Genomic DNA, 72,089 nt, shown 5'->3' with positions numbered 1-72,089 from the left:
ATGCATTTAGTTACTACTTGGTTAAAGTAATAAATTTCTTTTAAGACCCTATTTTTTAGAGAGAAATTTCACTAATTTAATTTAAAATTTTTTTGTTAAAACTTGTTTGAAGTTGTATTTGGAACATGGTTTTTGAGCCAAAGAACATACAACCTGTGAGATTTGAGCTTATTTATATGGTTACATTATTTAACCATAAATATTTTATTCCTGTGTGTTTCCTTCTCTATGATTGTAATCTATTTTTTGTTTCATTCTATATGTCCAATATTTAGTGTATTTACATGCTTGCTTTAGCTCACTTATCCCAAAATTAGCCTACCTTTTACATCACCCTTGTTAGCCCCTTTGAGCTTTTAAATCCCTTCTGATTTATAACCACATTACTAGCCTTAAGTAGAAAAATAAAATAAGAATCCCAAGTTGAATCCTTGGTTAGCTTAAGATAGATATTGTGTAAAATTTAAGTGTGGGAAATTTTATAGGAACATGGGATGATATGAAAAACTAGGGAATTAAATTGAATAAGTTATTTGAAAATTTGGGAAGCATGCTCATGTGAAATCAAAATAATTAAATTACCATGTGCATTGAAGAAAAATATATTAAGTAATTAAATAAGGGGATACAAAAAAAAAGAAGAAGAAAAGAAAAAAATGAAAAAAATATATTACCCCAAATACAAAATAAAAAGAATCAATGCACATGGGACAAAATTCGAAAATAAGTTTGATACATGAGCATGTAATACAAAAGTGGGAAAAATTTGGGTAGTTAGGTAAAATATTTTAAAATTGTATAAAGTATGTATATGGTAGGTGAGATCTTAGACTAATCAAGGATTCACTTTATAAAGCACACTTAACCATATATATATATATATATATATATATACCCTTACCCTTACCTTAGCCCCATTACAACCCTGAAAAGACCTCATGATGTTTACATTGGTACATTAAATATTTTGTTGAATGGTTAGATGAAGAACAAAGTTTGGAAAGCATGACTAGAGAAGAGTAGAGTGAATTACCCTATACACTTGAGAGACTAGAGTGATATACACTATCAGTGAGGGTTCAGTGCTTAATTCTATGTTCCCTGCTTTCATGAAGCTATCTTCTTACAAGTTTACTTGCTTTTTATTGTATGATTTGAATTAGTGAAATCTGATTTATATTTGTCTTGGAGGACTTATTTACTTTTAACCAAGTAGGTAGAAACATTCTGCATTTAGTTGCATTCATAGGTTGCATTTCATACATTCCACCATTCCTCTTCATCTTTATAGTTTCTCTTGAGCTTAGCATGAGGACATGCTAATATTTAAGTGTGGGGAGGTTGATAAACCACTATTTTATGGTTTATCTTGTGCTCAATTGAGTGGTTTTTATCAACTCTTTACCCACTTATTCATACTATTTGCATGGTTTTACATTTGCCTTCCTAATTATGTGCTTTGATTGAAAACATGCTCCTTTGATCTTATATTTGCTCATTATTAATCCTCCCTTATTACCATTAGATGCCTTGATATGTGTGTTAAGTGATTTTAGAGATTACAGGGCAGGAATGGCTCAGAGGATGGAAAGGAAGCATGTAAAAATGGAAGGAATACAAGAAGTTGGAGAAACTGCTAAGCTGTCCAGCCTGACCTCTTCGCACTCAAATGGCTATAACTTTAGCTACAGAGGTCCAAACGACGCGGTTCTAGTTGCGTTGGAAAGCTAACGTCCGGGACTTCGATTTGATATATAAGATGCTATAGTTTTCCTGACGCTCAACAATGTGACTGCGTGCTCCATGCGGCCGCGTCGCAGTGACGAAAATCCAGCGTGGTTGAATTCGAGACCAGCGAATTCTGGGCTGTTTCTGACCCAGTTCTCGGCTCAGAAAACACAGATTAGAGGCTATAAAGTGGAGGAATGCATCCATTCATAAGGAGGCTCTCATAATTCACTTTTTATGTTTTAGACGTAGTTTTAGAGAGAGAGGTTCTCTCCTCTCTCTCTCTCTCTCTCTTAGAATTAGGATTTAGGACTTCTCTTAGTTTTAGGAGTAACTCTCGATCCCAGGTTTAATGTTCTTTTCTGTTTAATTTCGTTTCTATTTTTATTCACCTTAGTACTTTAATTGATATTTATCTTTTGAATAATTGGCTTATGGCTTTCATGTTATGATTTTCTTTATTAATGCAATTAAGGTATTTTCAGATTTGTGATTTATATTTAGCTTTTTACATTCTTGGTTTTGGTTAAGAAATCAGTAACTCAGGAGTTATCCAATTCAACAGCATAATTGATAATTGTTATCTTGCCAATTGAATTGAACTTCAATAATCCCAATCTTTTCTTAGGAAATAAATAGGATTCGAAGATCAAACTAATTAATCCCTTGACTTTCCTTTACTTTAGTAAAGGTTGACTAAGTGGAATTAAGATTCAACTTTCATTATTATTGATAAGGATAACTAAGTCTGGACTTCCAATTTCTAATACCTCGCCAAGAGTTTTTTTTATTATTATTATTTATTTTTCTTATCATTCAACATACTGCTTCCTTACTTTCAAAATCCCCAATTTACAAGACTTATAACCAATAATAAGAACACCTCCCTGCAATTCCTTGAGAAGACGACCCGAGGTTTGAATACTCGGTTATCAATTTCAAAGGGGTTTGTTACTTGTGACAACCAAAACATTTGTACAAAGGGATTTCTGTCGGTTTAGAGACTATATCTACAACGCGAATATTTTTATGAAATTCTTTACTGGCAAAAATCCCAACGTCAGCTATGCTGGAACAACTGTGATATTTCACAAATTTTATTTTGTTACGTGCTTTTTGGTGCCCCTTACCATGTTTAGACATCTCTTAATTTATAGAAATACAAGTTTAACTCAGTGGAAAAGTGAAGCAAGGCAAAGAATTATGCTCTTAGTTTGAGTTTCACCAATTGCAGCGCTTTTTAAATTTTTTTTAAAAGGCTCCTGCATGTGCACTGTGGACCAACACATTATAGGTGCAACAATTGCATGCTCATATCAGTGCCCAAACACACATGTTTTCAGCGAGTTTGATCATCATTGATCGAATTATTAGTATTTTAGATTCTAATTTTGAATTGAACTGCCTGGACTATCGAGTCATCGAATTTTCAATCATACTTATTGGTCTAGTCCGGTCCAGTTATGATAATACTAATTTTTATTGTATGAGTAATAATAGTTCTTATTTTCTTCAATATGTGTGTGGTTGCTGCACCATGCAACAACCTATGGTAGGTCGTTCCGTTGAAATTTGACACATGGTGACCTAAAGGCTTTTTTTAGTCGATTAATGTTTGGTTTGAAATTGTAATAGGGTTGTCTGTCACTAATTTTTACCATGGTGAAAATTAGACATATTTAATGAATTTGAAGTTTTGTAGAGGTTAAACTAAATTTAATTTTCATACACTATTAGAACAAGAAGTTGTTACGGTCCAATATTTCAACTGGACTCGGAGTATTCTCTTAAAATAAATACACCTCTTTTTGGGGCTACGATTCACTATTAAATCTGTCTATAGATTCATCTGTAATACAAGTTTAGCTCAGGTGGATTTATATACAGATTTGGTCTTTATTATAGACCGATTTTTAGTTACTGATGGATTTTGTTTATCGGTAAAAGCCTCGTTGAAAATTATTTAGCAATGGATTTTTTTCCGTCAGTAATTTATCGACATATTTTTCTCTATTACTGACAGATTTTTCTTCAATAATCATCCCCTTTGTTCGGCTAAAAACGTCAGATTTTTTGACAGATTTTTTGTCGGTAACTAGCGTCAAACTTTCCGACAGATTTCTGTCAATAACTAGAGCCAAATTTTTCGACAGATTTTCTATCGATAATTGGAGCCTGGAAAAGCATTCACAACTCTTAATACATACAAATTTTCCGTTTGTAAATCTGTCAGTAAAGTAAAACATATTTTTTTTAGATTTTTTCATTACAAAATAAATCTAATTTCATACAAAATAAATATAAATTTAATGAAGACAAATATTCATCTAACTTGTATTCGAACATTTATAATATTTCAAAAAATAAATAAGTTCGTTGTATTATCAAACTAAAAGAAAAGTACTATAAACAAGCAAAAATTGAGGGTGGCGACAGAGGCGGTGGTAGTGGAACAACATTGGAACTACTTGACGCTCTAATATTCTTTTGTTTCAGCTTTTTCTTCTTTGCCTTTCCAATTGCCCATTCTAACTTCTTTTGAGTCTTTTTTAAAGGAGCCAAGCGTGTATCTAACAACTTACTAATATGCTCATTTGTCTGTTGAGTAACACGCTGAAAAATCTCTTCATTAAGATTATGAATCTATTAACGCAAATCAGGAATGAAACTTTGATTTGTAGATGCTATTCCAGATATAGAGTTGGCAGAAGTGGTTCTAGACTTGATAAAGCTAGAGAAGAATGCCCTTTTCTGTAAACTCGATTTTTCTTTATGTCACCACACACTTTTTTCCAAATCAAGTCCTCATTAAATGGTGGTAGTTCCATTCTCTGTGCTTGAGCTTTGGCATGTTGGGCCTGAACATCTGCCAACTTTTTTATAAACTTCTCATGTTGTACAATGATTATACCTGTAACACCCTAACTATCAGAATATCACGCTTCTGACTGCGCCACTCTAATAATTCGAGTATTACGATGACTCTTATAATATTTAATACTAAAATATGAGCCTGTTTAAAAACTTAAGTCATATTACCGCTCGAAATATTTTTTAATAGATAACATACATATGTATGTATATATATACATCTTATTAATTTTACAAGTATTACATAATCAGAATCCTATCCCTCTTATAAAACTTGTAAAGATAAAGGCGAGGGAAAAAGTAACTAATACAATACAATATCATTAAAATAGAAAAGAAAACTAAATAAGCTCTTCCGAACTTCGTCGTCTATAACCTGAAAAAGAAAGGACCTATAGGGGAGTGAGAACATCGTTCTCCCAGGTTCTCACTATGGGGTTAGAAAATTACTATAATAGGATACGTGAAGATAAAACTCTTTTTAAAGCATAGTGATTAATAACCGTCTCATGTATCCTTTTAAAACCCAAAGATTTACCATTAAGAATCTGAAATCTTTTCTGAAAGAGGAAACTATTTATTTCTTCAAAATTCAAAAGCCTTTCAAAAGGTTTTTCCTAACAGCATGAATGACCAACCTATTCCAAGCATAGTTTCATTAAGTCTATGCTGAAACAGTTTAGTTTTTCATACTTTTCTAAACCAAAAATACAAACCAAATATGGCCTTCGGCCTATCTCATAACCAACCACGGACCTAGGCCCAAACAATTCAAACAACAGCCAATCCAACCAATTTTCAATCACAAACACAAGTAGGAATGTTCAAGCACACTCAAGCAGTTACATCAAGTAGAGAAAATAGAAATTAAACATAATTATTCACATAGGCAAACCTAGTACAATATGCACACCCAAACAATGTCACATAGATGCAAATGATGAATGTCTGCCCTATGTCTGATGAGTCTCATATGTCGGTTATCAAGCCAACCCGATAAGTCCGGCTGCTAAACCATGGACTGTCCCCCGACGCGCATCCCCAAGAGTCTATGCATAGTTTTTTCTCATATTTATAAATTTCTCAATGGGGGTCAACCTTCCCGGGAATTTAGAGTGCCTGGTCACATCTTACGTCGTAGGGTCAACAGAGTATCGAGTCTCGACCTGAAACACATAGTGGCAAGCGACGGTACTTTACCCAGGGAAACTCGTGTCTTAGATAAAAGAAGTGCAAAAGCCACATATTCATTTATTCATCATCATTTCTGCACTTCATTAACAATTCATATCAAATCAATCATCATTCAAGCCATAAGTCACTTTTTTCTCAAATCTCTTTACTTGGAAACCAAAATCAATCCATCTCAGTCTTAACTTTAAAATCCTCATTTCTCAAATCATTTTAAACTCACGAAATACTTTTTCTCAAACATAAATTCCTCTTTTTAAAACACAGTCACCCTCAACATCTTTCCAAAACATTTCAAAAACCACACCAAATCAAAAGTATTTTCTAAAAGATTCAAAATCATTCATCCTAAAATAGAATGTGGTAATAAAAATTTCTCAGCAGAGTCTCAAGACTTTAGGAGAGTGTAACCAAATTCATTTCCTCAAATTGATTAAAATCTTTAAGACCTTAATTTCTTGATTCGAATAAATAAAAAGAGAATTTAAGCCAAACCAAGTTGTATAATCAATTACTTCGAACAAATTTTCAAAGAAACCATATCTTTTACTTAAACCAAAACCAACTCCAATTTCATGATTAAATCCGAAGCATTTCTAATTTGCCTAGAAATTGTTTTAGTTTTGCAAAACTCAGAATTTAAAGAATACTTTAAACTTTTCCTAAGACCTTGTAAAATGAGACTTGTCAATCGAAATTCAAGTTCTTTCAAAGTCACTAAAACTCCTCTAATTGAAAATCCTCAAGCCAATTTCCAAAGGCATAAACCCTTTTCATATTTAAAATAGCCTTAAAACATAAGTTTCTTCTAAATGACTCGCTCCCAAAAGAGATAGAATACTTTTCTTAAGAAACTAGACTAAGTCATAATTTTCTTTTTAATACTTCTTTTCAAAACATAATTCATAACTTTCTCAAACAATTCAAATGAAATAATAAAGGTCTTAAACTCATAATTTTCCAAATGACATTTCAATAAATTCTCGGATTTTATAGGAATTTTGGCAGTACCTCCCCTAAAATTTGGTCTTTGCCACCCTTTCCGGGTCCCAACCAAACTATTCCACAACCCTCTTTAACGGGTTCAAAACCAAATTAGTTCAAAATCAAGCTGAATCCAAAAGTGCATACCATTTTCATATTTCAAGAAAACCAATTCAAACTCGTTTTCAAAACTTTAAAGAAACAACTTCGAGACCATCCGTTTAGCAAAACAAACAATAATCCAGTCAAACAAACATTCATATCCAACCAAGACAACCAACAATACATAAGACTAGTACAATCACTAACGATACGTTTCTAACAGCAGTATCCATATATAACAATTCCAATTTATAAAGTATAGTTTTCTGAAAAAGGCCCCTACCTCGATAAGCGAAACCATAACCCAACGCATCACAGAAAAATCCTTTCTCTCGGCCCACGATTAGCGAAAGCCGCAATCTCAGCTCAAACCATTCTCGCAACAACCATAGCAACATTTATGCAACATGCAATATTCAGAACTCGAACCTATGTTACCAAACCTCAGTGTTTATAACCAAACATAACAGAAAACTAACTCAAGGGTTTTTGAAACATAACTACTTACTGAAATAGCAAAACGAAGCAGCCGAAAACTCTGAGCATGACATGCAAGCACCGATACTCAATCTTATGAGAGACAATATTGCAACACCTCAACATAAGATAATAGAACAGCGACAAAAGGCTTTTCAAAATGAAACACTTACCAAGCCAGAGGATTCATCGGCGGTCTTCGGCGACGGAGGTAAGTTACGGCGACACCCAGCTCCTCCTCCTTCCACCGACCCAGACAATGGCTGTAGCAACATGCAGTGACTATAGTATTCCCAGACTTTGAAAAGGACAGAATCTAATAACAAGACCATTACCGGTAGTGGATCCTGGCGACGCAACAACATTCTCCGGCGGCAGAAGTGGCTGTCTGGATGGGGATGATGACGGCTAAGGTCCTGTGATGGTGACGTGAAAAGCTTTGTCTCCTTCTTCTGTTCGCAGTTCCAATGGTGGCAGCGATGGGGAGTGATGAGCGGATAATTTATATGCTTTTTGGCATTATTTTTAGTATATTTTAGTTAGTTTTTATTATGTTTTTATTAGTTTTTAAATAAAAATCACATTTCTGGACTTTACTATGAGTTTGTGTATTTTTCTATGATTTTAGGTATTTTCTGGTTGAAATTGAGGGACCTGAGCAAAAATCTGATTCAGAGGCTGAAAAAGGATTGCAGATGCTGTTGGATTCTAACCTCCCTGCACTCGAAGTGGAGTTTCTGGAGCTACAGAAGCCCAATTGGCACGCTCTTATTTGCGTTAGAAAGTAGACATCCTGGGCTTTCCAGCAATATATAATAGTCTATACTTTGCCCGAGATTTGATGGCCCAAACCGGCATTCCAAGTCAGCATAGAAATTCTGGCGTCAAAACGCTAGAACTGGCATAAAAGCTGGAGTTAAACGCCCAAACTGGCACAAAAGCTGGCATTTAACTCCAAAATAAGCCTCTACACGTGAAAGCTTCAACACTCAGTCCAAGCACACACCAAGTGGGCCCTGAAGTGGATTCTGCATCATTTACTCATTTCTGTAAACCCTAGGTTACTAGTTTTCTACAAATAGGACCTTTTGCTATTGTATTTGAACACACTTGATCATACTTTTGATCTTGGTTCTTCTGGTTCCCTCTCTGGGGCCGAAGCCAATGATCACCATTATCACTTTTGTATTTTCAATGGTGGAGTTTCTACACACCATAGATTAAGGTGTGGAGCTCTACTGTTCCTCATGAATTAATGTAAAATACTATTGTTTTTCTATTCAACTCAAGCCTATTTCTATTCTAAGATATCCATTCGTTCTTCAACATGATGAATGTGATGATCCGTGATACTCATCACCATTCTCACCTATGAACGCGTGCCTGACAACCACTTCCGTTCTACATGCAAACAAGCTTGAATGTGTATCTCTTGGGTTTCTAATCTAAGATTGGAACCTTCGTGGTATAGGCTAGAATCAATTGGCGGCCATTCCTGAGATCTGGAAAGTCTAAACCTTGTCTGTGGTATTCCGAGTAGGATCAGGGAAGGGATGACTGTGACGAGCTTCAAACTCGCGAGTGTTGGGCGTAGTGACAGACGCAAAAGGATCAATGGATCCTATTCCAACATGATCGAGAACCAACAGCTGATTAGCCGTGCGGTGATAGCGCATTTGGACCATTTTTACTGAGAGGACGGGAAGTAGCCATTGACAACGGTGATGCCCAACATAAAGCTTGCCACGGAAAAGAGTATGAATGATTGGATGAAGACAATAGGAAAGCAGAGGTTCAGAAGGAACAAAGCATCTTCATACGCTTATCTAAAATTCTCACTAATGAATTACATAAGTATCTCTATCTTTATTTTATGTTTTATTCATATTTTAATTATTAATTCTCTATAACCATTTGAATCTGCCTGACTGAGATTTACAAGATGACCATAGCTTGCTTCAAGCCGACAATCTCCATGGGATCGACCCTTACTCACGTAAGGTTTATTACTTGGACGACCCAGTGCACTTGCTGGTTAGTTGTGCGGAGTTGTGACAAAGAGTTGATATTACAATTGTGCGTACCAAGCTGTTGGCGCCATTGATGATCACAATTTCGTGCACCAGGGAGAGATGGCGACGACGGGACTGATGGCAACGAGTTTGGACGGTGGCAATGGCTTCATGGCCGTGACTGGGCGCAGCGGTTTATAAAATAAGGTTAAAAAATCTAAATATTTAAAATTAAGGCATATAAAATATTCGCTATTTTTCAATTATAAGAACTCTAAATAATAAATAAGAATTCGCTCAACTTACATACAAAAATCTCTAAAAATATAATCTTAAATAAATATAATAGATCATAAATAAATCAATAACTTTTCAAAATTATAGGTCTTACAATACCAAATATATAACCAAGCCTCAAACAATATAGTACACTATTTCACAATAATACGGTACTTACGTAAATCAACACGGCTCATTATTTTGTAATAAAGAACATAACATAGGATACTTTAGATCATTCTTCATAATGATATATGTATGTTTTTAGGAGACTTAACTACTAGTTTGCAATATTGTTGGTTTTTTTTATTTATTTTTGCAAAATAATCTGCTTTAAGATATTATCACATATAAGCATTATTTATACCAACATTCAATCACTTGCCACCAAAACACTAAGAGTGCTTGATTTAACTATCTATCACATGGTTTCGTCTGAGGAACAATAATAAGGATGGAGGTTAAGATATATACTGTAAACGAGAAAGGTTTTTGAATTGACTAAGAATAGTTTTAGTGAATGCATTTGTACTTAGATCAAGATGTTCCAAGGATAAGAGATTTCCAAGTTAGGGTGGTATTGTTTCGCTAAGGCTATTATAACTAAGATCCAAATATTTCAAGGATGACATATTTGTGAGTTGAAGGGGAAACCAACTAGATAATTGAAACTAAGATTAAGATACACTAAATGCTTGAGATTTGATAACTGAGAAGGGATTTGTTGCAGATGATCAAAATTATTCCCTCCAAGATCAAGATACTCTAAAAAGAGCATATTTTCCAGGTGAGGGGGGTATGTTTCCACTGAAGGAACAAAAAGAAAGATTGAGGTGTTTCAAAAAGGTTAAAGAGCCAATGAAAGAAGGGATAAATGTGGTGTGAGTAAAAGAATTACCACTAAGGTCCAAATAGTTCAAATGACTTGTGGATTGAATTCAACTCTCACATCATAAAAATTTAAAAACCCAGTTATTTACAAATTAGAAAACGTCACCTTTATTAAAAGCATATTTACTATATCTAAATTTGCATTGTAAAACCTATTCCGAGTGAAACAAAAGTTGAAAAGTCGAAAAGTTGAAATACATGTTTCTCAACAAGAATTGGAACAAAAGTTATTTTCATATAGAACTATAAGGAAATCATAAGGCACATGCATAAGTGATGAGCGGATATTTTATATGCTTTTTGGGGTTAATTTCATATAGTTTTTAGTATATTCTAGTTAGTTTTTAGTTTAATTCCATTAGTTTTTAGGAAAAATTCATATTTCTGGACTTTACTATGAGTTGTGTATTTTTCTGTAATTTCAGGTATTTTTCTGGCTGAAATTGAGGGAGCTGAGCAAAAATCTGATTCAGGCTGAAAAAGGACTGCTGATGCTATTGGATTCTGACCTCTCTGCACTCAAAGTGGATTTTCTGAAGCTACAGAACTCAAAATGGCGCGCTTTCAATTGCGTTGGAAAGTAGACATCCAGGACTTTCCAGCAATATATAATAGTCCATACTTTTCTCAAGGATAGACGACGTAAACTAGCGTTCAACGTCAGTTCTCTGCCCAATTCCGGCGTCCAGCGCCAGAAAAGGATTAAAAGTTGGAGTTCAATGCCAGAAATGGATCCAAACCTGGCGTTGAATGCCCAAAACAGCCTTGTGCACGTGAATTATTTAAGTCTCAGCCCCAGAACACACCAAGTGGATCCCAGAAGTGGATCTCTGCACCACCCATCATAGTTTACTCATTTTTTGTAAACCTAGGCTACTAGTTTAGTATTTAAACAACTTTTAGAGACTTATTTTGTATCTCATGACATTTTTAGATCTGAACTTTGTACTCTTTGACGGCATGAGTCTCTAAACTCCATTGTTGGGAGTGAGGAGCTCTGCTGTGTCTCGATGAATTAATGCAAGTATTTCTGTTTTCTATTCAAACATGCGTGTTCCTATCTAAGATATCCATTCGCGCCTAACTATGGAGAAGGTGATGATCAGTGACAATCATCACCTTCCTCAATCCATGAACATGTGTCTGACAATCACCTCCGTTCTACATCAGATTGAATGAATATCTCTTAGATTCCTTGATCAGAATCTCCGTGGTATAAGCTAGATTGATGACGGAATTCATGAGAATCTGGAAAGTCTAAACCTTGTCTGTGGTATTCCGAGTAGGATTCTGGGATTGGATGATTGTGACGCACTTCAAAATTGCGAGTGCTGGGCATAGTGACAGACGCAAAAGGATAGTAAATCCTATTCCGGTACGACTGAGAACCTGCAGATGATTAGCCGTGCGGTGACAGCGCACTTGGACCCTTTTCATTGGAAGGATGGATGGTAGCCATTGACAACGGTGACCCACCAACACACAGCTTGCCATAGAAGGACGTGCATGCATGAATCAGAGGACAGAGGAAAGCAGAGATTCAGAAGACAAAGCATCTCCAAAACTCCAACATATTCTCCATTACTGCATAACAAGTAACCTTTAACCCATGCTCTCTTGTTCATTTGCAATTCAACTGATAAATATAATTAACTTCCTGACTAAGAATTGCAAGATAACCATAGATTGCTTCAAACCAACAATCTCCGTGGGATTCGACCCTTACTCACGTAAGGTATTACTTGGACGACCCAGTGCACTTGCTGGTTAGTGGTACGAGTTGTGAAAAGTGTAATTCACAATTCGTGCACCATGTTTTTGGCGCCGTTGCCGGGGATTGTTTGAGTTTGGACAACTGACGGCTTATTTTGTTGCTTAGATTAGGAAAAAAATTTCTTTTTGGTTTAGAGTCTCTTATTATTGTTCTTGGTTAAAAATATCCTTCTTCAAAACAAGTGTTACATTTATTGCCCAATTGGCTAGAGTGTTGGTTTATGTTCTTGATGATTGGGCACCAGTTTTATTAAAAATCTTTTTCAAAAAAATAATTTTTCTATTAAATTCTGTGTCAAACTTTAAGTTTGGTGTTCTCTTGTTGAATTTTCTTTATTTTTCGAAAATTTATTTTGGTTTTCTAAAAATTTTAAGTTTGGTGTTCTTCCTTCATGTTCTTGTGTTCTTGTGAGTCTTCAAAGTGTTCTTGAGTTTTCCTTGTGTCTTGATCTTAAAATTTTTAAGTTTGGTGTTCCTTGGTGTTTTTCCCTCCAAAAATTTTCGAAAACAAGGAGCATTAGATCTAAAAATTTTAAATCGTGTGCTATCTTATTGCTTTTCTCTTTATTTTAAAGCATCTTTTTCGAAAATCAATTTTTAAAATTCAGATTTTTTTCAAAACCTCCTAACCACTTTCTCTCTCCTCAATTTTTCAAAAATCTTCACCCATTTTTATTTATCTTTATCTTATTTTCGAAATAAATAAATAAATAAATAAATAAATAATATTTTCTCTATTTTACATCATCTCCCTTTCTCCATCATGGACCTAAGCGGAAATGAACAGTCCAGGAGGACTCTGGGGTCATATTCTAACCCCTCTACTGCTTCATATGGGAGTAGCATCTGCATACCCTCCATTGGAGTCAGTAGCTTTGAGTTGAATCCTCAGCTCATTATCATGGTGCAGCAAAGTTGCCAGTATTCCGGTCTTTCACAGGAAGAACCTACAGAGTTTCTGGCACAGTTTCTACAGATTGCTGACACAGTACATGATAAAGAAATAGATCAGGATGTCTACAGACTATTACTGTTTCCATTTGCTGTAAAAGATCAAGCTAAGAGGTGGTTGAATAACCAACCTAAGGCCAGCATAAGGACATGGAAACAGCTGACAGAAAAATTCCTGAATCAATACTTTCCCCCAAAATGGATGACACAGCTAAGGTTGGACATCCAAGGCTTTAAGCAAGGAGATAGTGAATCTCTTTATGATGCCTGGGAGAGATACAGAGAGATGCTACGAAAATGCCCTTCTGAAATGTTTTCAGAGTGGGTTCAGTTAGACATCTTCTATTATGGGCTTGCTGAAGGAGCTCAGATGTCTCTAGATTACTCAGCTGGTGGATCTATCCACATGAGAAAGACAATTGAAGAGGCTCAAGAGCTCATTGATACAGTTGCCAGGAATCAGCATCTGTACCTAAGCAGTGACCCTTCCATGAAAGAAGAGGTTAAAACAGCAACTGCTGAACTCAGTCCTGTAAAACAAGCTGCTGAATTCAATCAGCAATTGGACTTTCTAACAAAGCAGTTAGCCGAATTCAAGGATAGACTACAAGAGACAAGGATGGCTAATATACATATGGAAGAACAGTTTAAGCAAACAAAGCAGCAACTGTCAAGGCAAATAACAGAAGAATGCCAAGCAGTTCAATTAAGAAGTGGGAAAACATTAAATACCCCACCTCAAGGCAGCAAAAAGCTAAGAAATGAGCAAACCACCCAAAATTCACCTGAGGACAGTAAGAGCCCAGGGAAAAGTAATTCTAGAACTAAAACGCCAGAAATTTGGTGGAAGACTGGCGCTGAACGCCCAGACCATGCTCAGGACTGGCGTTCAACGCCAGAAACAAGGCAGGACTGGCGTTCAACGCCAGAAATAGGCAAGGATCTGGCGTTGAACGCCCAAAATGGGCAAGATCTGGTGCTGAACGCCCAAAATGGGCACAGTTCTGGCGTTCAGACGCCAGGAACAGACAAGGAGCTGGCACCTAACGTCACTCCAGTTTCTAACTCTGGCACTCAATTGCCAGTGAGGGATCAGACACACACAAATGCTGAAAGCAACCCCTCTAAAAAGGCTTCTTCAACCACTTCTGTAGGCAATAGACCTACAGCAACTAAGGTTGAAGAATATAAAGCCAAGATACCTTATCCTCAAAAACTCCGGAAAGAGGAGCAGGATAAGCAATTTGCTCGCTTTGCAGATTATCTCAGGACTCTTGAAATAAAGATTCCATTTGCAGAAGCACTTGAGCAAATACCTTCTTATGCCAAGTTCATGAAAGAGATCTTGAGTTATAAAAAGGATTGGAGAGAAACAGAAAGAGTTCTCCTCACTGAAGAATGCAGTGCAGTCATTCTGAAAAGCTTTCCTGAAAAGCTTAAAGACCCTGGGAGTTTTCTGATACCATGCATATTAGAAGGTCAATGCACCAAGACAGCTTTATGCGATCTTGGGGCAAGCATCAACCTAATACCTGCATCCACTATCAGAAAGCTTGGCTTAACTGAAGAAGTTAAACCAACCCGGATATGTCTCTAACTTGCTGATGGCTCCACTAAATACCCATCAGGCGTGATTGAAAACATGATTGTCAGAGTTGGGCCATTCGCCTTTCCCACTGACTTTGTTGTGCTGGAAATGGAGGAGCACAAGAGTGCTACTCTCATTCTAGGAAGACCCTTCCTAGCAACTGGACGATCCCTCATTGACGTCCAACAGGGAGAAATAACCCTGAGAGTCAATGATGATGAGTTTAAGTTGAACGCTGTCAAAGCCATGCAGCATCTTGACACATCAAAAGACTGCATGAAAGTTGATCTTATTGACTCTTTGGTAGAAGAGATCAACATGGCTGAGAGTCTCGAATCAGAGTTGGAAAACATCTTTAAAGATGTTCAGCCTGATTTAGAGGATTCAGAGGACATGAAAGAGCCTCTGAAATTTCTTCTGGAAGAAGAAAAACCTCCTAAACCCGAGCTCAAGCCATTACCACCATCCTTGAAATATGCATTTCTGGGAGAAGGTGACACTTTTCCAGTAATCATAAGCTCTGCCTTAAATTCACAGGAAGAGGAAGCACTTATTCAAGTGCTAAGGACACACAAGACAGCTCTTGGGTGGTCCATAGGTGACCTTAAGGGCATAAGCCCAGCTAGATGCATGCACAAAATCTTATTGGAGGATAATGCTAAACCAGTGGTTCAACCACAGAGACGGCTAAATCCAGCCATGAAGGAAGTGGTGCAGAAAGAGGTCACCAAATTACTAGAGGTTGGGATTATTTATCCTATTTCTGATAGCCCCTGGGTGAGCCCTGTCCAAGTCGTCCCAAAAAAGGGAGGCATGACAGTGATTCATAATGAAAAAAATGAACTGGTTCCTACAAGAACAGTTACAGGGTGGCGCATGTGTATTGACTACAGAAGGCTCAATACAGCCACCAGAAAGGATCATTTTCCTTTACCATTCATAGACCAGATGCTAGAAAGACTAGCAGGTCATGATTATTACTGCTTTTTGGACGGCTACTCAAGCTATAACCAGATTGCAGTAGATCCTCAGGATCAAGAGAAAACAGCATTCACATGTCCATCCGGAGTGTTTGCTTATAGAAGGATGCCATTTGGGCTGTGTAATGTGCCTGCAACCTTCCAGAGATGCATGCTCTCTATTTTCTCTGATATGGTGGAAAAATTTCTGGAAGTCTTCATGGATGACTTCTCAGTATATGGAGACTCATTCAGCTCCTGTCTTGATCACCTGAAATTTGTTCTGAAAAGATACCAAGAGACCAACCTAGTTTTAAACTGGGAAAAATGTCACTTCATGGTGACTGAAGGGATTGTTCTTGGGCATAAAATCTCAAACAAGGGAATAGAGGTGGATCAAGCAAAAATAGAGGTAATTGAAAAATTACCACCACCTGCCAATGTTAAGGCAATCAGAAGCTTTCTGGGGCATGTAGGATTCTATAGGAGGTTTATAAAGGATTTTTCAAAAATCGCAAAACCTCTAAGCAATCTGCTAGCTGCTGACACGCCATTTGTGTTTGACACAGAGTGCCTGCAGGCGTTTGAAACGCTGAAAGCTAAGCTGGTCACAACACCAGTTATTTCTGCACCAGACTGGACATTACCATTTGAGCTAATGTGTGATGCCAGTGATCACGCCATTGGTGCAGTGTTGGGACAGAGGAATGACAAGCTTCTGCACGTCATTTATTACGCTAGTCGCGTTCTAAATGATGCCCAGAAAAATTACACAACCACAGAAAAAGAATTACTTGCAGTGGTTTACGCCATTGACAAGTTCAGATCATACTTAGTAGGATCAAAAGTGATTGTGTATACTGATCATGTTGCTCTTAAATATCTACTCACAAAGCAGGATTCAAAACCCAGGCTCATCAGATGGGTGTTGCTTCTGCAAGAGTTTGATATAGAAATAAGAGACAGAAAAGGGACAAAGAACCAAGTGGCTGATCATCTGTCCCGGATAGAGCCAATAGAAGGGACGCCCCTCCCCTCTCTTGAGATCTCTGAGACTTTTCCGGATGAGCATTTATTTGCCATTCAGGAAACACCATGGTTTGCCGATATTGCAAACTATAAAGCTACAAGGTTCATACCCAAGGAGTACAACAGGATACAAAAGAAGAAATTAATTACTGATGCAAAGTACTACTTGTGGGATGAACCCTATCTCTTTAAGAGATGTGCAGACGGAATAATCCGTAGGTGTGTGCCTAGAGAAGAAGCACAGAGGATCCTGTGGCATTGCCATGGATCTCAATATGGAGGCCATTTCGGAGGTGAGCGAACAGCCACCAAAGTCCTCCAATGTGGCTTCTATTGGCCCACACTCTAAAGATTCCCGAGAGTTTGTACGTAACTATGACAGTTGCCAAAGAGCTGGTAATCTGCCTCATGGTTACGCCATGCCTCAACAAGGAATATTGGAAATTGAGTTGTTTGACGTATGGGGAATTGACTTCATGGGACCTTTCCCACCATCATATTCAAACACTTATATTCTGGTGGCAGTTGACTATGTATCAAAATGGGTTGAGGCCATTGCCACACCCACCAATGATACTAAAACAGTGCTGAAGTTCCTCCAGAAACATATCTTTAGCAGGTTTAGTGTCCCTAGAGTACTCATCAGTGATGGGGGCACTCACTTCTGCAATAAACAGCTTTACCCTGCCATGGTTCGGTATGGAATTCGCCATAAGGTGGCTACTCCATATCATCCACAAACTAATGGGCAAGCTGAAGTCTCTAACAGAGAATTAAAGAGAATCCTAGAACGGACAGTAAGTACCCGTAGAAAAGATTGGGCACGGAGCTTGGATGATGCTCTGTGGGCTTACAGAACAGCATTCAAGACCCCTATAGGGACCTCTCCATACCAACTTGTGTATGGTAAGGCATGTCACCTGCCCGTGGAACTGAAACATAAAGCCTACTGGGTAACCAGATTCCTAAACTTTGATGCCAAGTTAGCAGGAGAAAAAAGATTGCTCAGTTAAATGAGCTAGAGGAATTCAGATTCACAGCTTTCGAAAATGCCAAGCTTTATAAAGAGAAATAAAAAAAGTGGCATGACAGAAAGCTGTCATCTAGAATCTTTGAACCAGGACAGAAGGTTCTGCTGTTTAACTCTAGACTCAGGCTATTCCCTGGGAAATTAAAATCCCGGTGGAGGGGACCATACGTGATTACAAGTGTATCACCATATGGTTATGTGGAGCTTCAAGATATTGATTCTGATAAGAGGTTCATTGTCAATGGACAGAGAATCAAGCACTATCTTGAAGGCAACGTTGAGCAAGAGTGCTCAAGGTTGAAGCTAGACTAAAAGCTCAGCAAGGTCCAGCTAAAGACAATAAAGAAGCGCTTGCTGGGAGGCAACCCATCCATGGGGCATCAATCCTCTAAGCATTTTGCCCTATTTCTATTTTTATTTTTATTTGTTTGTATAGAGTTCATTGATACTAAGGTAAATCATCATTTTCATAAATTCACAGGGTTACAGAAGGACTCTACACACAAAACAGAGAAAGGGAGCTCACTGGCAAAAAAACGCCAGTGAAGGTCCATTTTGGGCGTTCAGCGCCCAAAAGGGGCATCCAGTGGGCGCTGAACGCCAGTAAAGGATAGCTTTCTGGCGTTCAACGCCAGAAAAGGGCAACAATTGGGTGTTGAACGCCCAGGAGAGCAGCATTTGGGCGTTGAACCCCCAAAATAGGCAGTGTTTGGGCGTTCAAACGCTAGGATGGTAGGGAGGAGCCAAATTCGTTTTTCTACATATTTTTCATTCTAATTTTAAATTTTATGTTTCAATGCATGATTTTTTTTACATAAACATGTTAAGAACCCTGATTTCTAAAATTCCCAATCTCTAAAAATCCTACTTTAAAAATATCAAATATATCTTAATCCATAAGCACAAACCCTCTTTGCAAATTCAATCCAACTCTTTTCAAATCTTTTTAAAAACAAATCTATCTTTTCAACTCATCAATATCTTTTTCAAAATCTCCACTTTATCTTTTTTAAAATCTAGATCTATCTTTTTCAAAAATCTTTCATATCTTTTCAATTTTAAACTATATCCTCTCTTATCATATCTTCTATCTTATCTTTTCCAAATCAATCTTTTTTATCATATCTTTATCTCTTTTTTCGAAAACCCACCCTCCCTCCCTTTAAATTTGGGTTCGGCCTCCCTCCCCTTCCATCAACAATTGCACCTAGCTCTCCTTCTATCCCTCCCCTTTCTTTTTTTTTTCTTGAGGACAAGCAAACCTCTAAGTTTGGTGTGTTTATCCGCGATCACTAAGATCATGGCTCCTAAAGGAAAATAACCCACTCCAAGAGGCAAGAAAGAGAGCGTTCCAAAACCACTTTGGAATCAAGGGAAGTTCCTATCTAAAGAACATTCAGACCATTATAACAAAATAATGGGTCTGAGATCAGTGATCCCAGAAGTTAGATTCGATCTGAAAGAAGATGAATATCCGGAGATCCAGGAGCAAATTCGAATCAGGAACTGGGAAGTCCTAGCTAATCCTGAAACGAAAGTAGGAAGGAACATGGTTCAGGAGTTCTATGCTAATATGTGGCAAACTGACAAGCAGAAACTATCTAGGACTGCTTTCTATGACTATCGGACCGTGGTCAGAGGAAAGATTGTTCATACCCACCCTGACAGGATCAGGGAGATCTTAAAGCTACCTCAGCTGAAAGATGATCCAGACTCCTTCAACAGGAGAATGATGAGAACAGACAAGGGCCTGGATAAGATTCTAGAGGACATATGTATCCCTGGAGCCAGGTGGACCACCAACACAAAGGGTGTCCCAAATCAACTCAAGAGAGAAGATCTCAAACCAGTCGCCAGAGGATGGCTGGACTTCATTGGGCATTCTCTGTTGCCCACTAGCAACCGTTCTGAAGTCACTGTTAAAAGAGCAGTGATGATCCATTGCATCATGATGGGAAAAGAAGTGGAAGTTCATCAGCTAATCTCAGCTGAACTCTACAAAATTGCTAACAAAAATTCTAAAGAGGCCAGGTTGGCTTATCCAAGCATGATTTCTCTACTCTGCAAGGACGCCAGAGTAAGGATGGGAATAACTGAGTATATCTCAGTTGAGAAACCAATCACCAAAGCATCAATGGAAAAACAACAAGCACATGATGATCCCACCAAGAAGAAAACACAGGAATTTCTCCCAGAAATCCCTCAATCTGAATACTGGGAGTATCTTGAGACGTCTGTTACCAAGATACGGGAAGCTATGGAACAAATAATAAAAGAACAGAAGGAACACAGTCAAATTCTTACCTATATGTTTAAAGAACAAGAGGAGCAAGGGCGTGACTTAAGGGAATTGAAGCGCCAGAAGTTATCTCTTGAAGGACCAAGCACCCCACGGATCAGAGGAACATCCACTTCCCAGAATAAAGGTTGTTAAATTCCAATTTCTGCTTTAACTCTGTGATAGTGTCATTATAGAAGTTCACCTTAGAAGTCATATAGTAGTAATTAGTATCTATTTTGATTTTATCTCCAATTAAGCCATAGTTTATTTTTCTCATCATCAGCAAACATGAATAAAATAGTAGATCTTTTGAATAAGAGGCAATAAAATTTCGAGTTTTAATAAGAGAAATTCTAATTAGTTACATGTGGTGGCAATACTTTCTGTCTTCTGAATGAATGCTTGAACAGTGCATATGTCTTTTGAATTTGTTGTTTAAGACTGTTAAATATGTTGGCTCTTGAAAGAATGATGAACATGAGACATGTTATTGATAATCTGAAAAATCATAAAAATGATTCTTGAAGCAAGAAAAAGTAGCAAAAAAAAAAAGCCAATAGCCCTTAAAACCAAAAGGCAAGGGTAATAAAAAAGATCCCAAGGCTTTGAGCATCAGTGGATAGGAGGGCCTAAGGGAATAAAATCCTGGCCTAAGCGGCTAAACCGAGCTGTCCCTAACCATGTGCTTGTGGCGTGAAGGTGTCAAGTGAAAACTTGAGACTGAGCGGTTAAAGTCAAGGTCCAAAGCAAAAAGAAGAGTGTGCTTAAGAACTCTGGACACCTCTAATTGGGGACTTTAGCAAAGCTGAGTCACAATCTAAAAGGTTCACCCAATTATGTGTCTGTGGCATTTATGTATCCGGTGGTAATACTGGAAAACAAAGTGCTTAGGGCCACGGCCAAGACTCATGAAATAGCTGTGTTCAAGAATCATCATACTGAAATAGGAGAATCAATAACACTATCTGAATTCTAAGTTCCTATAGATGCCAATCACTCTGAGCTTCAATGGATAAAGTGAGATGCCAAAACTGTTCGGAAGCAAAAAGCTACTAGTCCCGCTCATCTAATTAGAATCTGAGCTTCACTCAAAAACTCTGAGATATTATTGCTTCTCAACCTATTAGTCTTCTATTTTATTTGTCTAGTTGCTTGAGGACAAGCAACAGTTTAAGTTTGGTGTTGTGATGAGCGGATATTTTATACGCTTTTTGGGGTTAATTTCATATAGTTTTTAGTATATTCTTGTTAGTTTTTAGTTTAATTCCATTAGTTTTTAGGAAAAATTCATATTTCTGGACTTTACTATGAGTTGTGTGTTTTTCTTTAATTTCAGATATTTTTCTGGCTGAAATTGAGGGAGCTGAGCAAAAATCTGATTCAGGCTGAAAAAGGACTGCTGATGCTGTTGGATTCTGACCTCCCTGCACTCAAAGTGGATTTTCTGGAGCTATAGAACTCAAAATGGTGCGCTTCTAATTGCGTTGGAAAGTAGACATCCAGGACTTTCCAGCAATATATAATAGTCCATACTTTGCTCAAAGATAGATGATGTAAACTGGCGTTCAACACCAGTTCTCTGCCCAATTCCGGCGTCCAGCACCAGAAAAGGATTAAAAGTTGGAGTTCAACGCTAGAAATGGATCCAAACCTGGCGTTGAACGCCCAAAATAGCCTTGTGCACGTGAATTGTTTAAGTCTAAGCCCCAGCACACAGCAAGTGGGCCCCAGAAGTGGATCTCTGCACCACCCATCATAGTTTACTCATTTTTTGTAAACCTAGGCTACTAGTTTAGTATTTAAACAACTTTTAGAGACTTATTTTGTATCTCATGACATTTTTAGATCTGAACTTTGTACTCTTTGACGGCATGAGTCTCTAAACTCCATTGTTGGGGTGAGGAGCTCTGCTGTGTCTCGATGAATTAATGCAAGTATTTCTGTTTTCTATTCAAACATGCGTGTTCCTATCTAAGATATCCATTCGCGCCTAACTATGGAGAAGGTGATGATCAGTGACACTCATCACCTTCCTCAATCCATGAACGTGTGTTTGACAATCACCTCCGTTCTACATCAGATTGAATGAATATCTCTTAGATTCCTTGATCAGAATCTCCGTGGTATAAGCTAGATTGATGACGGCATTCATGAGAATCCGGAAAGTCTAAACCTTGTCTGTGGTATTCCGAGTAGGATTCTAGGATTGGATGACTGTGACGCACTTCAAACTCGCGAGTGCTGGGCGTAGTGACAGACGCAAAAGGATAGTAAATCCTATTCCGGTACGACTGAGAACCTGCAGATGATTAGCCGTGCGGTGACAGCGCACTTGGACCCTTTTCACTGGAAGGATGGATGGTAGCCATTGACAACGGTGACCCACCAACACACAACTTGCCATAGAAGGACGTGCGTGCGTGAATCAGAGGACAGAGGAAAGCAGAGATTCAGAAGACAAAGCATCTCCAAAACTCCAACATATTCTCCATTACTGCATAACAAGTAACCTTTAACCCATGCTCTCTTGTTCATTCGCAATTCAACTGATAAATATAATTAACTTCCTGACTAAGAATTTCAAGATAACCATAGATTGCTTCAAACTAACAATCTCCGTGGGATTCGACCCTTACTCACGTAAGGTATTACTTGGACGACCCAGTGCACTTGCTGGTTAGTGGTATGAGTTGTGAAAAGTGTAATTCACAATTCGTGCACCAATAAGCAAACAAACCCAGGGCCATATTTATATAACATTTTAATTAATTAATGATTTCATTTATACTATATCTCACTTGAGTATCTTGAGAGCGCTTGTCCACCCATTTAGACTTGTCACTTTTAAGTATGTGGTTTCTTTGAAGACTTCCTCGTGGGTTGGTGTACGGCCCAACTGCTTCTTTTGTTTCACATAAAACACAAACTAAGAAAAGTTTCACATAAATAAATGTCTACTAAACAAGATCTAAAGCTACTTAAATTATATTACCATATTCTCTATAGTTGAGCTCAGTAGAATAGAACTACCGCAATAGATAGAACCACCAAAGAGTGACGCTCGATTCTCCTTTACTTTTTCCTTATATTTTTCCATTTTTCATATGTTTTCCAGTACCTTTCCAACACCTTTTTGTAAGCAGGAATTAGCCATTCGTGGGTTGTATCCATACCTTCACGGATATCTGACATCATTTAGCTGAATTGGTTACTTGTCCTATACTTGAAAGCCCTCCAAAAAAAAAAAAACTCCTCCTCATCATCATCAGTAATAAGAAAGTGGCTCTACATATAAAAAGGATACTATGATATAAGAAAAAAATCTTGTTGGTGATAATAAGACAAGAAAATAACCTATTTTGTTCTTAGAATAATTTATATGATTTGCATAATATATATGTTACTTTTACCTTCCACTCCTTAAACCAAAGCTTCTTTGTCAGAAGAGGGACATCCCCAAACTTTTTGGTTTAGGAAACTAAAAAAAGATTAATTATATCACTAATTCAAGCCATCAAATTTTACCTTGTTTTTCCATATGGAACCAATATTTTTTTGTGACAGCATTAGGAACCGATATAGTCTCTGATGGAGAAGATGTACTAGAGCTTTCAGGTGTCTCTGAATTAACTAATAGACTAGAATTGCGAGGCAGAGGAAGAATCGAAATTGGAGGAGGGGGTAGTGGAGGAGGACCCATACATCTTGGAGTAGGGCAACTTGGTGTAAAAGGACCCGTGCAGCCTGGATTAGGCACCATCAAATACGGTTGTTGGATAAGTGGTCTTGACTGAAAATCTGGCACAACCAAAGTCCCAGAAGAGGTGGAGGCTGTGGTAATAGCGGCTGTGGTGGTGGTGCAAGAACCTCTACGACCCTTGACACCTTTACCGTTGATATGAGGAGCCATGACCTATATATATTTTAAAAATTAACCTATTAAAAAATATACAACAATATGCAATAATATACAATATACATTCAAACAACACAAGCTAAAACAATATTAAAGATAAGTCAAATATTAAAAATGGTTACCCTATTAAAAATTGATATCATCATTATAACACCCTACCACACAGAACTTTTCGCTTAAGTCGTAAAGTTGAGGTGGTGAGGTATTACAACCTCTAAAATAAAATATATACATAATAATAGTTGAAAGGAATTTTTAACGAGGAGCCTTGAAGGAAAGTTTAAATAAAAGTCACAAAAGGAAAAGTGCAACGCTCACGTAAATGGAAACTTGTGTACGAAGAAAAGTAAGGATACATATATACAATGGGAACGGAGTGTCAAAAGATACATGATATCAAGCTCCTAACTCAACATGAGAAGCCAAGGTCGGCCGGGGAATATTCACATATATATATATATATATATATATATATATATATATATATATATATATATATATATATATACAATGGGAACGGAGTGTCAAAAGATACATGATATCAAGCTCCTAACTCGACATGCAAAGCCAAGGTCGGCCGGGAAATATATATATATATATACAATTCCTAGTCTCTCAAAATACCCAAAATAAATTCTAGTTCTCCATCAAGTCTCCATCAAGATAAATAAACTCGACTTTGCCTGCAAAAGAAACTCCAGACGCTTAGCGAGGTGCCTCTCGACCTGCATCTGAAATAGACAACATTTGTATAGAATGAGAATCGAAGGTTCTCAGCATGGTAATGGTGCCCACATACATAATATATAAGGTTCCAGAAAAGCCAGAGGCGATCCTAGAACTCTGACACTCAGATTTTAAAAAATAAAACTATAATTGGAAACCATAAGCAAGGTAAGTTATTTATGACTCTTAACTTCTAACTCAATCCTAACTTGACCTTTCACTTTTTCCTTTCCTCCAAACCTCCAAAACTCCGGTGGAATTGCCCTCGTCACTACTTTGGCAGACAAGAGGCCTCTTAGTTGCATAGAAAAGCAAAACATATAAGAAAACACAATTAAGGAAACAGATACTACAGTTAAGTCATGTAGCATATAGGCATATTACATAACAATTGGGCAAACCAAAACATGCATACCCAAACAAGTCATACAAATACATATGATGTATGTCTATCCTACTGGCCTTGAGCTCATGTGTTGGTTAAATTGCCAGAACCCAACACATTCGGTAGCTAACCCAGATATTGTCTCAAGGTTGCACATCCCTAGGAGGAACTTTAACGAAGGAGAGTGCCTTTTCACCTTTTCCTGGAAGTATCATGAAGGAGTGTGTCTTTCCACATCGAACGAGTGTGCCTTTCCACCTTACAACTAGAGAAGAATGTGGGGGAACACAATACGAAGGAGAGTATTTTTTCACCTTTCCCACATCCATATCACGACAAGAGAGGGAATTCCTTCATCCTCAACTTGCCAACCTCTTGAACAGGATGAAACTGCCGTCTTCACCACAGGCAAGATAAAACATCCGTTCCCATCACGATACTGCAACCATGAGTAAAACGGGATGGAACCTCTGTCCTTGTCTAGTGCAGGCGCCAACACAATTTTCGAGGTAACACACAAACAGAATCACATCCAGACCTTGCCAGTTCAGCCAATCTGGCCATACTCAGTCATCGCCAATCTTAAGATTCACCTCTCAATTCAATCACTTTTTATTATTATTATCATTATCTTCAATACTTACTTCTTATTCAAAATTACTAATGCCTCACTATAATTAAAACTAAGTTCGGGGTTTTAAAGAGTAAGAATAGAGGTTTAGAGGTTTGAATCATGTTTAAATTACAAAAATACAATGTGTTTGAAAACAGGGTCCTACGTACGCATGCCATGTTGCGCGTACGACGGGGTGTCATTTACCCCTCTCGCATACATATGCACACGCCCGCATACAGGGAACGTCTGGATAGAACCTAACACCCGCTTCGCCTGTGTGTGTCGCGCACGTATGCCCTTTAGTAATAGTAAAACGATGCTAAGTGCTGAAAAATACATTTACACACCAAACTTTCGACGAGCACAACTTTTTTGTTAAAAATTATTTTTAGTCCGTTTATCAAATACCGTAAACTTCACGGACCCAATTTTCATTCAAAAGAAGTTTGGAAAAGTTTGGGGGTCTGGAAGACAAGTTATGGCCCACTGAAATTCTCTCAAAAATCAGTTTTTCTCAAAATTCACTAACCTCTATTTTTGCCAAGTTTTCAACTCAATACCAATGCATTATTCCTTAAAACAACATTCACCATATATAGAATAGGTCTACTACCATTCTATTACCTTCCCGTTGCATCAATTACTCATTTTTATCAATTTTCTGCTTCCTACAACCCAAGATCAAACAACATTACTCATCATTATGCATTATCATCATCAAACTCCAAACTTATCAAACAACAAAATCATCATTCATCGATCCATTCTCAATATAATTCCACATTTACATCAAGATTACTAAGCATTAACATATTTATACATTTCCAACCTATCCTATGGTCATCTAACCAATGTTTTCACGAAACATTGTATATTATCTACGATAAATCAAAATCATACCTTGACCGATTTCTCCTAAAGCCCAGAACACCGCAAACACCGCCGTTCCACCGACGTCTCAAATGCCAAAATGCACACCAACAATAACTCATCTTCCAAGGACCAAAATCAAGCTTCCAACACCACCAATTTGGTTCCAAATTACATATTTACAATCTAATTCCATACCAACATTAATAAAATCAATATAGGATTTACTAATTTAACAATTTTACAAGGGTTAGAGGTTTTTCACCTTTCTATCGAGAGTTTGGGACAAGACCTAGCAAGCCCATAAAGCTAGTTCGATCCTAAATACCGAAATTCAACACAATCTCAACATAATGGCTTCAAGATTTCAAAAAAGAAGGGGTGAGAAGCCAGAAAAGAAACTGAGGCTTACCTTCCAAGTTGTTCGGGTTTTGTAGAGCTCGGAGATCGCGTGGCCGTAAATGGTGTGGTGATCGGAGCTCTGGATTAAAAGTTATGATGAAAGAAAATTGAATAGAGGTTTTGCTTATGCTTGCTTCTCCCCCTTTTGATGTTTTAGAGTGTTTCTTTATTTTGAGGAAGCAAAAGAGCTAATGCTCTTAATATATGGTGAGTTGGGTTGGGCTTGGGGCTTATTATGGGTTCGGTTTGACCTATTTGGCCCATTCGGCCTAATTTTGGGCCAAAACCTTTGAAATTAGTGTTAAAATTTATATTTTAATTATTTGTACTTCATCAAGCTATAAGATTTAATTTTTTAATTTCTTTAAATAATAATTAATTTTTTGGTTAATTAGTTACTAATTACCTGGGGTTTACATCCTGTCCCCCTAACAAAAATTTTCGCCCTCGATAATTTCGGTTACTAAAGAAAACAGATGGAAGCACTCTCTTGGCCTCGACTTCTAGTTAGATTCCAAGTTCAATATTTTATTTGATCTTTCCAATCCTAAACTTCTCAACTCTGTCATGCGACCTAGATGAATGTGAAGTTCCACCTTCAAACAGAACAAATCCGATTTACGTGTCTAGTATTACACTTACCTCGATCCTGTTGCAACCATCCCGCATCTGTGGCTCTCCCTCACGGACAATCCCTGGACATATACCCCAGTGCCGCACATCGAAAACATAAACCTACTCCAGCCCTGTGCTACTCATCTGGAGTAGTCTTACCACAGCCTTCCTGTAGCAGCGCCCAATTCATGGAGCAATCTTCTATGAACTGGCTCTTGTTAACCAACTCAGTGAAACTCCTTATTCCTTGTGGATATAGGTAATTGAAGATATCTCTTCTAAGTTCCTTCTCGTACTGAGCACAAGCCCATTCTTTATAATCGGCTGGATTTTCTTAATATGTCTTTGAGAAACGGCACAAGTTGTTGATGTCTCGGGTATGCTCAGCAACAGACATATCCTTTTGCTTCAGTTGCATTAGTTCCAACTCCTTTGCGTGCAATTTGCTTACGAGAAATATTTTCCGTAAAACTCTGTCTTGAACTTATTCCAATGTATATCAGTTAATTCCACCTACAAGGTGTGACATAGCGCCTTCCACCAGTTCTGAGCGTTTCGTTTAACATTTGGATTACTATTTCCACAGACTGTGCTTCGGGAACACGCTGAGTGTGCAAAATCTTCTCCACATCTCGGAACCACTGATCAGTCTCCAAAGTGTTGACATTTCTGTTAAACTGAGGTGGACCACTCTTAAGAAAGTCAATAAGGGTCATAGACCTATAATCTTGACTTGCGTTACTTGTACCAGCACCAGAGTTCCCGTCTTGATATCCTCCCACTGGTTTGATCATAAGATTTTCTCTGCGAGTACCTTGCCCGGATCTTGAGATGCCATTTGGTCCCTGATCACACCAAACAATTGATATCAAGGTGATCAGTCTCAATATCTCAAGTTTAGTGCTTTAGAGTCCCAAATGCATGCTCGTGAACAAGTATGCTACACATATTAGTCAGATATCCTAGGTAGCATATACACAGAACACAGAGTATGCCCAGAAGCATAGTCAGTCCGTCCCTCAGGCTCTACAGAAACGAACTGCTCTGATACCATAATGTAATACCCTACCACACAGAACTTTATGCTTAAGTCGTAAATTTGAGGTGGTGAGGTATTACGACCACTAAAATAAAATATATACATAATAATAATTGAAAGAAATTTATAACGAGGAGCCTTGAAGAGTTTATACAAAATTCGCAAAAAAGAAAAGCGCAACGCTCACGTAAACGGAAACTTGTGTTCAAAGAAAAGTAAGGATACATATATATAATAGGAACAGAGTGTCAAAAGATACTGGATATCAAGCTCCTAACTCGACCTGCGAAGCCAAGGTCGGCCAGAAAATATTTACATACATATATACAATCCCCAGTCTCTCAAGATACATTAACCTGACTTTGCCATCAAAAGAAACTCCAGACGCCTAGCAAGGTGCCTCTCGACCTGCATCTGAAAAAGACAACATTTGTATGGAATGAGAACTGGGGGTTCTCAGCATGGCAATGGTGCCCACATACATAATATATAAGGTCTTGAAAAAGCCAGAGGCAATCCTAGAACTCCGATAGTCAGATTTTAAAACTTAAAACTATAATTGGAAACCATAAGCAAGTTAAGTTATTTAAAGCTCTTAAATTCTAACTCAATCCTAACTTGACCTCTGACTTTTCCTTTTCCTCCAATTCTTCAAAACTCTGGGGGAATTTCCCTCATCACTCCTCTACTAGACAAGGGGCCTCTCAGTTGCATAGACAAGTGATAAACCACTATTTTATGATTTATCTTGTGCTCAATTGAGTGGTTTTTATCAATCTTTTGCCCACTTATTCATATGATTTGTATGGTTTTACAATTCCTTCCTAGTTTTGTTCTATGGTTGAAAACTTGCTTCCTAGAAGTCTTTAATTTGTATATTTTAATTCCCCTTTATACCATTTGATGCCGTGATTCGTGCGTTAAGTGTTTCAGGCTTTATAGGGCAGGAATGGCTCAGAGAATGGAAAGGAAGCTTGCAAAAATGGAAGGAACACAAGAAACTAAGGAGATAACTAGCGAGCATCGACGTGCACGCATGGCTCATGCGTGCGCGCGATATGGAGAAATTTGCAGCGACGCGTGCGCGTACCTGACGCGCACGCGTGGATTGGAGTTTGCACAAAAACGCATGCGCGTGCTTGACGCGTTCACGTGACACGCGAAGATGACCAGCGATGCGTACGCGTGACATGCGCGATCTGTATAAATAACAGAAAACACTGGGGGCAATTTTGGGCCGAGTTTTGACCCATTTTTCGGCCCAAAAACATATACTAGAGCCAGGGAACATGCAGAGACTCAACACACATTCTCATTAGCATAGTTTTAGGTTTTTAGATCGGAATCTAGAGAAAAATCACTCTTCCTCTAGGTTTTCTTTTACATTCATAGTTTATTAGTTTTATGCTTTTGCTTTGGATATTGAGAAGAGTCATCACCTCCGTTGAAGTTATTATTCTAGTTTGTTTTTTTATTCCCTTACTATTCCATATTCTTAATTATTGTTTAGAGTTACAATTGGATTGTTTTTAGAATTTATTAATACAAGGAATACCTTTTCATTTAATTGCTTTCAATTTTATTTCCATTATTATGTCTCTTTTCTACTCCAAACTCCCAACAACGAAGATGGTATCCATGTCAATGGAGTAGATTCCCAACTTGACATGGGAGTTGATTAAAAGGAGACACTTGAGTTGGAATGCTCAAGTGATTAGTTAAATTGGAAGTTGTTGGCTAATTCTCTATTTACTAACGCTAGACCTTCCCAAGGGAGAGGACTAGGATTTGCGAATAAGAGTTAGCTCAATCACTTGACTTTCCTTTATTTAGTAAGGGTTAACAAAGTGAAAATAACAACCTCTTTATACTACACTTGAGAGAATTTCAACAAGGATAGAACTTCCAATTAATCATTCCCCCAGTCAAGGCTTTTTATTTAGAATAATATAAATCACTTTTAACTTTCATTGCTTTAATTTACAATCATATGTTTGTGCCCATTGCTCAAACTCATATGTTTGTGCCCATTCCCCCAGTCAGGACATTTTGGCCAGTTTCACTGACCTTTTCTTTATTGTTTTAGGGTAGTTTCATGTATTTTCTTAGGAATTCAGCAAGTTTTGGGTAGATAATCACTTACATCTTGATTCAAGTAAACATCATGAATTTGTACATCATTTTATGAGAATTATGCAGGAATTGAATGATAAAATAGATGATGCATGATATCATAACTTGGATTAGAGCTTTGATACATTGTATTTGCTTGATTTCAGGACAAAAGAAGCAAGGAAGAACTACGTTAGCAGCCACGTTAATCTAATTAACGTGACCACTAACGTGGAATGGGCATACACTTGCAACATTAGTGAGAAAAGTGATCCCCAATAATGCCTTTGAAACCATCGTGGCCCACATTAATTGCCATGTTAACTACATTAACGTGGTAGTTAACGTAGAGAAAAAGGAAGCTCCAGCATTAGTGGTAAAAGTTAATACCACTAACGCTCCCAATTGGCAATTTGCTACGTTAAAAGTCACGTTAACTCAGTTAACGTGAACTCTAACGTGGAGAGGGAAGACAATGCCAACGTTAGTAACACTCACCTTTGTCTCTAAAGTTGGACTAAGCCCAATTGGATACGTTAAGAGTCACGTTAACTACATTAACGTAAACTTTAACGTGGGAAGAGCAAGGAATCGCCAACGTTAGTGACACTCACCTTTGTCACTAACGTTGGAACAGGCCACTATGAGCCACGTTAGTTGCCACGTTAATTACATTAACGTGGAAGCTAACGTGGAGGAAAGAATTGATGAGCCAACGTTAGTGACACTCACCTTTGTCACTAACGTTGGAGAAGACAATTACCACCACGTTAGTGGCCACGTTAAGATAATTAACGTGGGGCACTAACGTGAGAAGGGGTGTTTGGAGCGTTAGTGACAAAGGTAAGTGTCACTAATGCTCTCGAAGTTGAGGCATACCCACGTTAAGAGTCACGTTAGCTACACTAACGTGGACTCTAACGTAGGGAAGAAGGGGCTAAGGGCAACGTTATTGGCAAAGGTAAACGCCAATAACGCTCGCGATGGATCAAGAGGCAACGTTAGTGGTCATGTTAGTGCCACTAACGTTGAAGTTAACGTAACTCATCTTGGGCTAGGAACGTTAGTGAAAAAGGTGATTGTCACTAACGTTCTCGAACCCACATTTTCACTTAACGTTAACGCCACTAACGTCCTAGCCAAAGTCCATGCCTACTTCACACTTTCTCTGCAAGTAAAGCTGAGCCCACTGAAGATTCAAAACTGCTTCAACTCAAGATCCAAAGGCCCATATCCAAGACTTGAAGAGCCAACTAGAAGATCAGAAGAGTAGTATATATAGGAGTAGTTTTGAACTAGAGAGGAGCTTTTGGGGATTGAGAGGAATACTCTCCGTAGAATTTTACTTTCTCTGTAACTTCTAGTTTTACTTCAAAATGTACTCTCCATCTTTGCTTTCCATTCCCAGAGCCATGAACAACTAAACCCCTTTCATTGGGTTAGGGAGCTCTGTTGTAATTTGATGGATCAATAATAGTTTTCATTATTCTTCTTCTTTCTTTTCTCTTGATTTTACTTGAAAGCTTTCAATCTTCATCCAATTGGATAGTTGTCTTGGAAAAGAAACTATTCATACTTAGATCTCTTCTGAACCTTGGAAGAGGAATGAAGAGATCATGCTAGAAATGCTTTCTCATGTTGGACCAAATTGGGGTTTGGGCAGATATGGTAACATATAATTCTCCCAATATTTTGATTTGGAAATACATGTGGTATAATCAGTGACCACACTTCATCTCTTCTCATGAGCAATTAGACCAAGGAATTGGCTATTGATCAAGATTTGAGAGATTGAGTTACCAAGGAATTAGAATTCAATCACTTAAGATTGCCAAGGATATCAATGAATGCATTGATTGAGGAAGAGATGAAAATGAACTTGATCCGAAGAATGCAACATCTCCTAAGCCCAATGAATTCCCCATTTCTGATCTTACCCATTCTCTTTAGTTTCTGCCATTTACTTTCATGCTGAACTCCCTTTCCCCATTTAAGATTCTGTAATTTACTTTCCGTCATTTATTTTCAGCTCTTTATTTCCAGCATTTACATTTTCTGCTATTTACTTTCCGCCATTTAATTTCCTGCAACTCTCAAACCAAATTCTGCTTAGCTCAAATAGAACATTCCTCCAATTAAAGTTGCTTGACCAATCAATCCCTGTGGGATTCGACCTCACTCTTTTGTGAGTTATTACTTGACGACAATTCGGTATACTTGCCGAGGGAGATTTGTTAAGAGACAAGTTTTCGTGCATCAAGTTTATGGCGCCGTTGCCGGGGATTGATTTTGTATCAACAATGATTAAATTGGTGGATAACTAGATTGAGCACTTTTCTTTTGTTTGATTTAATTCCATCTGAGTAATTTACTTTCAGTTTCAGTTATTTCCTTCCCTTTACCTCTCACCCATTTGTGGTGCTATCTGTATATTTTTTTTACTATTTTAGTTCACTAACCCACTAACTGTTTGATATATTGCATCACTCACACTAACAGCATTTCTGCAGAAAATACTGTCTGCATCTATCCTTTTTGCTTGTGCCTTATTGGTTGTATGACAGGTAGAAGAAGCAGGGCTTCAACTTCCTTTGATTCTGAACCTGAGAAGACCTTCCTTAGATTAAGGAGGGAAGCAAGAGGGAAGAGAGTAGTTGGTGCTGAGGAAGAGGAAGAGTACTTTGAACTAGACATGGATGAGAATATGGAGAACCATCATGAAGAAGAGGCTCACAACCATGGCAGAGAAGGTCCAGCGCATCAGGTTGGACAAGAGAGAAGAGTTCTGGGTTCTTACATCAATCCAAACCCAGGAAATTGTGGAAGTAGCATCCAAAAGCCAACCATACATACCAACAACTTTGAACTAAAGCCACAGCTCATCACCCTTGTTCAGAACAATTGTTCATTCGGAGGAAGTGTCCAAGAAGACCCCAATCAACATCTAACCACTTTCCTGAGGATATGTGATACTGTGAAGTCTAATGGTGTTCATCCTGACACCTGTAGACTACTTTTGTTTCCCTTCTCACTCAAGGACAAAGCATCTAAATGGCTGGAATCCTTTCCAAAGGGGAGTTTAGCAACCTGGGAAGATGTAGTGAACAAATTCTTGGCAAGATTCTATCCTCCTCAACGGATCAACAGGTTGAGAGCTGAGGTACAAACCTTCAGGCAGCAAGATGGTGAGACTCTATATGAAGCATGGGAGAGGTTTAAAGACTTGACAAGAAGATGCCCGCCAGATATATTCAATGAATGGGTGCAGTTGCACATTTTTTATGAAGGTCTTTCTTATGAATCAAAGAAGGCAGTAGACTACTCATCCGGGGGATCTCTGAACAAGAAGAAGACCATTGAAGAAGCCATAGATGTCATTGAGACTGTAGCTGAGAATGACTACTTCTATGCTTCTGAAAGAGGCAACACTAGAGGAGCGATGGAGCTGAACAATATGGATGCACTGCTAGCTCAAAACAAGATGATTACCAAGCAATTGGCTGACCTCACCAAGAAGATGGAGAGGAATCAAGTAGCTGCACTTCACCACTTTAGCAAGCCAACTACATTGGAAATTCACCTAGGCAGAACCATGACCCATACTCCAAAACGTATAATCCTGGCTGCAGGAACCACCCAAGCTTTGGGTGGGGAAATCAACAAGACCAAGGCCAAGATCAGAGATGCCACAACCCCAACAACAATGCAGCTCACCAACATCCCACACAGAGATCATATCCGCACTCACCTAACAACACATCTCAACATCCATACCAAAGCCAAAATAGCCCTTCTCATCCCTCCAATCTCAACTCTCCATCATCGGAAGAAAGACTATCAAGGATTGAGGCTCTACTTGAAGGTATATGTAAGGAAATCCAAGATAACAAGGTGTTCAAGGAGGAGGTACGAGCCAATATCAAGAACCAGGGAGACACCATCAAGAGGCTGGAGTTTCAAGTGGGATACCTCTCTGAGAAGATTCCTAAACCTACTGATAGCTTCCCAAGTGACACAGAGAAGAACCCGAGAGGTGAAGCAAAGAAGGTCAAATGGGAAGATTGCAAGATGGTCACTATAAGTGATAAGGGTACTGAGGAAGAGCTGAACAAACATTTAAAACAACCTGGAGATACCTCAGTAGAGACACAAGAAGAGGATCACAAAGAAACCACACTTACACAGAAGGAGCTGCTGAAACTCTATGCACTTTTTCCCCAAAGACTCAAGGGTGGTGTAGAAAAAAGAATATACTCAAAGTTCCTTGATATGTTTGCATCTTTTCATGTAAACATACCATTCATCAAGGCTCTCCAACAAATGCCCTCATACATTAAGTATATGAAAGAGCTGCTGACCAGGAAGAGCTCACTCAAAGGAGGGCAAACAATAGTGATGAATAAGGAGTGCATTACTCTCATTCAACCAGAGTTGCCTACAAAAAGGAAGGACCCAGGGAGTTTTCACATTCCCTGTGCCATAGGAGACACACTGATTGATAAGGGACTCTGCGATCTGGGAGCAAGCATCAACTTAATGCCTCTATCTCTCATGAAGAAGCTGCAGATCAATGAGCTAATGCCCACAGACGTAGTCATCAGGCTGGCTGACAAAACTCAAAAACAAGCAGTGGGAGTGGTTGAAAATGTGTTGGTGAAAGTGGGAAACTACTTCCTCCCCACAGATTTTGTCATATTGGAAATGGAAGAGAGTCCCATCTACCCAATCATATTGGAAAGACCGTTCCTAGCTACAGCCAGAGCGCTCATAGATGTGGAGCAAGGAGAGCTAATACTGAGGATACATGATAAACAACTCGCATTCAATGTCTTCAAACCCTCACAAGAAGCAGATCAGGAAAACAAGGAACCAAGGGAAAATCACAACAAAGCACTGGTGGGAGAAACCAGCACTGAAGCACAAAATGTACACCTGGGAATCCCCTTGGTTGTTAAGCAAAATAGCCAGAAGGTATCACAGCTAAAGGAAACTCAAGTGGAGGCAAAACCACCATAATCATATGAGACCAGCAACAAAGTCTCCCTAGGAAAAGAGACCACAAAGAGCAGGGCAACAGCAAAAGAAACAAAGAAGAAGGCACTAAAGAGATGAAGGAACAAGAAGATCCCTACAGAGGATTTCTCTCTAGGGGATAAAGTGATCTCAGCCTACTTCCTAGATATCCCACCTCATCTCCCCACCATCCCATCTCAGTTATCTAAGGTTTTCACCATCAACAAAGTTCTCTCTCTAGAACATATGGAGATCCTTGATGAAGCCAATGGATATAGGTTTACTGCAAGAGGGGAAGATATGAAGCATTACCAACCACCATGACAAAGGCAGAACGTCAAAAGTGATTCTGGAGGAAGGTTAGGTGGTATGCGAAATTGTTACTCTGAGGTTGTAAAATTTGTGAATTGTTGTTCAAAATTGATTGTCCCTTGGCAATGGCGCCAATAACTGGTGCACCATACCATGGTCCAAACATAACTTCACAACTTCGCACAACTAACCAGCAAGTGCACTGGGTCGTCCAAGTAATAAACCTTACGTGAGTAAGGGTCGATCCCACGGAGATTGTCGGTATGAAGCAAGCTATGGTCATCTTGTAAATCTCAGTCAGGCGAATATCAAATGGTTATGGAGTTTTCGAATAATAATAATAAATAAACAGAAAATAAAGATAGAAATACTTATGTAATTCATTGGTGAGAATTTCAGATAAGCGTATAGAGATGCTTTCATTCCTCTGAATCTCTGCTTTCCCACTGTCTTCATCCAATCAGTCCTACTCCTTTCCATGGCAAGCTTTCTGTAAGGGCATCACCGTTGTCAATGGCTACATCCCATCCTCTCTGTGAAAATGATCCAAATGCTCTGTCACAGCATGGCTAATCATCTGGAGGTTCTCGATCATACTGGAATAGGATTTACTATCCTTTTGCGTCTGTCACTACGCCCAGCACTCGCGAGTTTGAAGTTCGTCACAGTCACTCAATCCCAGAATCCTACTCGAAATACCACAGACAAGGTTTAGACTTTCCAGATTCTCATGAATGCCGCCATTTATCTAGCTTATACCACGAAGATTCTGATTAAGAGATCCAAGAGATAATCATCCAATCTAAGGTGGAACGGAAGTGGTTGTCAGGCACGCGTTCGTGGGGGAATGATGATGATTGTCACATTCATCACATTCATGTTGAAGTGCGAAAGAATATCTTAGAAGCGGAATAAGTTGAGTTGAATAGAAAAACAGTAGTACTTTGCATTAATTCATGAGGAATAGCAGAGCTCCACACCTTAATCTATGGAGTGTAGAAACTCTACCATTAAAAATACATAAGTGAAAGGTTCAGGCATGGCCGAATGGCCAGCCCCCATGATCTAAGAACCAGACGTCCCAAGATGTCAAATACAATAGTAAAAAGTCCTATTTATAATAAACTAGTTACTAGGGTTTACAGAAATAAGTAATTGATGCATAAATCTACTTCCGGGACCCACTTGGTGCAGAGGTCCTTCTTGGAGTTGAACGCCAGTTTGTAACATATTTCTGGCATTCAACTCTGGCTTGTAACGTGTTTCTGGCGTTTAACTCCAGACAGCAGCGTAGAATTGGCGTTCAACGCCCTTTTACGTCGTCTAAACTCGACCAAAGTATGGACTATTATATATTTCTGGAAAGCCCTAGATGTCTACTTTTCAACGCAATTGGAAGCGCGCCATTTTGAGTTCTGTAGCTCCAGAAAATTCACTTTGAGTGCAGGGAGATCAGAATCCAACAGCATCAGTAGTCCTTCTTCAACCTCTGAATCTGATTTTTGCTCAAGTCCCTCAATTTCAGCCAGAAAATACCTGAAATCACAGAAAAACACACAAACTTATAGTAAAGTCCAGAAATGTGAATTTAACATAAAAACTAATGAAAACATCCCTAAAAGTAACTAGATTCTACTAAAAACATACTAAAAACAATGCCAAAAAGCGTATAAATTATCCGCTCATCACAACACCAAACTTAAATTGTTGCTTGTCCCCAAGCAACTGAAAATCAATTAGGATAAAAAGAAGAGAATATACTATAAATTCCAAACTATCAATGAAACATAGCTCCAATCAGATGAGCGGGACTTGTAGCTTTTTGCCTCTTGAATAGTTTTGGCATCTCACTTTATCCATTGAGGTTCAGAATGATTGGCATCTATAGGAACTCAGAGTTCAGATAGTGTTATTGATTCTCCTAGTTCAGTATGATGATTCTTGAACACAGCTACTTTATGAGTCTTGGCCGTGGTCCTAAGCACTTTGTTTTCCAGTATTACCACCGGATACATAAATGCCACAGACACATAATTGGGTGAACCTTTTCAGATTGTGACTCAGCTTTGCTAAAGTCCCCAATTAGAGGTGTCCAGGGTTCTTAAGCACACTCTTTTTTTGCTTTGGACCTTGACTTTAACCGCTCAGTCTCAAGTTTTCACTTGACACCTTCACGCCACAAGCACATGGTTAGGGACAACTTGGTTTAGCCGCTTAGGCCAGGATTTTATTCCTTTAGGCCCTCCTATCTACTGATTCTCAAAGCCTTGGGATCTTTTTTATTTACCCTTGCCTTTTGGTTTTAAGGGTTATTGGCTTTTTGCTCTTGCCTTTTGGTTTTAAGAGCTTTGACTTTTACTGCTTGCTTTTTCTTTTTCTTTCTATTTTTTTGCTATTTTTTTCTTTTTTTTTTTCTGCAAGCTTTGTTCTTTGCTGCTTTTTCTTGCTTCAAGAATCATTTTTATGATTTTTCAGATTATCAAGTAACATGTCCTTGTCATCATTCTTTCAAGAGCCAACATATTTAACATTCTTAAACAACAACTTCAAAATATATATGCACTGTTCAGGCATTCATTCAGAAAACAAGAAGCATTGTCACCACATCAATATAATTAAACTAAGTTCAAGGATAAATTCAAAACTCATGTACTTCTTGTTCTTTTGAATTAAAACATTTTTTCATTTAAGAGAGGTGATGGATTCATAGGACATTCATAACTTTAAGACATAGTTACTAATTACTAATGATCATGTAATAAGACACAAACATGGATAAGCACTTAGCATAAAGAAAATGAAAAACAGAGAATTTAAGAACAAGGAATGAATCCACCTTAGTGATGGTGGCGTTTCCTTCTTGAGGAACCAATGATGTCCTTGAGCTCTTCTATGTCTCTTCCTTGTCTTTGTTGCTCCTCCCTCATTTCTTTTTGATCTTCTCTAATTTCATGAAGAATGATGGAGTGCTCTTGATGTTCCACCCTTAATTGTCCCATGTTGGAACTTAATTCTCCTAGGGAGGTGATGATTTGCTCCCAATAGTTTTGTGGAGGAAAATGCATTTGAGGCATCTCCGGGATCTCTTGATTTGCGGCCACATGTTCTACCACTGAGCTATAGACCCTTGAGATGAATCTTTCCATCTCCCATGACTCGGAGGTGGAAGCATTTATCTTCCCTTCCCCTTTTCTAGAGGTTTCTCCGGTCTTAGGTGCCATCAATGGTAATGGAAAAACAAAAAGCTTATGCTTTTACCACACCAAACTTAGAATGTTGCTCACCCTCGAGCAAAAGAAGAAAGAATAGAAGAAGAAGAAGAAGATATGGAGAAGATGGAGGGATGTATGTATGGATGTGAGTGGTGAATGGAAAATAGAAGGGATGACCATGAATGAAAAGAGAGAGGGTGAGGTGGGTGGGGATCCTGTGAGATTCACAAATCCTGAGGTGTCAAAGATTTACATCCCTACACCCATTAGGCATGTAAAATGCCTTTGCATGCAATTCTGGCGTTTAAATGCCGAATTGATGCTTGTTCTGGGCGTTCAGCGCCCAGATGCAGCATATTTCTGGCGTTGAACGCCATCCAGATGCTTGTTTCTGGCGTTCAGTGCTAGCTCTTCTTCACTGTGCATTTCTGGCATCTGAACGCCAGGATGCTGCTTGTTTCTGGCATTCAATGCCAGAAACATGCTCTGTTCTGGTGTTGAACGCCAGCCAGATGCTCCTTACTGGTGTTTAAACGCCAGTAAGATCCTCCTCCAGGGTGTGATTTTTCTTCTGCTGTTTTTGATTCCGTTTTCAATTTTTTTATTTATTTTGTGACTCCACATGATCATGAACCTAATAAAACATGAAATAAAAATAAAAATAAATTAAAATTAGATAAATAAAAATTGGGTTGCCTCCCAACAAGCGCTTCTTTAATGTCAATAGCTTGACAGTGGGCTCTCATGGAGCCTCATAGATGTTCAGAGCATTGTTGAGACTCCCCAACACCAAACTTAGAGTTTGGATACGGGAGTTCAACACCAAACTTAGAGTTTGGTTGTGGCCTCCCAACACCAAACTTAGAGTTTAACTGTGGGGGCTCTGGTTGACTCTGTTTTGAGAGAAGCTTACTGTGCCTCTTTTCCATGTTTACAGAAGGATGTCCTTGAGTTTTAAACTCAAGGGAGTCCTCATTCAATTGAAGGACTAATTCGCCTCTGTCAACATCAATCACAGCTCTTGTTGTGGCTAGGAAGGGTCTTTCAAGGATGATGGATTCATCCTCATCCTTCCTAGTGTTTAGGATTATGAAATCAGCAGGGATGTAAAGGCCTTCAACCTTTACTAATATGTCCTTTACTTGTCCATAAGCCTGTTTTCTGGAATTGTCTACCATCTCTAATGAGATTTTAGCAGCTTGTACCTCAAAGATTCCCAGTTTCTCCATTATAGAGAGTGGCATGAGGTTTATTCCTGACCCCAGGTCACATAGAGCCTTCTCAAAGGTCATGGTGCCTATGGTACAAGGTATTAGGAATTTTCCAGGATCCTGTTTCTTCTGAGGCAATCTCAGTTGATCCAATGCATTTAGTTCATTGGTGAATAGGGGAGGTTCATCTCCCCAAGTCTCTTTACCAAATAAATTGGCATTCAGCTTCATGATTGCACCAAGGAACTTGGTAACTTGCTCCTTAGTAACATCCTCCTTCTCTTCAGAAGAGGAATACTCATCAGAGCCCATGAATGGCATAAGGAGGTTTAATGGAATCTCTATGGTCTCTAGTTGAGCCTCAGATTTCTTTGGTTCCTCAGAGAGAAGCTCCTTATTGATCACTAGACGTCCCAGGAGGTCTTCCTCCTTGGGATTTACGTCCTCCTCTTCCTCTCTAGGTTCAGTCGTGTTGACTATGTCAATGGCCTTGCACTCTCCTTTTGGATTTTCTTCTGTATTGCTTGGGAGAGTACTAGGAGGGATTTTAGTGATCCTTTTACTCAACTGGCCCACTTGTGCCTCCAGATTTCTAATTGAGGACCTTGTTTCATTCATGAAACTTACAGTGGCCTTAGATAGATCAGAGACTAAGTTTGCTAAATTAGATGTATTTTGTTCAGAGTTCTCTGTCTGTTGCTGAGTGGATGATGGAAAAGGTTTACTATTGTTAAACCTATTTCTTCCACCATTATTAAAGCCTTGTTGAGGCTTTTGATCCTTCCATGAGAGATTTGGGTGATTTCTCCATGAGGGATTATAAGTGTTTCCATATGGTTCACCCATATAATTTACCTCTGCTATTGCAGGGTTCTCAGGATCATAAGCTTCTTCTTCAGAAGATGCCTCTTGAGTACTGTTGGATGCAGCTTGCATTCCATTCAGACTTTGAGAAATCATATTGACTTGTTGAGTTAATATTTTGTTCTGAGCCAATATGGCATTCAGAGTATCAATTTCAAGAACTCCCTTCTTCTGAGGCGTCCCATTACTCACAAGATTCCTCTCAGAAGTGTACATGAGATTAGTAACCATGTCAATGAGTTCTTGTGCTTCTGTAGGCGTTTTCTTTAGGTGAATGGATCCACCTGCAGAAGTATCCAATGACATCTTTGATAGCTCAGATAAACCATCATAGAATATATCCAAGATGGTCCGTTCTGAAAGCATGTCAGAAGGACACTTTTTGGTCAGTTGCTTGTATCTCTCCCAAGCTTCATAGAGGGATTCACCTTCTTTCTGTCTGAAGGTTTGAACATCCACTCTAAGCTTACTAAGCTTTTGAGGAGGAAAGAACTTGGCTAAGAAAGCCATGACCAGCTTATCCCAAGAGTTCAGGCTATCTTTGGGTTGAGAATCCAACCATATTCTAGCTCTGTCTCTCACGGCAAAAGGGAAAAGCATGAGCCTGTAGACTTCAGGATCTACTCCATTGGTCTTAATAGTATCACAGATCTGCAAGAATTCAGTTAAGAACTGAAAGGGATCTTCAGATGGAAGTCCATAAAACTTACAGTTTTGTTGCATCAGAGAAACTAGTTGAGGTTTAAGCTCAAAATTGTTTGCTCCAATGGTAGGGATGGAGATGCTTCTTCCATGTAAATTGGAATTAGGTGCAGTAAAGTCACCAAGCATCCTCCTTGCATTATTATTATTTTCGGCTGCCATCTCCTCTTCCTGTTCGAAAATTTCTGAAAGGTGCTTGCTGGATTGTTGTAATTTAGCTTCTCTTAGTTTCCTCTTCAGAGTCCTTTCAGGTTCAGGGTCTGCTTCAACAAGAATATTCTTGTCCTTGCTCCTGCTCATATGAAAAAGAGAGAACAAAAAAATAATAATAATAATAGGGATCCTTTTTGCCCAGGTATAGAGGTCCCTGTGTGAGTAGAAGAAAAGAAGAAGAGAAAATCTGAACTCAGAGAGAGAGGGGGTTCGGATTTTTGGTGAGTGAGGAAGAGGATTTTCGAAAATAATTTTTGAAAAAGAGTTAGTGATTTTCGAAAATAGTTTTTGAAAAAGGTTAGTAATTTTCGAGAATTAAAATAAAAAATTAAAATAATTAGTTAATTAAAAAGAAATTTTGAAAAAGAGGGAAGATATTTTCGAAAATTAGAGAGAGAGAGAGAGTTAGTTAGGTAGTTTTGAAAAAGATAAGAAACAAACAAAAAGTTAGTTAGTTAGTTGAAACAAATTTTGAAAATCAATTTTTGAAAAGATAAGAAGATAAGAAGTTTAGAAAAGATATTTTAAAATCAAATTTTTGAAAAAGATATGATTTTAAAAAAGATAAGATAAAAAGATATTTTTGAAAAGATATGATTGAAATTAGTTTTGAAAAAGATTTGAATTTTAAAATCACAAATAATGACTTGACTCACAAGAAATCACAAGATATGATTCTAGAACTTAAAGTTTGAATCTTTCTTAACAAGTAAGTAACAAACTTGAAATTTTTGAATCAAAACATTAATTGATGATATTTTCGAAAATTATGTGATAAAGATAAGAAAAAGATTTTTGAAAAATATTTTTAAAATTTTCGAAAATAACTAAGAAAAATGAAAAAGATTTTATTTTTGAAAAAGATTTTGAAAAAGATAAGAATTTTAAATTGAAAATTTGATTTGACTCATAAAAACAACTAGATTTTAAAAATTTTTGAAAAAGTCAAATCTAATTTTCGAAATTTTAAGAGAGAAAAAGGGGAAGATATTTTTTTGATTTTTGAATTTTTAATGATGAGAGAGAAAAACATGAAAATGATGCAATGCATGAAAATTTTGGATCAAAACAATGAATGCATGCAAGAATGCTATGAATGTCAAGATGAACACCAAGAACACTATGAAGATCATGATGAACATCAAGAACATATTTTTGAAAAATTTTTAATGCAAAGAAAACATGCAAGACACTAAACTTAGAAATCTTTAATGCTTAGGCACTAAGAATTCAAGAATGCATATGAAAAACACCATACAACACAAAACGAGAAAACATCAAGATCAAACAAGAAGACTTACCAAGAACAACTTGAAGATCATGAAGAACACTATGAATGCATGAATTTTTCGAAAATTTTATGCAAACTTTAAAACATGCAATTGACACCAAACTTAAAAACTGACTCAAGACTCAAACAAGAAACATGAAATATTTTTTATTTTTATGATTTTATAATTATTTTTTTTGGATTTTTGTATATTATTTTCGAAAAACATATAGAAAAAAGAAAATAAGGATTTCAAAAGTTTTAATATGAATTCCAAGAATCTTGCTTTTTAGTCTAAAGCTCCAATCTGAGGGTTAGGCATGGCTTAATAGCCAGCCAAGCTTTAGTATGTAACTCAGACATGCCACAGCTGACATTCCAATTAACTTGCCTCTATGCTGATGGTTGGAAGCCCCTATCCAAAAGAATTAGACATGGCTTTACAGCCAGCCAGGCTCCAACATTTTTCATGAAACTCTAGAATTCATTCTTAAAAATTTAGAATAATTTTCGAAAACAGATGAGGAATTTTTTTGAAAGATTTTTTTGAAAACTTTTTGAAAACAAAATAAGAAGAAAATTACCTAATCTGAGCAACATAATGAACCGTCAGTTGTCCAAACTCGAACAATCCCCGGCAACGGCGCCAAAAACTTGGTGCACGAAATTGTGATCTCAGGCAACGGCGCCAAAAACTCTGAATGCACGTCTTAATAAATTGTTTTTCATTCACAACTTCGATACAACTAACCAGCAAGTGCACTGGATCGTCCAAGTAATAAACCTTACGTGAGTAAGGTCGATCCCACGGAGATTGTCGGTATGAAGCAAGCTATGGTCATCTTGTAAATCTCAGTCAGGCGGATATCAAATGGTTATGGAGTTTTCGAATAATAATAATAAATAAACAGAAAATAAAGATAGAAATACTTATGTAATTCATTGGTGAGAATTTCAGATAAGCGTATAGAGATGCTTTCGTTCCTCTGAATCTCTGCTTTCCCACTGTCTTCATCCAATTAGTCCTACTCCTTTCCATGGCAAGCTTTCTGTAAGGGCATCACCGTTGTCAATGGCTACATCCCATCCTCTCTGTGAAAATGATCCAAATGCTCTGTCACGGCATGGCTAATCATCTGGAGGTTCTCGATCATACTGGAATAGGATTTACTATCCTTTTGTGTCTGTCACTACGCCCAGCACTCGCGAGTTTGAAGTTCGTCACAGTCATTCAATCCCAGAATCCTACTTGGAATACCACAGACAAGGTTTAGACTTTCCGGATTCTCATGAATGCCGCCATCTATCTAGCTTATACCACGAAGATTCTGATTAAGAGATCCAAGAGATAATAATCCAATCTAAGGTGGAACGGAAGTGGTTGTCAGACACGCGTTCATGGGGGAATGATAATGATTGTCACATTCATCACATTCATGTTGAAGTGCGAATGAATATCTTAGAAGCGGAATAAGTTGAGTTGAATAGAAAAATAGTAGTACTTTGCATTAATTCATGAGGAACAGCAGAGCTCCACACCTTAATCTATGGAGTGTAGAAACTCTACCGTTAAAAATACATAAGTGAAAGGTTCAGGCATGGCCGAATGGCCAGCCCCCATGATCTAAGAACCCGACGTCCCAAGATGTCAAATACAATAGTAAAAAGTCCTATTTATAATAAACTAGTTACTAGGGTTTACAGAAATAAGTAATTGATGCATAAATCCACTTCTGGGTCCCACTTGGTATGTGCTTGGGCTGAGCTTGAATGTTACACGTGCAGAGGTCCTTCTTGGAGTTGAACGCCAGTTTGTAACGTATTTCTGGTGTTCAACTCTGGCTTGTAACGTGTTTTTGGCGTTTAACTCCAGACAGCAGCGTAGAATTGGCGTTCAACGCCCTTTTACATCGTCTAAACTCGGCCAAAGTATGGAGTATTATATATTTCTGGAAAGCCCTGGATGTCTACTTTCCAACACAATTGGAAGCGCGCCATTTTGAGTTCTGTAGCTCCAGAAAATCCACTTTGATTGCAGGGAGGTCAGAATCCAACAGCATCAGCAGTCCTTCTTCAACCTCTGAATCTGATTTTTGCTCAAGTCCCTCAATTTCAGCCAGAAAATACCTGAAATCACAGAAAAATACACAAACTCATAGTAAAGTCCAGAAATGTGAATTTAACATAAAAACTAATGAAAACATCCCTAAAAGTAACTAGATTCTACTAAAAATATACTAAAAATAATGCCAAAAAGCGTATAAATTATCCGCTCATCATTAGGCTATCCCAGCACCATTTTTTGCCTGTGCGACAGGGCTGGGGTGGTGTTCGAAGATGAAAACCCCGAATGAATAAAAGTTGGTATCCCAATTACTGTCCGGCGTATGCATGCTGTTGCATCTCCCCTACCTCAACGAAGGATAAGAAAGAGAGTAGCCCATCAAGCTATAGAAGGGCAAAACCCATAGGAGCAAGCCGCAGCCACCTTGAACATGCACCAATTACAAGAAGCCATTGATGGCTTATCTAGGCAATATTGGGAGAATCAAGAGGCACAGAAGGAGCTCCAACTACAAATGATGGATCGCCAAGAAGAATCATTCTCTAGATGGACGAATCAACAGGGGGAGTGGCAAAAGCAGATGATGGAACAACAATTGGAACAAGGGAAACAATGGGGTGAATCCTTCCACAGGTTAGAACAAAGGCAGGATCAACAACAAGAGGCCATCCAAAAGCTAATCAACATCCAAGCACATCAAGGTGCACACATACATGAAATGCATCAGAAACAATTAGAACAGGCAGAACTCTTTGACGAATACAGGGCATTTTCAAAAGGAGTTTACATGAACCAGACTGGACATCATGTGAACACTCAGGCCAGACTCGGCTACTTAGTCGGACAACTGCCTATACTGCATCCGGGAATCACAAGCTATGAAAAAGTGAAGGATGAATTAGTGCAACAAGAAAGAGAGAGGGTAGAAAAGAGTCATGAATCAGTAAGGAAGGCACTTGAGGATTGGAAAAAAGCTAGACTGGCACGAATGCAAGGAAACACAAGTGGACACAAAGGGGACAAACAAGAGGGAGAGCATGAGCAACCCCATGAGTAAAAGGTGGTGGAGTTCCCTTATTGTCCCATCTTTTTCAAGTTTTAAATAAGAAAAATCATGTATGAAATAGAACATGCTTCCATGGTAGTTTAGGATTTTCAATTCTGTCTTTAGTATTTTCCTTGCTTTTGTCATATGTGTGCTGGTTCAAGTTACCTATTTTTATCTGCATCTTGCTTATTGCATGTTTGTCCTTTTAAGCCAAATAAAAAGAGATGTTATGAAAGACCAGAGTGATGTTCAAGTTGTGGAGTAGATCCTTAAATTTGTGGTGTAGTAATCACTTAGCTAAGTTGGTTCACCAACAAGGTAGGAAGGCAACTATCTGTCCTGAATCATATGCTTGAAACACACCCCATGAGACTAGCTAAATAACAAGATCCTAATAAGAAAAAGGAAAAGAACAATAAGAGTTGAAAAAGAAAGAAAAGTAATAAGAAATAAGGCTAGGCACCAAGGGCTTGAATCTTGAGGAATATGTCTGTGGTGCTCTTGTACCAAGGATCTGCTTGGATGAATAAGTTCTTAGGAGTGCTTCATCACTTGGTAACTTGGGTTAACTAACCCGGGATTATCAACTGAAAATCCACTATCAAGAGCAACCTTGCTACAGAACATTTAGTAACCCAAAGAGGTGCTGGACACCAAGGCCTCAAGGAAAGAAAATAACAAACCATGTGCCTGTGGTGTGCATGTATGGGGGAGAGAGACTTGAGGGAGTAAGTCCTTAGGGGTGTTTCAACACCTAGCACCTTGAACCAACTAGTTTGGGAGTGTTGGCTAAAAGCTTATCTTAAAGAGTCGTCCCCTCACAGAACACTTAGCTTAAGGATGCAATAAACCGTGGAAAGACAAGGGGATCAATAAATAAAAGTCTCAAAGGGTGCAATCGAGTGAGTATTCCAGGGCATGATAAAGGTCTGAAAGCCAGTAAAAGAATGAACCTAAGTTGCTATGCATGAAACCCCATAAAACCAAGGATATGACTTCCACAATAATGATTCATTCCTCTTGACAATTCATTCATCATTCTCATGTTTCAGTACTTGCTTAGGGACAAGCAAGCTTTAAGTTTGGTGTTGTGATGTCAGGGATTTTGGCCAGTTTCACTGACCTTTTCTTTATTGTTTTAGGGTAATTTCATGCATTTTCTTAGGAATTCAGCAAGTTCTGGGTAGATAATCACTTACATCTTGATTCAAGCAAACATCATGAATTTGTACATCATTTTATGAGAATTATGCAGGAATTGAATGATAAAATAGATGATGCATGATATCATAACTTGGATTAGAGCTTTGATGCATTGTATTTGCTTGATTTCAGGACAAAGGAAGCAAGGAAGAACCACGTTAGCAGCCACGTTAATCTAATTAACGTGACCACTAACATGGAATGGGCATACACTTGCAACGTTAGTGAGAAAAGTGATCCCCAATAACGCCTTCGAAACCATCGTGGCCCACGTTAATTGCCACATTAACTACATTAACGTGGTAGTTAACGTGGAGAAAAAGGAAGCTCCAGCGTTAGTGGTAAAAGTGAATACCACAAACGCTCCCAATTGGCAATTTGCTACGTTAAGAGTCACATTAACTCAGTTAATGTGAACTCTAACGTGGAGAGGAAAGACAATGCCAACGTTAGTAACACTCACCTTTGTCACTAACGTTGGACTAAGCCCAATTGGCTACGTTAAGAGTCACGTTAACTACATTACCGTAAACTCTAACGTGGGAAGAGCAAGGAATCGCCAACGTTAGTGACACTCACCTTTGTCACTAACGTTGGAACAAGCCACTATGAGCCATGTTAGTTGCCACGTTAATTACATTAACGTGGAAGCTAACGTGGAGGAAAGAATTGATGAGCCAACGTTAGTGACACTCATCTTTGTCACTAACGTTGGAGAAGGCAATCACCACCACGTTAGTGGCCACATTAAGATAATTAACATGGGGCACTAACGTGAGAAGGGGTGTTTGGAGCGTTAGTGACAAAGGTAAGTGTCACTAACGCTCTCGAAGTTGAGGCATACCCACGTTAAGAGTCACGTTAGCTACACTAACGTGGACTCTAACGTAGGAAAGAAGGGGCTAAGGGCAACGTTATTGGCAAAGGTAAACGCCAATAACGCTCGCGATGGATCAAGAGGCAACGTTAGTGGTCACGTTAGTGCCACTAACGTTGAAGTTAACGTAACTCATCTTGGGCTAGGAATGTTAGTGCAAAAGGTGATTGTCACTAACGTTCTCGAACCCACATTTTCACTTAACGTTAACGCCACTAACGTCCTAGCCAAAGTCCATGCCTACTTCACACTTTCTCTGCAAGTAAAGCTGAGCCCACTGAAGATTCAAAACTGCTTCAACTCAAGATCCAAAGGCCCATATCCAAGACTTGAAGAGCCAACTAGAAGATCAGAAGAGTAGTATATATAGGAGTAGTTTTGAACTAGAGAAGAGTTTTTGGGGATTGAGAGGAATACTCTCTGTAGAATTTTACTTTCTCTGCAACTTCTAGTTTTACTTCAGAATGTACTCTCCATCTTTGCTTTCCATTCCCAGAGCCATGAACAACTAAACCCCTTTCATTGGGTTAGGGAGCTCTGTTGTAATTTGATGGATCAATAATAGTTTTCATTATTCTTCTTCTTTCTTTTCTCTTGATTTTACTTGAAAGCTTTCAATCTTCATCCAATTGGATAGTTGTCTTGGAAAAGAAACTATTCATACTTGGATCTCTTCTGAACCTTGGAAGAGGAATGAAGAGATCATGCTAGAAATGCTTTCTCATGTTGGACCAAATTGGGGTTTGGGCAGATATGGTAACATATAATTCTCCCAATACTTTGATTTGGAAATACATGTGGTATAAACAGTGACCACACTTCATCTCTTCTCATGAGCAATTAGACCAAGGAATTAGCTATTGATCAAGATTTGAGAGATTGAGTTACCAAGGAATTAGAATTCAATCACTTAAGATTGCCAAGGATATCAATGAATGCATTAATTGAGGAAGAGATGAAAATGAACTTGATCCGGAGAATACAACATCTCCTAAGCCCAATGAATTCCTCATCTCTGATCTTACCCATTCTCTTTAGTTTCTGCCATTTACTTTCATGCTAAACTCCCTTTCCCCATTTAAGATTCTGTAATTTACTTTCCGTCATTTATTTTCAGCTCTTTATTTCCAGCATTTACATTTTCTGCTATTTACTTTTCCGCCATTTAATTTCCTGCAACTCTCAAACCAAATTCTGCTTAGCTCAACTAGAACATTCCTCCAATTAAAGTTGCTTGACCAATCAATCCCTGTGGGATTCGACCTCATTCTTTTGTGAGTTATTACTTGACGACAATTCGGTATACTTGCCGAGGGAGATTTGTTAAGAGACAAGTTTCCGTGCATCACTTATTCAATATTACTAATGCCTCACTATATTTGAAACTAAGTTTAGGGTCTTAAAGATTAAAAATAGAGATTTAGAAGTTTGAAATCATGTTTAAATGACAAAAATAAAATGTGTTCAAAAATAGGATCCCGCATACGCGGGAACGTCTGGACAGAACTTAACGCCCACATCGCGTCTGTGTGTGTCGCGTACGCATGCCCCTCAGTAATGGTAAAAAGCTGCTAAGTGCTGAAAAGTACATTTACACACCAAACTTTCGACGAGCACAACTTTTTCGTTAAAATCATTTTTGGTGTGTTCTTTGAACAGCGTAAACTTCACGGAGCAATTTTCATTCAAAATAAGTTTCGAGAAGTTTGGGAGTCCAGAAGCCGAGTTATGGCCCGCCGAAGTTTTGTCAAAAATCAATTTTTCTCAAAATTCACCAACCTTTATTTTTACCAAGTTTTCAACTCAATACCAATGCATTATTCCTTAAAACAACACTCACCATATCTAGAACAGGTATACTACCATTCCATTGCCTTCCCATCGCATGAATTACTCATTTTTATCAATTTCCTACTCCATACAACCCAAGATCAAACAAGATTACTCATCATTATGCATTATCATCATCAAACTCCAAACTCATCAAATAACAAAATCATCATTCATCAATCTATTCTCAATATAATTCCACATTACATCAAGATTACTAAGTATTAACATATTCACACATTTCCCACCTATCCTATGGTCATCTAACCTATGTTTTCACGAAACATTATATATTATCTTCGAGAAACCGAAACCATACCTTGGCTGATTCCTCCCTAAGCCCGGAACACCACAAACACCACCATCCCACCGACGTCCCAAATGCCAAAATACACACCGACAACAACTCAGCCTTCAAGGTCCAAAATCAAGCTTTCAATACCACCAATTTGGTTCCAAATCACATATTTACAATCTAATTCCATACCAACATTACTAAAATCAATATAGGATTTACTAATTTAACAATTTTACAAGGGTTATAGGTTTCTCACTTTACCAACAAGAGTTTGGGACAGGACCCGACAAGCCCATAAAGCTAGTTCGAACCTAAATACCGAAATTCAACACAATCTCAACACAATGGCTTCAAGATTTTGAAAAAGAAGGGGTGAGCAGGTGGAAAAGAAATTGAGGCTTACCTTCCAAATTGTTTGGTGAGTTTTGTAGAGCTCGACGCGGTGATCGTGTGGCCATAAATGGTGCAGCGATCGGAACTCCAGATTGAAAGTCATAATGAGAGGAAATTGAATCAAGGGTTTGCTTATGCTTGCTTCTCCCCCTTTTGATGTTTCAGCGTGTTTCTTTATTTTGAGGAAGGAGAAGAGCTGATGCTCTTAATATATGGTGAGTTAGGTTGGGCTTTGGGCCCATTATGGGCCCGACTTGATCGGTTTGGCCCGTTCACCCCACTTTTAGGTCAAAACCTTTGAAATTAGTGTTAAAATTCATATTTTATTATTTCTACTTTATTAAACTATAAGATTTAATTTTTTAATTTCTTTAGATAATAATTAATTTATTGGTTAATTAGATACTAATTATCTAGGGTTTACAATCATCAAAGTCTGCAACATCATCATATTCATTTTGATTAGCCCCAGCACTAGAGCTGATGGACAATTCGACAATGCGGTCCTCTCCAAATGGAGACTTAAGACTAATACACTAAAAGATTCAAGTTGATTTGTGGCGGTTTTTATTTCTGGGTTGTGGGGGGTTTGAAACCCTCACCAAAAGGTTACTCGGAGTTTCCTAAATCTCCAAAATTTGATGTGCCACGAGCTTATTCGTGGCAGTTTTGCAGAACCCATAGGACATAATTTAGTGGTGGTTCTTTGTCTACTTTGTGGGAGTTTTGAGTTGAATTTTTTGACGGTTTTTGAAATTTTTGTGGCGGTTTAAAACCCCCACAAAAACTGAATTTTAAAAAAAAATTGCATCAAACTGAACGGTTGCAAATAATTTAAAATTGAAACTAAATATATTTGAAAGCTATAAACTACTATTACGGATTGAAAATATTACATCAATCAAACTAAATATTATTTAACTTTAAAAAATAGTAATTATTATGGAATTAACAGAAATTTAAACAAATTACATCAATCAAATTGGTACGAAATGAATAACTTAGATCAATCAAATTTACATATCTTATATGATCTAATAGTATATAAAATAATATCAGATAGTAACCCACCACAGCAACAAGAAATGCGCCCTTAAAATTGCCATAGGCTTCACAACAAGCTCTATTTTCAGGAAAGGAAACCATCTGCTCAGGTAAGAAACAAATAATATCAATGAGCAAAAAATAAGCATTAACTTCAAGTAAAACCTATACAAAATACAAATATGGTAAAAAAAAAAGCATGCTTTTGTAAAAGATAGAATCCTCATTCTTCTGAGAGACCTTCACATGAGTTGTTCTACGCCATCCTAAAGATCCCTTCTCCTATAATAACTCTTCAGCATACAAATGTAAAACAAATTATTGTGACTTGTTTCAAACAAATTGATTTCATAAGGAAATCTGCTATATAGCTTTAATTGCTAGAATTACATGCCATGACTAGTGACCTTTGCATGAATAAGGGAGCTTATCTCTACATTTCATCATTGACATAATGTCATTCTCAAAGGAACATGAGCAATGAGTTTTATGTAGTTAGCACTGTGCGAAATATTAGCAAGGCCTCACCTGTTCCACTTTCCACTAGCACCAGCAGAATATCCCAGGATATTGCCAACTGCCATTCCTGAACAAAATATAACATTTACTACATTGCGTTGATCAGAACCTAATAATAGAAAAATTATTGCATCATGATGTTTCGTTGATATCAAGAAAGTATTTAATACAAGATGAAAATCAAGAATTCACATTGTGATTGTTGAGAACGTGAACAAAGAAAGCATGTAAAATAAGCAAGTTCTACCTGAAAGATCAAGCAAAAGTGCCCAAGCTGGCCTTACAAATTAAAATTTGAAAACATAAAAGAAAACTTACTTTCTTTCATCAATATAAAGATAGCAGAAAGAAGCACATTCTAATTCTTTGACCTTACCTACACAGTATTGTTGGCAAGATCCAGCATCTAGAACCCAAGAATAAATACAAGAGCACCTCTTGTTTGGTGCCTTTAAATGTGCTAGAATTTCAAAACTATAAAATTCATTAGTATTTAAGTAGGTTCATAGACGTGAAATTTTAAAAGCAGAAGTGTGGTAAAACTAAAGAGTAAACAAGAATGAACATATGGCAAGAAAAACCTGCAATGCTCACTTGTATCCCCAAATAAATATCCAATGTCTGCAGAAAACCCATATTTTTTTACCCTTAATAATAGAAATCTGTAGCAAGTACTAGAAAAGCAAAACCAACTATTTTCTTAAGCCACCTTCTTCTAAAGGTACACAGTAGAGCTAACAGCATATTAGGAATAATTTAGATAGCATTTGTTACATTACGTTGATCAGGACCTAATAAGAAAAATTATTCTTCACAATGATTGCTAGTAAGGAAGATACCACTTCAAGGAAAATTGAACAATACAGGTTATGACATCAATTATAGAAAAAGGTAGATTTTAAAAAAAAGTACCAGAAAATGAGAGTGAAAATGTATTTACACGGGTGGTGAACAAATCATCATTCTCTTCTTTACAGGGGTGAAAATGTGTTTAATGGGATGAAAAACTTAAATTGCATGATAGAGAATTTCAAGATGGATACCTAGAGTTGTAAATCCAGGATCTATCCCTGCTCTGGTAAAAAATATTTTCACAACTTCATCTTTATTCATATATAATTGTAGCCACCTTTCTATCAAATTCTACATCTGTAAACAAATTTTGTTTTAAGATTTTAGATATATTTTTTTTAAATTAGCTTCCTGATAAACTAGTAGGATTTGCTTACAAGCTCAATGTCTTGGTGTGAAACTTTCTTGCTACCATTAATTGTAGCAGATGCTGATCCTGAATCTGCAATGAGAGCATCAGTTGTGTGATTGTTTGGTTATCATTCACTTTGGAAGTCGTGAGAAGCTTGAGTTGAGGATTGCAATTCTTACATTCTCTATAATTCAGTTCACGAAATCCATAGAAGAGGTGTAGAAATAGCAATCTGGAATCATTAAAATCATAGAAGCAAGAGAAAAAGTATCCGTATGAAGCTAAATTAGGCACAAATTAGAGTTAATAGAGATCTCAACTTCAATTCATCTCTCTCACAGATATGGAGATTGTCTGAACAAATTCTAAACTGAAGTGAGTGAGAAAATTTAAGTCCCAAACTAAACAAGACGAAATTAGTAAGAAATTCTCACCGCAATGACTTGGAATGACATGAGAATCAGTTCCACGAGATCTGATAGCTTCGAACACAGATTCAATCGAAGCTTCCAGAGACTCCCGCTCACTTGCCTTTCAGATCTCCTCAGCCAGTGCCACCACGTCTGTGCAAAACCGTGCTCTGAGTGCTTCAAGCCATTGGATCAAAAGCAGAACCCATCATGGAAGACGACGCAGAAGCAGAAGATCTAAACATTACCTCAATTATCTGAATGGAATAATCACTGAAATACTATCCAGAGAGCTCCACGAATTGAGAGGCTCCATGATTACCTCGTCCTCCATTTATAACTCCACCAGTGATGTGTTGACAAAGGAGACAATGACGGCAACAATGGCAAGAAGATGAATGACGGTGCCGATGACATTGAAATTCTAGGGTTTTAGAGAGATCTCACTCTCCCTCATCATCTCTTTCAAAGCCCTATTTTGAATATTGTTTTGGGTCTGGGCCAAGTGAATATTTGTTTGGATTGGATTTTTTTATAAGTGATTGGATTGGGAGTATTATAACAGTGGGAGTTTTTGTTAATTATTTAAGGAGGTTTTATAATTTGTCACAAATAAAATATATTATGGAGGTTTTTAGTAACTCCCATTAAAAAACTACCACAAACAAATAAAAATTTTGTAGTGATAGGAGGCTTAGTGTCAGAAATACTAGAAGGATTGCTCTTATCCACTTGATAAGCTACATCATCCTCATCCTCATCTACATGTATATGGTTGGTTTCAAGTTGACCTCTTGATTTAGTGTTTACAACAACACACCACAAAGACTTGCCATTTTTAGGATAAGATAAGAAGTAAACTTGTTTAGCTTTTTGGGAGACAATGAAAGGATCATAATGGTGATATTTTTTGCTTTGGCTAACTTCAGTTATTATGTAGTCATTATGAAAACGTGTTCTATTTGGACGTCTTGGATTATACCGTTGACATTTGAATAAAACAACTCGATTAGATTCACCACCAATGTATTCAAGCTCGAGTATATCTTCTAATACTCCAAACCAATCACTTTTCCCGTTGCCTGCATCATCTTTGACAGACACCCTGGTGTTATCATTTTTTTTTCTTTTTGCCCTTCCAAGAGTATCAAATGTATATCCATTTACTTTATAAATTGGATAACTTGTTGCTTTGTTTGAAGGACCCCAAGAAAGTGATTGCAAACCGGGGTCAACAATTTCATTGCATTGATCTTAAACTTAGTTAGAAACATGCAACAAATTGTTTAATAAAAGATATGTGATTACTATGTAATGCATCCTTTACATAGATGATACGAATTTATGCACTTACATATGATACAAATCAAGGGAAAATCGGTCATTGCTTTCTCCAGGACAAGTTTCTTTCCAAAACCTTGATGAAAGTAGAACTAGAGTTGATAAGATATGGAATTCATTAGTAACCAACAAGTGTAATTAACTGTTTAATAAAAGATTTGTGCACTTACATATAGAAAGGGCTAACTTTGCTTTCATTGAGTGGAATATGCAAATGAGTCGCGACCTTGTGCCGTTCATCTAACCAATGATCTTTAGCTTTCCCAACCTTATGACTAGGTCTATTAAATATTGATAAAGAAACTTTAATTGTGTCTCCCCCATAATCATTTCTTCCCGCACGAGTTCGTGTCGATAAGACGTGGTTTAAAGTAGAAAGAAACAAAACTCGAAGTCTCCTTTGCCAAGAAAGCCTCACAAATTGAACTTTCAACCCTAGCTCTATTTTTCACTGTTTGCTTGAATCCTCTTATCACCCTTTCAAATGGATACATCCACCTATATTAGATAGGCCCACACACATGTGCCTCGTATGCTACATGAATCGACAAATGCTCCATCATATTAAAGAATCCCAGGAGAAATATCCTTTCTAACTTGCAAAGGATAATGGGAATATTCTTCTCCATAACCTCCAAATCACTAACCTTAAGGGTGGTTAAGCACAAGTCTTTGAAAACTGGCTGAATTTGGTAAGAGACTTCCATATATTTGTAGGTGGTTCTCTGAATGCAGTTGGAAGCAAGCATTGTATAAAATGTGACAATCATGGCTCTTCATACCAATAAACCTCCCCTATGAAAGAGTTACACATCTAGCAAGGTTATATGCATAACCATCCAAAAATCTTAGTTGTTGCACCCATATATACACGTGTTGTTTCTGTTCAGAAGTCAAAGTATAAGCTGCCTTAGGTTTGGACCAACAATTATCACCGACATGCCACAAATGTAAATCTGGACGCTTGCACAGTTCAATTTGGTCTAATCTAGCCTTTTCATTGTCTTTAGTTCTGTTAGTGTCTATAACAGTATTGACTATGTTATCAAACATATTCTTATCTATGTGCATTACATCAAGGCAGTGACAAACTAGGTTATCCTTTCAATAAGATAACTCCCAAAACACACTTTGCTTGGTCCAATTATGAGTAATACCATACTCTTGTGATTTGATCCACTTTCCATTATCTGATATCTTTCCAAGTCCTTTAACCCTTTGCCAACTCTCCAAACTACACAATTTAATAGGAGTCCAATTGTGAGTAATTCCTAATGTTTTTAGGTTCCAAAGCAAAATCAGAGTGAATTCAGTCAAAGCTTTTTCATGCCTCTCCATGTGACGGATGGGTCATCATGCCATCATCATGTTGTTTTTTATGTGCCATGTCATGTGCAGAACTGAAATCATTGACGCATAAAGTCTTTGAATTCTAGGAATTAAGGGTGAGTAGTGCATTCGTTTGACAGAAACTCTATTGGACTTACAACCACCCTCAGAAATAGGCTTGAACCTAGGTGCTTTAAAAAATTTGCAACTAGTTAGAGCAGTATTGTCTTTTTGATACAACATGCAATTGTTTGAGCAATAATCTATTTTGATTTCATTTAATCTAAGCTTTTTCACTAACTTTTTAGCCTCATAGTATCCCTAGATATGGCACTACCCTCAGGAGCAATTTTCCTAATTAAGGTGGCACACTGCTTAAATGACTCCTGTGATTGGTTTCCCTCAGCCTTAACGCATAGCATTCTAAAAGCTATCGATAGTTAAGAGTACACACAGCCTTTCCACAAAGGCTTTTAAGTTGCCTCAAGAAGATCAAAAAAGTTTTTAGCCTCTAGATGAGGATCCTTGGACTAGCAGAATCGAAAATCATTTCATGATACCTTCTTGAGTTGTCTTCCCAGCTAATATCATGCATATCACATTCTTCCACATTTGCACCACTTCCTGAACAACCTTCCTTACAATTATTGAATCCTGTGTGATTAATCTCCATGTCGTCAATCTCTTCATGTTCTGTCTAAATCTAATAATTTGGCATAAACCCCTTTTCCCACAAATGCATCTTAATAATGTTCAACTCTTTATAGTTTGTGCATCTACACTTAACGCATGGGCATCTACACTTTCCTTCTGACTTCACAACATCTAACTTACTAATTGTTTTTATGAACTCCTCAACCTTGTTATAAATCTCAGGTTTAATACCCCTTTTGTTGGATTCAACCTATCATACATCCATTCTCGACAGTGCTAAGACATTTCTTACGAATTTGATATTTTAGTACCTATAAATCATCCAACACAAGAAGTATTTCATCTATCATACAACTCCCTATCAACATTTAACCATATCAATATTTTCAATATAATACAAGTAACAACACAGGCAATATTTTATTTATCATACAACATCCTAATAGTCAATGAAGTTTACAACGCAAGAATTGCACTAACCTGAACTCCAAAAAAAAAGTTAAAAGGATTGAACCAAAAATATCTGAGTGAGTACACAAATTAGTCTTCTAACAATCAACTATTGTGCAATAAGAGAGAGAGAAAATTATATTATCCCCAATTTTTATAAATTATTTTCAAAGTTTAAATAAAAATGAACTACTAATTCTGAAGTATTAAGTATTGACAGAAAGAAGAGGAGAGTAAAAAAATTGAGGATTTTCATATTATTACTAGCTATCTTTGTGATAACTTAGGTAGATATAGAAGATGTTAATATAATGCAAAGGAAAAGAAAAGAAACTTATCTAGTTAAACTTGATGTTTCTTTACACTACCAAGGACACTAAAGTAAATATTTGGATCTTTTTAGATTGTTATGCCTATTCAATTCAACTTACTTTTGCTAAAGATAATATCATCTCACACTAACTTCTTGTGAACATAGATGCTAAAGTTATTGGAGGAGCTTTCCTCTCTTCTTTTCTCAATGTACTTTTCAACATGCTGTCAGATCCTAAGATTATCAACTTGATACAGAGCATTGTATTAAATGATGATATGCTTTACTTTCTATTTCATATCTATTATCGATCAAGCTAGTAGAAAAAAAGGTCCTAAAACAAAAGCATAAATAAAAGTAGCAGGAAGCACCCAAAATCATGTTCTTGATCAGAAAGAATTAAAAAAATGAAAAAATAAATTATGGGTTATGGATTCTAAAATGCAAGATGGCAAATTGTCAATATATTATTATGTTACAAGTAAAAAATGACCTGCACCTACCTGCTATCTTATCTAGTGCATAGGTGAGAACCAATCACGTTTTGCCATTACATTACATCTGCTTACTTATCGATATTTAATTTAATTATTTAATTATTATAAGTGATCATTTGTTTTTGTTAATTTTAGAAAAGCATAGGATTAACAGCACACTTTTATACACGTGATTGGCTTTACCCTCTCTGGTTATCCAAATTCTGGAGGAAAATTAAATCAAACGAAGTTATAAGCATTATTTTTATATATTTTTTGTTTTTAATATTTAAAGTGGTAGATAAAAATGAAAGAAATGATAAAAGAAGATATACCAAAGAAGTGTATAAACAAATTGGTTTAAAAATTATTTTTTGGATAAAAATAAAAATTCAAAATTGAAGTATTTAATGTCAACATCTTTATTGAATAATCATTTACTATTTATAATTTAAACATTACTTTTGGTACATGGCAAGGGAATTGAAATAGCAGAATCTATATATATAGAAGCTAAGTTTATATTATGAAGCTGATCGATCTATGATCATTTACTGATAACAGAAATACTTACTAAATTTAATTTTCTTGTAGCATAGCAAAATTTGTATCATAAGTCGCATCATATATACAGAAAAACTTAGAATGAACTTACCTCTTGTACAGGTTTGTTATGATCTTTTGGGTTCACAAATTCATCATTAACCCCAAACTTCTTAGCTAGCAACAATAGTAAATGAGAAAATACCATTAGTAAATGAATACAACTTGTAGATTTAGGAAACTTGCTCAACTTATTCTATGCTAAATCATCTACTACATTTGATTAAGAAAGAACTGAATTATGATGTATTATTTTGATGTATTATTATAAGGTCATTCAACTGTATTATAAATAACAACTCAAATTTGCATCCACAGCCTTCAGAACTCGTGCAAGAAGATGCTGTCATCTCCAAAGTCATGGTTGTGAAGAGAACATCAGGTGAGAAAGAACAAGAAATTGTGCAAAGGTTGATTGAAGTAGATTGTGAAAAGAAAATGCAACTTGTGGCACATGATCAATTCAATAATGATGCTAATTCAGTAGTTCAGTCTCAAGACAATGAAATTGAAGTAGAAAAGGATATTTCTATGGAGGGTAGTAGTAGCATTATGCAGAACCAAAGTCTAAATCCTAATTAAATAGAAGTTGATGGTGCTGGAAAGATAGCATCTACCAGCCACCATTGATACGAATTTTAACATTATCTGCAAAACCTATCGACAAGTGCACCAGATCGCATCAAGTAATACCATGGTGAGTGGGTTAACGTTCCCACGAGGATCAACGGATTAAGCAAACAATGATTAATTGATTACTCTAGTTAGACAATTCATAATTGGATGATTATTAATCAAGAAATATAAAAAAAAATAAATGACTTGACAACAAAGTAAATGAACTAAATGTAGATGACTAGAAAATAGAAATGAAATAACAATAAAGCTCATAAAGAAATTAAGAATATAAGCAGTGAATAAATCTATATAGCTCAAGTTATGATCCATTGAATGTAAAGAGGTCAACCTGGCATTTTGGCTGAAAGAATATCGAAGGCGTTATTGAAAGCACATGCTTTTATGTTCTGGCATGTTTAACACTGCTTCTATGTTGGGAGTTGTTTTTATGAGGGTCGTTCATGGTCCAAACTTCACGTCTACCATGTACTATTATATATCGTTGAAAAGCTCTAGACGTCAGCTTTCTAACGCTGCTAGAAGAGCATCATTTGGACTACTAAGACCCAAGTTATTCTTGTTAGAGTATGAAGAGGTCAGTGACACGCTGGTACTATGCTTAGCTTTTTTACCGTGGCAAAGATTGGTGATTTACACCCTCAGATTCAGTATCCACTATTAACTATTATATATTATTGGAAGCTCTAGATGTTAGCTTTATAATTTCACTAAACTCACTTCATTTGGAGCTCTGTAACTCAAGTTAATCTCCTTTGAATATGAAGAGATCAGAGTGATGACGTGTTCACCAAACACTCTTCACTCTCATGGCATGTTTAAGGCTTCATTATTGTGAAAATTGATGCTCCAGGGGCTGTTGCCTTGGTTTGGGCATGTTCACCACACCCTCTTCACTACCATAGTGTGTTACACGCTTCACCTCCTTCTCTTGGCTTGTTTGATGCACAATCTCCCCATTTTTGGCTTCATATTGGACTTTAGGTGGCTCCTATAACAATCATTAATGCAAAGCACTCAAAGAAACATTCAAATAATAATAAAACATTTCATAATCAACCAAGATTCATTAATTCTATTCATGCAAAGACAAAGGAAAATTTACCGCAAAAATACTTCATTATTAAGCAAGATTCATATTTATTCTAAGAAAAATCACTAAAAGAAATAACTATCATACTCATGCATCAACCATCTAATAAGACAAAACAATCCCCATGGATGAACTTCAAAGATGTATACTCAACATCTCCCAATGAACTTCAAAATATATTCTAGTGTCTAACTTAATTTAGCAATGCAAAGATGAGCATGATGAACTAATCATAACCATTTGAAATTGGCACCTTTTTTTTAGCATAAGAATGACATATATGCAAGGCGTGGAGACATGAATGGTGGTGTCACCACCAACACATATTTTAACTTAACCATGTATTTATACATTATTTATCCAATAATTTTTCTCAGAGTTATAAAAAAAAGAAAATATTAGCATACTGTTTAGTGATTACTATAGTTAATAACATCAATGTGTGTATATATGCAAGTCACATAGCTCTAATAGAATTGAACTTTTATGATTATAATTTTTCTGTCTATTCCAAATGACTTGAAGGAAGTCATGGACCCACCATTATAAATCAAGGTAGTATTAGGGGAATAATCTATGGCACTATTATTAGGGAATAATTTTAATGCATCCATAAACATGATACATGATGTAGTATTTATAATGCAAAACTATAATTTATGATGTAGTATTATTCGAAAGTTATAGATCTAATCACAACTCACATATTGAACGAAGTTGAATGTGAGAGTCCTCTTACAACTACTTCACTCACCTGATCGATTCAATTTAGAAATAATAACACATCTAGTCAGGAAGTAATTACCAATTTTGAACAAAAGCTTTGATTCTTTAATCAAACTTGGAAAGACTATGATAGTATCACCCATTTTTTTAATAAAGAACATTTAATAAATTTCATTCTAATCGGATCTATTCTTATGCCCATGCTTGACAACTAACTTCATCATTCTCATACAAAGTTCATAGAAAAAAAAATTGTGAATGCATTTGAGCTAGTTTTCTGTTACACAAAGCAAGAGAGAGAGAGATAGAGAGAGAGAGAGATGGTGTTTATATTTTTAGCTCTAGCATCAAGGACGTCATCGAGAAAGCGCTTGCCGCTACTGAAGGCCTCTTCTGGTGGCTTCAAGAAGCCTACTCTTGCTGCTGCTGCACCATTGCAACGAACCAAAATTTAGAATAAAAAATTAGAATGAAAGAGAACCAAAATTAGAACCAGAAATAGAACAAGAAATTAGAAAACAAGCAAGAACAAAATTAGAACAGAATCAAAATCAGAACAAAACCAAAATTCCTAACAAAAAATCAGTATAGAAATCAACGGGGTGAATCAGACGAAATGCGACAAAGTTTGGGAGAACGAAGAACTGGAAGAGAGGCTGGCGTCAGTGTAGCAGGAAAGATGAAGAGTGGTAATTGCATGGAAGAGATTAGGGTTACTTGAAATTTCTGTGATTTCTGCTTTAGTGCGACGAAGATATTAGGAAACAGGTGTGACTGAGTGATTCATGTGCATCTTAGTTTGCTAATTAGCTAGTTTAGGACTTCATTTTATGACTTTCATGAAAATAACAGAGTGATTTTATTGCTAATCATCACTTAATTGTATAAGGAAGAAAGCATTAAACAACAAGAGAAATTTAGGTTCATTCATGAGTACTTGAGTTTAGAATTGTGAATTTGTGTATTTGAGTAATATTCATGATCATATGAGCCATACTTTGATGCAATGTTGTTTATTGATTTCTAGGAACAGAAGACTAGAAGTTGGCAAGGCATGAAGCAAGCAAAATCATCTTGGGGGTTTCTAAAGTGGCGTTTTCAACACCAAGGAAGAAAAGAAAAGTGAAGCGTTTAATATATCCAACGCCTTTGAATAAGGAAGCTAGCGCCATTTGAGCCTCAAAGTTAACATTTTAAACTTGAATTATTGTATTTAAAACATCACTCATCTAGCCTCCAGGGGGCACGAATTTGGTGCCCCAAGTTTACCTTCACCCTTAGTGTTTAAGACTTCAAAAATGGCATTTTAAACGCCACTCATTCTTACCCCCAGGGGGCACCAACTTGGTGCCCCAATTGTGTCTTAGACTTGGCGTCTAAAATGCCAAATGTGGCATCTAAAATGCCATACTCACCTAGTGCCTCAGGAAGCACCAACTTGGTGTCCCAATTGTGCTCCTAACTTGGCGTTTGAAACGCCAAAAGTGGCGTCTAAAATACCACCTATCCTAGCTCTAGGGGGAATCAACTTGGTGCCCCAACTTTGCCTTGTTCTTGGCTTTTGAAATGCTAAATGTGGCATCTAAAATGCCACTCATTCTTACCCTCTAGCGGGCACTAACTTAGTGCCGCAATTATGCCTTATGTTTGGTGTTTTAGACTTGAAATATAGCGTGTAAAATGCCACTTTCACACCTTCCAGGGACACCAACTTGGTGCCCCAATCTTGAGCTCTATACTTGGCATTTTAGAATTGAAATATGGCATCTTAAATGCCACTTTTACACCTTCCAGGGGCACCAACTTGTTTCCCGAATCTTAGCCTTATGCTTGGCATTTGAAACGCCAAATGTGGCATCTAAAACGCCATTTATTCTACCCTCCAAGGACACGAACTTGGTGTCCCAATTGAGCCTTATACTTGGTGTTTAAAACGCCAAATGTGGCATGATGTATGCGCATCTTTGGTGTTTTTCCTTCTTTATTTTAATTGATTTATTAACAATTTCTTTGAATAATCAATAAATTTGAGGTTAGAATGGATATTACTTTGATTGGTTGAATTTCATTGATTACAGAAAGTTTTAAAAAGAAAATAGACACAAACAAATCAAGAAGCAAGAAACAAAAGGCTGCTTGGAAGATACAGAAAGCTCACTACAGGAAACAGAGAACCCCTAGAGGAAGAAAGGGTGAAGGCGTACAACACTGAAGCTTTCACGTACTACATTGGGACATTTTCCATGTCACGCATAGACATGTAGCACGCCTACACGTGACCATCACATTTCAGGTAGTACGCTGAAGATCCCATGTATAATGCAGTTGTCACGCATATGTGTACATCACGCATACGCGCAATAAAAGTGACGAGCGGATATTTTATACGCTTTTTGGCATCATTTTCATATAGTTTTTATTATGTTTTGTTTAAGTTTTATTAGGTTTTCATAGGTTTTAGTACAAAATTCACATTTTTGGATTCTACCTTGAGTTTGTGTGTTTTATGGTGATTCCAGGTATTTTCTGGATGAAATTGAGGAGCTTGAGCAAAAGTCTTATTCAGAAGCAGAGAAAGGACTGCAGATGCTGTCAAGATCTGACCTCCGTTCACTCGAAGGAGCTTTCCTAGAGCTACAGAAGTTCAAATGGCATGCTCTTAGAGGCTACGGAAAGCTAACATTCAGGACTTTCCAGAAATATATAATAGTCTATTCTTTACTTTAGAAATGAATGCCCAAAACTGGCGTTCAACACCAGCCACCAGCCCTATTCCTGGTATCCAGCGCCCACAGGGGAGCAGCTAGCGTCCAACGCCCAGAATGAGGTCCCTAGCCAGCGTTCAATGCCCCTAAGGGTGTGTGTGGTTCAAGTATTACTTTTGTTACAAAGATTCCATTCCCATGGGAATCAAGGATACACAAGGGGAAGGTGGAAATTAAAATGATGGTATTTTGATTCCCTCGAATCAAACTTACTTAGGAATAGCTTTTCAAACTTTGAACCAAACATGGAAATATGATATTCCCATCTTAAAATTCCTAGAAATTATTTATAATTCCTCCAATCACACACACCCTAAGGGACACTAGCTCGTGGAAAACACTCAAGCTTAGCCTAAACACTCACCAAGTGGGTCCCAGAAGTGGATTTTTGCACTATAAGACTAGTTTATCTTATTTCTGTAAATCCTTAGTTATTAGATTAGTATATATATATACAAGAGTTCACCCTTGTTAGAGGACTATTACCCACGTTTACTTTTTCCATTGTATTTTCGAACAGCATGAGTCACTAACCTCCTAAGGTTAAGGTTAGGAGATCTGCTGAGTTTTATTGATCAATAATATTAATGTTTTTATTCAATAAGTCTGATTCTATTCTCTTATGCAACCTCGTTCTTCATCTTATGAATTGAGGGTGACCCGTGACAATCACCCTTGTTCTACATGGGTTCTGTGCAATTCCTAACCCGGATAGCGTTGAACTAAAGCTAGAGATTGCATTGCGGATTCCAATAGAGCATCTGAGCAACTTTGGATATGTGACATATAATCCTGTTGACTATGGGCTCATGAGGTTTCTGTGGCATTAAGGCTAGAGTCAGAGAAGCAGCACTTTCTGATCAGGAAGATCTGCCTTGTCTGTGGCACCTTGAGTAGGATCGTGAAGGCGAGTGGATTGCTTAGAGCTTCATTTTCTGCTATAGTGAAAAACCTAGAGGTGGTTTGATGAGAGGACATGAGTCATCTCAATGTGGTGGATTGCTGTAGTAGAGGAGGTTAACTTGATGAGAGGACATGAGTTAATCACTTACGGCTGCCATTGAAGGAATCAGAAGGTTATTGAAGAAGACAGTATGAAACGTTAATCCGGAAAGACAAAGCATCTCCGAAGCCTCAACTATTCTATCACCATTGAATTCCTATCTACCTAGTAACGTTCTATTTATCTGTTTTATATGCTTTTCGTGACAAACTATAATTTCTATCTGCCTAACTAAGATCTACAAGGTGTCCACTGCTTGATCAAACCAACAATCCTCATGTATTACTTGGACGACCCGGTATACTTGCCAGACTATCTGTGCGAATTCTGCAGAGCCAGTTTCGTGCACCAAGTTTTTGGCGCCGTTGCCGGGTGTAAGAACTGCGACTAATTAACTGCTTAATTAGTTAATTAATATTGACCAATATAGAATCCGAAAAGTTAGAGAGAGAATTTGAGGATTTAAAGGTGATTTTTGGACTCAGTAGGTCTTTCTGAGTCAGAAGATATATTTTCTGCAAAAAACCGTGAAAAACTGCGAACCGGCAGTTGAACCGGTTCAAGTGTGCCCGGTACTGCACGAGAAAGAGTGAACACCATCAAAAACCTTAGAAAAACATTGGAAATGGAAAACCGGGAGTTAATTTTAAAGGTTTGGCCCGAAGTTAGGCCAAACGGGTTAAAAATACTAACAGGTTAGACCGGGCCCAAGTTGGGCCTAAGCCCAACATATAAAGGGTTCATTTAATGTACCCAAGAAGTAAAAACACCATTAAACACACACACACCCAGTGATGACATGTCATCATGTCATGTTTTTCTATGCTTTTTCATACAACAAATTGATAATTAGTGCTTAAATATTGCATTCTTTTGTTCTTAAATGGTATATTTCCTTGATCTTTTGATTTTATAAATTTTGTAGGAAATAAGAAGAAAAAGAAGCAAAAGAGCACAAAATAAGTTAAAAAGAAGAAAAGAAGAGTTTTGGGGCACACTTTGAAGTTAGAGCACACTTTGGAGCCTTAGGCCACGCTTTTAAAAGCGTGGCCCATGACCAAATCAAGGAAGCTTAACAATCAGCACTCACAAAGCTCGGTTAACTAAGTTAACCTAGCTTTATCGTGAAAAAAATTCAGCTTGGAAGCAAGATTTTTCGCTAAGTTAAACTTGGGTGTTCATAGCATGACCATGCCTCCTTCAAAGGGCCATAACTTGAGCTACAGATGTCCAATTGATGTGCTTTCAGTTGCGTTAGAAATATGACATTCAGAGCTTTCCAACGATATATAGCAATCCATATTTGGCATGAAATTAAGGTACAACTGAAAGGCATCTTTAAGGACCAAAAACAAGCAAAAATAGACCAAAGTGGCTTCACCAAGATTCGAAGAGGGAGCCTCACTCCAAAGCAAAGGGGCGCTTCTAATAGTGCTCACTTAGTGAGTACAGCGCTCACTTAGATAGCGTTTGTTTTCAGAGACAGGACACAGAGACATGGACAGTACATGTTTAAAATGTGTTTGGAAGCAGAGACATGGACACAGAACACATTGTCTCTGAGACAGTTTTTTATATTTTTGTGTCCACTCTTTTACGAAGGACAATGATGGACACGGGATTTGGAAGAGTGAACACGGATTTTTTTATAAATTTTGTTTTCCTTTTTGTCCATAGATATTTTTTATTATTCCACTATTATCCTTTCTATAATTAGTCTTGAAACTTTTGAAAAATAAATATTATTAAAGGTAAAATTGATCTTTTAAAATGCTAAAAAATAATTTATAAGTTGTAATTGATTTTATATAATTTAAAAAATCAGTTTTTAGACAAAAAAAAATAATTTTCTAAATAAAAATAGATTTTTATGTGCAAAAGCTATTTTTTTTCATGTAAAAACGGATTCTTTTTAAAATTGATTTTTTATTTAAAATTAATTTGGCTTATTAATCTAAACAAAATTTTTAATTAATCAAACTCATATCTAATTTTTATTAATCTTAACTATATGTATTCCTACATATTAATAATAAATTTAAAAATAAAATAAATATATTTATAATTTTATTTTAATATAAATATTATTATATATTTTTTTATTAAAATTTTTGGTCTCTCCAAACATTTTTTCAAGTTTCGTTTGTACTCCTACGTACTCTCATTCTCTATTAAATTAGTTTGTACTTAACGTAGAAAATTTAGAACCAATGGTTATTTTACTCATTTCATATAATATTTTAGTCTTGTCCATGTGTATCCAAACATAATACTGGATATTACATTAGTGTCTTATACATCGTATCCAAACACAATACACAAACAATAATTTTTAGTGTCTTTGTCCTATTGTCTCTGTCTCAGTGTCATGTTCTGTCCTGTCTTTGAAAACAAATACAGCCTTAGAGAGCATTGTCGTGCTCTCTCCCAAAGAAAATGCAAGGAAATTAGGCAAGAGTGCAACCACTAAGACTCGAACACGGGAGCTCCACCAAAAATAAAGGGATGCTACGCTCCTTCACTTAACCGAGTGCTACTCTCCCTTACACAAGGCTTGGCACGCAACCAATTTGGTAAGGAAAACAAGGCAATGCTGCCCTCTTTTTGTCAATCGAGCGCTAGGGGCTACCCAAGGGAACTTGTCACGCAACAAAAAGGAGCCAAGGAAACAAGCATTGGTGCTCGGTTGCCTTAGTTAACCGAGCACTCTACTGGGAGCAGCACCTTGGGTCTAAAAATTCAATCAAGTGCTATTTTAGATCCATTTCTTCACAAACCAGAAGAGCCCACCACAAGTGCAATCTGACTCAATTAATTCAAGCCCATTGAAGCCTCAAAGCAAGCAAGACTCATTGACATCACTCAAAGGCACAAGAAATAGTTAGATTAGGAATTTCATTTAATTGTAATTTATTTTCAATTTTAATTTTATTTTCATCTCCTAGAGCCTATATAAAGGCATCATTTTCATTTTAGTAAGGAGGCTGGCTCCAATAGGGAGCAAGTAGAGTAGAGAGCTATCTTTTAATTTTTCTGTTTGAATTTGAGAATTGAGATTGGATCTGAGTCTTGCTCTTTAGTTTTTATTTTATTTTCTGCTGCAACTTGTTCTTGGAATTTGAATTGAGATTGAAGAGCTTCATTGATTCTATGTTTGAGAATCATCTTTTACCTCTCTTCTCAATTGTCCTAAGAATTGGATTTGAGTTTAGTTTTCTGTTTTCATTTTCTCACTTCAAGCAATTTCTACTTTCTGTTTTGAGTTTTGGATTGAGATTGAAGAAATTCTGTTTCAATTCTTGATCTGAAATTCATCCTTGTTCCCCTTCTGCATAATTCTGAGAATTAAGGAAGTGGATCTAATTTCATTTGCTGTTTTTATTTACATCTCTTCTGCAATTTAAATTTCTGCAATCCTTTGCTACAATATCCTTTTGCTGCAAGTTTACAATTCAATTTACATTGAGCTTGATTTTGATCTTTGATTCCCATTGCTTTCTGTTCTCATTGTTCCTAATTTACTTTCCTGCACTTTTGTTCCTCTGCACTTTATATTTGAGCTACTGTGATCTAAATTTAATTTCCCTGCACTCTAAATTTCTTGTCACTTATTCTTAAGTTCTTTTCAATTGCTTGATCTATTGCTTTCTTTAATTTCCCTGCAACCAATTACCTTTACATTTGATGCAATTCACATTTCTTGTCATTTAAGATTCTATCAATTTACATCTCTTGCTCTTTAAGTTTTTTGCCTATTTACATTCTGTCATTTACAATTCTTGTCAATTTACTTTCTGTTGGCTATATTTCATCCAAATTCACTTCAATGTTAGCTTGACTAAACTAATCACTCACTAAAGTTGCTTGATACATCAATCCCTGTGGGATCGACCTCACTCTAAGTGAGTTTTACTACTTGATGCGACCCGGTACACTTGTCGGTGAGTTCTAGGTGTTGAAATTTCATTTCCAACCCATCACCCAGCTGAAAGAGAAGGGAAGAAGAGAACCCTAGAGCACTATTTACTTCAATCTTCTCAAGCTCATATCTTGAGCTACAGAGCTCCGATTGCCGCACCATTTGCGGCTACGTGTTTCTTGTGAAGATCTCTACAAAACCCATATAAGAAACTGGTAAGGAAAGCTCGAATCCTCTCAGTTCTTATCCTCAAAAATTTTGGGTATTTAGGGCTTTGGATTAAGTGAGTTTTTGTGATTTTGAATTTTTAGGTTCACTCTAATCCTTGGTTAGCATTGGATTTTGGCTATCAAAACTATTAGAAAAGGTAAGAGGCATTAAACTCTTATGATATTATGTTTAAATAGAACCCTAGGTTGATTTGTGATGGTTTATGCATATATAGTTTGATTATTGTGAGTTTGGAGCTTGTTGGTGCTTGTTAGAGTTACATTGGTGGCTTGCTTGTGGTAGAGAACTCAACTTGTGCCATTTTAGGGTTTTGGTGCATATAAAAAATTGGCCAAGGTATGGTTTCAGTTTCCTCTATGTAGTATATAATATTCATGGACACTTAGGCTAGTGGGATAGGTTGGAATTATGTGGTTGTTGATGATGGTTTATCGGAAATGCATGTTGAATTGATAATGATATGTTGAGAAATAATGATATTGAGGTATGATGTTTGATGATTTGAATGATTGTATGTTGTTGGATGTGGATATAAAGTATGAATGGAAGTGATGATGATAAGTGATGAAAATAAATTAATGGTTGGTGAAGGTGTTGGTGGAGAATTGATCTTAGTATCATATAGGTGGTACTTAATGATTGAGAATGGTGAATTGTGATTTAAAAGGGTAGAGTGTGCTGGAAATGGAAGTTTGGAATGGTTCGGTATGGTTTTGGTTGTGTTTTATAAGAAATTGTGGGAATTGTGAAATTTGATAAAAGTGGGTTTTTGGTGTACTTTGTCTGATCATAACTTTTGTCTCGATTTTCAAAATTGATTGGAACTTATTTGAAATTAAAGCTTATTGAAAACCCTTCAAATTGATATAAAGTTTGTAAAATTTGGGTTTTTGTAGAGGAAGTTATGATCATTCAAAGTTGGTGTTAAAAATCTGAAATTCTGCAAATTTGCAGAATTTTGAGATTTCTGGTATGTGCGCACGCACAGCCTTGTGCAAACGCACACCTCTGCGAAATTTTCAACCTGTGCGCACGCACAGACCTGTGCATATGCACACGCAGAGGCAGGCAATCTGTTCACCGCGTTAGCACAGCTTGTGCGCGCACATACACAAGGAGGAGTTGCAACCTGTGCGTACGCACAGCCCTGTGTGCATGCACACGTTGGGAAGGCTAGTTTGTTGGAGGTGCTGGCACTGGTTGTGCGAGCGAATAGATATTGAAAGTTTTGACACCTGTGCGTACGCACACCTCTCTGCATACGCACACTTTTGAAAACTCTTCTAGGCATGCGCACGCACACCCCTGTGCGGACGTACACGCCCTGTTTCTCAAATTTTACTTTGTTTTCAACTATTCTACCTTCCCAACAAGGTTGAAAGCTTCTATAACACCATTTTAGGAATCTTGGGCCTAGTTTTAGATATTTAAAATATGGGAAAGAATCTAAGGGTTTTAAATGATATTATTTGGAAAAATTAGCAAACGGAGGCTTAGGTTTCGGGTGTAATGAGGATGGTTCGATGGTGTGTGAAGGTAGATTGATATGTGAAGTAAGAAATGATGAACTATTGAGTTTGAAAACTGAAATGTGAATTGATAGTGGTTGAAATAAGTCAAGGACTCTGAATGAGATGATGGATCCATGTTATACTGAAATTGTTTTCTGAAAACCACTGAAGTATTGAAAGGCGATATCCGAGCATGATATCTCAGGGGTTTCCATTATGATTTCCAAAAGGCGACATCTCCATAGAGATGTGTCGGGTTGGCAGTTGAACTGACAATGTGATATCACAACCAGTAGGGCAGACATTCATCATGTGCATTATCTATCTGTTTGTTTGGTTTGTCGACTTGTGATTGTATGCCTAATTGAATAACGTGTCTATTTGCTTACTTGATCTACTTGCCTTATATGCTCTTACTTGTGATTTACTTACATTGTAATTAACTGTGATTTCTACTGGGATTGAGGAGGTTCGAAAGGCGGTGGCGATGGGATCACATGGAGGATAGGTTGGTGGAGGCTATG

At 37.3% G+C, this 72,089-nt stretch overlaps 2 long non-coding RNA genes and 2 other non-coding genes across 4 annotated transcripts; 1 reads left to right on the top strand and 3 right to left on the bottom strand.

Annotated features, from left to right (window-relative positions):
- Window positions 1–33,972: 33,972 nt before the first annotated feature.
- Window positions 33,973–34,079, bottom strand: LOC112760498 (small nucleolar RNA R71). The gene has a single exon (XR_003180935.1). It is a non-coding gene; the product is annotated as a small nucleolar RNA R71 (small nucleolar RNA).
- Window positions 34,080–41,799: 7,720 nt separating this feature from the next.
- On the top strand, window positions 41,800–41,907 carry LOC112760824 (small nucleolar RNA R71). Its single transcript, XR_003181245.1, has one exon. It is a non-coding gene; the product is annotated as a small nucleolar RNA R71 (small nucleolar RNA).
- Window positions 41,908–52,251: 10,344 nt separating this feature from the next.
- On the bottom strand, window positions 52,252–53,038 carry LOC140179947 (uncharacterized). The gene is made up of 2 exons (XR_011874188.1): window positions 52,911–53,038; window positions 52,252–52,484 (listed from the first exon to the last, which is right to left on the bottom strand). It is a non-coding gene; the product is annotated as an uncharacterized lncRNA (long non-coding RNA).
- A 7,538-nt stretch (window positions 53,039–60,576) lies between these two features.
- Window positions 60,577–63,415, bottom strand: LOC140179946 (uncharacterized). The gene is made up of 3 exons (XR_011874187.1): window positions 63,134–63,415; window positions 62,115–62,562; window positions 60,577–61,308 (listed from the first exon to the last, which is right to left on the bottom strand). It is a non-coding gene; the product is annotated as an uncharacterized lncRNA (long non-coding RNA).
- Window positions 63,416–72,089: the final 8,674 nt, after the last annotated feature.

This window comes from Arachis hypogaea, chromosome 16 (genome assembly GCF_003086295.3).
Source record: "Arachis hypogaea cultivar Tifrunner chromosome 16, arahy.Tifrunner.gnm2.J5K5, whole genome shotgun sequence".
Taxonomy (NCBI): Eukaryota; Viridiplantae; Streptophyta; class Magnoliopsida; order Fabales; family Fabaceae; genus Arachis; species Arachis hypogaea.
Note: the sequence above shows the minus strand (reverse complement) of the source record. Positions and strands in the feature narration are given on the sequence as shown.